Genomic DNA, 72089 nt, shown 5'->3' on the forward strand with positions numbered 1-72089 from the left:
GAGAGCAACTTGTTGGAAGTAATACATTTTGATGTATACAGTCCAATGAGTGCTGAGGCATGCAGTGGATATCGTTATGTTCTTACTTCACAGATGATTTGAGTAGATGCTGAGTATATTTACTTGATGAAACACAAGTCTGAATTATTGAAAGGTTCAAGTAATTTCAGAGTGAAGTTGAAGATAGTCGTGACAAGAGGATAAAATGTCTGTGATATGATCATAGAGATGAGTATTTGAGTTACAAGTTTGGCACACAATTAAGACATTGTGGAAAGTGTTTCACAATTAATACCGCCTGGAACACCATAGTGTGATGGTGTGTCCGAACATCATAACTGCACCCTATTGGATATGGTGCATACCATGATGTCTCTTATCGAATTACCACTATCAATTATGGGTTAGTCATTAGAGACAATCGCATTCACTTTAATAGGGCACCACGCAATTCCGTTGAGACGACACCGTTTAGAGAAACCTAAGTTGTCGTTTCTTAAAAGTTTGGGGCTGCGATGCTTATGTGAAAAAGTTTTAGGCTGATAAGCTCGAACCCAAAGCGGATAAATGCATCTTCATAGAATACCCAAAACAGTTGGGTATACCTCCTATTTCAGATCTGGAAGCAAAAGTAATTGCTTCTAGAAATAGGTCCTTTCTCGAGGAAAAGTTTCTCTCGAAATAATTGAGTGGAGGATGGTGGAGACTTGATAGGGTTATTGAACCGTCACTTCAACTAGTGTGTAGCAGGGCACAGGAAGTTGTTCCTGTGGCACCTACACCAATTGAAGTGGAAGCTTATGATAGTGATCATGAAACTTCGGATCAAGTCACTACCAAACCTCGTAGGACGACGAGGATGCGTGCTACTTCAGAGTGGTACGTGATCCTGTCTTAGATATCGTATTGTTAGACAATACTGAACCTACGAGCTATGGAGAAGCGATGGTGGGCCCATATTCCGACAAATGGTTAGAAGCCATAAAATCCGAGAGAGGATCCATGTACTTGATGGTCGTAAGGCTGTTGGGTGCAGATGGATTTTAAAAGGAAGACAGACAATAATGGTAAGTGTCACCATTAAGAAAGCTCGGCTTGTCGTTAAGATGTTTTCCGACAAGTTCAAGGAGTTGACTACGATGAGACTTTCTCACTCGTAGCGATGCTAAGAGTCTGTTGGAATTGTATTAGCAGTCTTGCAGATAGGATGTCAAAACATTGTTTCCTCGAAGATTTTCTTGAGGAAAGGTTGTATGTGATACAACCAGAAGGTTTTTGTCAATCCTGAAAGATGCTAACAAGTGTGCAAAGCTCCAGCAATCCTTCTAAGGACTGGAGTTAGCATCTCGGAGTTGGAATGTACGCTTTGATGAGATGATCAAAGTTTTTGGGTTTATACAAAGTTTGTTAGAAACTTGTATTTACAATAAAGTGAGTGGGAGCGCTACAACATTTCTGATAAGTATATGTGAATGACATATTGTTGATCCGAAATGATGTAAAATTTCTGGAAAGCATAAAGGGTTGTTTGAAAGGAGTTTTTCAAAGGAAGACCTGGATAAAGCTGCTTACATATTGGGCATCAAGATCGATAGAGATAGATCAAGACGCCTGATGATACTTTGAAAGAACGCACACCTTGACATGATTTTGAAAGAGTTCAAAATAGATCAGCAAAGAAGGAGTTCTTGGTTGTGTTACAAGGTGTGAGTATTGAGTAAGACTCAAGAACTGACCATGACAGAAGAGAGAAAAAGGACGAAGGTCGTCCCCTATGCTTTAGACGTAGGCTCTACAGTATGCTATGCTGTGTACCGCACTTGAAGTGTGCCTTGCCATGAGTTGGTCAAGGGGTACAATGGTGATCCGGGAATGGATCACATGACAGCGGTCGAACTTATCCTTAGTATCTAGTGGACTAAGGAATTTTCTCGATTATGGAGGTGAAAAGGAGTTCGTCGTAAAGGGTTAAGTCGATGCGAACTTTGACACTAATCCGGATGACTCTGAGTAGTAAACCGGATTCGTATAGTAGAGCAATTATTTGAAATGGCTCCAAATAGCGCGTGGTAGCATCCACAAGATGACATAGATATTCGTAAAGCACACACGAATCTGAAAGGTTCAGACCCGTTGACTAATAACCTCTCTCACAAGCATAACATGATCAAACCAGAACTCATTGAGTGTTAATCACATAGAGATGTGAACTAGATTGTTGACTCTAGTAAACTCTTGGGTGTTGGTCACATGGTGATGTGACCTGTCAGTGTTAATCACATGGTGATGTGAACTAGATTATTGACTCTAGTGCAAGTGGGAGACTGTTGGAAATATGCCCTAGAGGCAATAATAAATAGGTTATTATTATATTTCCTTGTTCATGATAATCGTTTATTATCCATGCTAGAATTGTATTGATAGGAAACTCAAATACATGTGTGGATACATAGACAACACCATGTCCCTAGTAAGCCTCTAGTTGACTAGCTCGTTGATCAATAGATGGTTATGGTTTCCTGACCATGGACATTGGATGTCGTTGATAACAGGATCACATCATTAGGAGAATGATGTGATGGACAAGACCCAATCCTAAGCCTAGCACAAGATCGTGTAGTTCGTTTGCTCAGAGCTTTTCTAATGTCAAGTATCATTTCCTTAGACCATGAGATTGTGCAACTCCCGGATACCGTAGGAATGCTTTGGGTGTGCCAAACGTCACAACGTAACTGGGTGGCTATAAAGGTGCACTACAGGTATCTCCAAAAGTGTCTGTTGGGTTGGTACGATCGAGACTGGGATTTGTCACTCCGTGTAAACGGAGAGGTATCTCTGGGCCCACTCGGTAGGACATCATCATAATGTGCACAGTGTGACCAAGGAGTTGATCACGGGATGATGTGAGTTACGGAACGAGTAAAGAGACTTGCCGGTAACGAGATTGAACAAGGTATCGGGATACCGACGATCGAATCTCGGGCAAGTAACATATCGATAGACAAAGGGAATTGAATATGGGATTGATTGAATCCCCGACATCGTGGTTCATCCGATGAGATCATCGTGGAACATGTGGGAGCCAACATGGGTATCCAGATCCCGCTGTTGGTTATTGACCGGAGAACGTCTCGGTCATGTCTGCATGGTTCCCAAACCCGTAGGGTCTACACACTTAAGGTTCGATGACGCTAGGGTTATAGGGAAAGTATGTACGTGGTTACCGAATGTTGTTCGGAGTCCCGGATGAGATCCCGGACGTCACGAGGAGTTCCGGAATGGTCCGGAGGTAAAGATTTATATATAGGAAGTATGGTTTTGGCCACCGCAAGTGTTCCGGGCATCACCGGTAGTGTACCGGGACCACCGGAGGGGTCCGGGGATCCACCGGGAGGGGCCACGGGGCCCCGGAGGCATACATGGGCCAAGTGTGAGAAGGGACCAGCCCCTAGGTGGGCTGGGGCGCCTCCCCACCAAGGCCCATGCGCCTGGAGAGAAGAGGGGGCAAACCCTAGGGCAGATGGGCCTTAAAGGCCCATGCCTGGTGCGCCTCCCTCTCCCCCCACTTGGCCGCAACCCTAGATGGGTTTTGGGGCTGACGCACCCCTTGGGGTGGAAACCCTAGAGGGGGCGCAGCCCCCTCCCTCTCCCCTATATATAGTTGAGGTATTGGGGGCTGCAAACACATGAGTTTTCCTCTCCCTGTGGCAGCCCTACCTCCTCCTCCTCCTCTCCCGCGGTGCTTGGCGAAGCCCTGCGGGATTGCCACACTCCTCCATCACCACCATGCCGTTGTGCTGCTGCTGGACGGAGTCTTCCCCAACCTCTCCCTCTCTCCTTGCTGGATCAAGGCGTGGGAGACGTCACCGGGCTGCACGTGTGTTGAACGCGGAGGCACCGTTCTTCGGTGCTTAGATCGGAATCAACCGCGACCGGAATCGCTACGAGTACGACTCCTTCATCCGCGTTCTTGCAACGCTTCCGCATCGCGATCTACAAGGGTATGTAGATGCACTCCCCTTCCCCTCGTTGCTAGATTACTCCATAGATTGATCTTGGTCATGCGTAGAAAATTTTGAATTTCTGCTACGTTCCCCAACAGTAGGTAGCGCAGCATATCGATAGAGCGAACAACTAGCAAAGCAAAGATAGAAGTGATTTCGAGGGTATGGTCATCTTGCCTGAGATTCTGCAAGGAAGAAGAACGAGTCCATGAAGAAGACAAACGGACGTAGTCGAACGAATCCTCACAACTCCGGAACGAAACCGAAGCTAAAGAGAGAAGCAAACCGGAAAGAAGCAAACAACATGGTAAAACACACAAGCATAATCATGACATGATGCACAAACAAGTATGATGCATGTCCGGTTTAAAGAGGCATGGCAAAGTGCACAAACAATATTACAAATTAAGTGGAGCTCAATATGAAACGACTTGCATATTGACGAAACACCACATTCAAGTTATTTAGTTTGCTCTCGTTTATGAAAAAGACAAGATTAAATGTTGGTTAACATGGCAAGAGGTGAAGCATAATTAAACTGACTATTTAGGCAAGTTTAAATGAGGCCGAAAATAACAAACAACAATTCCGGAAAATCCCCATATGCAAATTTAGCAATTTAATGGAAACAACAAATATAAACATTTTAAATATTGTTATCATGATGCGGATGACATATGCAAGTTTTAATCAATTTTATGAAAATGTTGACATGAGCAAGACACGAGGCATTTGTCACCGTGGCGGAAAGAAAGGGTGTCACAGCGACGAATCCGAAAATGATGCCACGGCCACATATCGGTTCCGGTAGCTCATGGAGATACCGGTTCAAAAGGAAGTGTGCGGATGTGCGGAACATGCTAGAGATGGTGGGGTGCTCCCGACTACCGGGTTCCCATGGGTCAGTGGCATGGAAACGAGTGACAAATCGGACACGGTGCAAACAGTGCATCTCATACAACACATGCATTCGGTCCACGGCGGTCGTCTCGTCATTATACCTTTGAAGCGTGCGTTTTTGGGGCGGAACGAGTTCGATGCGGTGTAGAAGGAAGTATACGTTCTTGCGACGGTAGTGGAAGTAGTTGTACACGGCGACAGTAGAGGTACTCATTGGTAGTCATACACGTTCGGAGAGGAACTTGGCTCGTCCAAAATGAGCAAGGCAAAAGCCCTCGTTCAGCGGTGCTCGAACTTGACGAAATCCACGAACGGGTCTTGGCGTATCCTGGTCTTGGAGAGGTGTCCGAAAAGAACTTGGCGATCCGGGTCCTCTCAACGTAGTTGTACAGTGCGGTGACCTTGGGTCCATGGCAACAGGAGGTCGACGGCGAGGTGGATGTGCTGCTGGCATGCGGCGGAGGCAGCGAGGCCAGGGAGGCGCAACAGCGAAGCAGGGCTCGCGAGCAGAGGAGGAAGTCGTGGCGCTGGTGCAAGGGACCTGGCGAGCTGGTCAACACGGAGCAGGCGAGGAGGTAGGGGCTCAGCGACTTGCACGATGCAGGGGAGCTTGGCGCGACTCCAACGAGGGGCTGGCGACGCGGATCTGGCGGCGGAGGCGACGAACGGGCGGCGGCCATGGCAGGGCTTGAGCTCCTGGTTTCCTGTTGCTGGTCGGGACGGCGAGGGGTGGTGAGGGAGCGGCTTGGGGCGGCGACGATGGGTGCAGGCGCGACGCTGAAGGAGGAAGGCCATGGTAGAGGAGGAGCGGCGCGGAACAGAGGCGAGCTGGAGCAGCGGCAAAGATGGAAGGGCGAGGAGAGGTGGCCGCGGCAGGGTCAGGGCAGAGGCGAGGCGAGGACAACGACGAACTGGAGAAGGAGCTGCAGCGCCGGCGAGCGTCGAGGGCCATGGGCGCGGGGAACAGGGGCGCCATGGGGATCGGACGCGTGCGCTCCTCTCCTGTGCGATGCGTGTGTGTGGCGGCGGTCTGGGAGGACGAGAGGGAGAGATCGAGAGGAGGGGGTCTGGGCTAGGGTTAACAGGGCACCGGCTGGGCTACGGATGGGCCTTGGAGGCTGGGCCTAGGAGGTTAGATGGGCTGGTTGCAGCTTCGGTGCAAAAGGCCAACCTTCTCGCTATTTCCCACCTATAGAAAAATAGAATAGACAGAAGGAAAAGGGAAGGAAAGAAATAGCTAGGGGTTTTGGCAAAATGCTGAAACTTCTCCTACAGAGTCTAAGAATTATACTTAGCCCAAGAAAAGAAGTTTCACGCGATATGGAAGAGTTTAATTCAAACTCATTTGAATTTAATTCAAATGGTTTGAACTAGGACAAGGTTTAGGAGTGCTCAAAAATGTTGAGAATTTAGGAGGAGCCTCGATGAAAGGAGAAAGAATTATAGAGAAAGTTTGGAGAACAACCTTGAAGCAAAAGGCATGAGAATTAAGATGCAAGTGTGTTATGGTTAATTCCAAATTTATGGATTGTTTTATTATAGCTCCCTAAAATTGGGAGGATATGTTATAAAGAGAAGTCACCCTTCCGTCGATTTAAATAGATCAACCATCTATGCAATTTATTAGTTGAGTTGAGATGCAAAGATTAATGACATGATGGCATGATGCAATGCAAAAATAAAAGAGCAAGCACAAAAGAAACACACGGTGATCACGAAATATATGGAAGTCTTCTGGAGCGTCGGTCTTGGGGCGTTACAGGTAAAGAGAAGAGGGCATAGAAGAATTGTAAACAAAGCAGACCGCAGGAAGGTTCTAGATCTGACAAGTCCCACATGGATTCAATTTTTTTGTGAGAATGGATCCAATACTAATAAGGAAATGAAGAACAGGAATGAAACAAAATAAAGCATTTCTAGCGGACGAGCTTCTCTCCATTTTGTCTGGTAGTAGAATAGGGCGGCTTGCTTTTTTTTCCTTCATCTTTTAGGGTGACACCAATGCTCTTAATTCATTATACCTTAGAATACCATATGTTTTGTACTTACTTTTTCATTTTCTGGGGTAATACTAATGCCCTTAATCCATTCTCACTTAGAATAACATATGTTGTTGTTTTTTAGTATATATCCTTGTTTATTACTCAGCTCCTCTTTTTTAGTTGTTGGATTTTCTCCTTATATTTGTGCATGCGACAACAGGCTGATGTTGCAACCAGGTGACCCTATTAAGTTTGGTGTTAGGAACTTCAAATTCAATTCCATTTTGTGTAATAACTATCACTGAAGTTGCACCAGTTTATAAATATATTTACATAGTATGGAAGAGTGCAAGTTTTGTATATTATGTGTGCAAGTTTGCGGTATAAATCTAGAATAACTTTGTTCTTATTTGCAGTATAAATCTATTTTTGTATATTATGTGTGCAAGAGGGCAATACCAATATCCTCAGATCATTCTTTCTTAGAATAACTTTGTTCTTATTCTTTTTGTTTAACTAAAACAATGGCGCAAGAGAGAAAGCTACACTAGTATATGCATGTTGTTTTGCAGATTATGGAACATTGCAGATTTATGAAATTTGTATAATATTTTTGTTGTCATTTGCTTTTAGTTTTGTACTTCATTTGTTCTTCTTTTAGGTAACACAAATGCCCTAAATTCATTCTACCTTAGAAAAAAGTCTTATTTATTTATTTTTATTATGTCTTAGTTGATGTTCATTCAGGTTTTCGGCTGCTGGTTTTTCTTATATATTTGTGCATGCGACGTGTGTTTAATGTTGCAATCTTGTGGCGCTACTTAATTTTGCATTAGGAACTTAATAAAATAAACTCGATTCTAAATTTATCTACTCAAATCATAATATTGATCAAAGTTGCACTAGTTTACATTTGTTATTGCAAGGTACATATAATAGTGCAAGTTTTGTGCAATTTGTATCCAACTTCCATTTATTATAATTCCTACAAAAAATAAAAGAGTATTACAATATGTATTCTTGATTGTGCATGTTAGGCATAGTTGTATACTATTATTTCTTTTAATTTTCTTGTTGGTTTTTTAAAGTTAAACCACTCCCTAATTCATTCTTCCTTAGGAAAAAATATTTCTTACATTTTGCCTTATTTTCATTTTTTTCTTCATCTTTTAGGGTGATACCAATGCTCTTAATTTGCTATACCTTAGAATACCATATGTTTTTGTACGTTTTTTCATTTTCAATCTTTTGTAAGGGTAATACTAATGCCCTTAATTCATTCTAGCTTAGAATAACATATGTTGTTTTTTAGTATATATCCTTGTTTATTACTAAGCGCCTCTTTTTTGGTTGTTGAATTTTCTCCTTATATTTTTGCATGCGACAATGGGTTGATGTTGCAACCATGTGCCCTATTAAATTTTGTGTTTGGAACTTTAAATTCAATTTATTTTTGTGTGATAACTTTTATTGAAGTTGCACCACTTTATAAATATATTTTCATAGTATGGAAGAGTGCAAGTTTTGTATATTATGTGTGCAAGTTTGCTATGAATCTAATTCCTGCATAGAAGAAGAAGATTTTGACACAAGTCTTTATGCCTTATTGATGTTAGTATGGTTGTACAATAGTTTGTCGATGTTTCTTTCAGGGGCAAACCATTCTCATAATTCATTCTTCGTTAGAATAAAGTTTTCCCTTGTTTTTGTCGTTGTTTATTTTTTTGTAAAATAACATGATAAAGAAATTCCTTCTTCATTCTTTCTAAAAATAAAATTTATTTTTATAATTAATCAACTTAAATCATAACATATAACTAAAGTTGCACTAGTTTACATTTGCTCTTGCACAATACTAAAAGAGTGCCATTTTTGTGTGATACACGTGTAAGTTTTCTATATATTCTACTCCATGCACGACAGGAAAAAGTTTGATAATAACCGCTCTGCGCTCCCCCTCTCCCCCTCTCTCCCTCTCTCCCTCGCTATTCATGTCACCACTCTGCGCTCCACGTGTCCCACTCACGATTTAGTTTCGATGAAGAGACAGAAAACAAGAGCGAGGGTTTAGTGGACGCACCTCCTCCCCCTCTCTCACACACGATGTGTGTCAAATTTTCATGTGCTTAACTGATTTGGCCATATGATTTGTGAGTATTGCTCTGAGCATCGTCTGAGACAACGACTTCAATTAGATCGTGGAGATGCTCCAATTGGAGCATCAGCTTTGTTTCCTTCCATACCCCCACGAATGTCATTCCATCACATAAAACGCATGCAAATGAAACACTCATCAATGCTTACCATTTTTTGTTCAGATTTTACTATTCACCAATGTGCATGTGAGCTTGGGATCAAAAGAGGACTTTCGAAAAGTAGTCGACTGATCTCAACTACTTTCCTTTTTATTCTGTACCATCCTTTTAGGTCTCCTGGGTACTGTACGTCACCACCTCCTAGTCCATATGCCTACCATGGTTATATTCTGCTCCCAGTCGTGACCTCTTGTCAATGTTCATTTCAGCAATGATCGTGATCTTAAGTTGTTTCTTAAAAAATGCAGTATTAGTGGCCTTAGCAAAATTTTAATTGACAGTGTTGCGAAGGCGGAGTACATCGCTTACAAGTCAAAATAGTTGGCGACAATGACCACGTGGCATGAAAGTACAAGTACTGAGAAAAGCAAGGAAAAAGGCTATTTTTTTGGGTGGGGGGGGGGCATTTGGGTTTTCGAAAGGTTGTATAATAATATCGAAAGAAAGAAAAATATTGTTATTGTACCACCACCGCAAACGTGAGAGCTATTCCTCGCTTGAAGTGAGACGATAGCTTGCTCTCGCGTCCCATTTTCTTCTCCACCCTCGCTCACGCAGACTTAAAAATAGCGAAGTAAAAAGGGGAGAACTCGAGGATTGAACCCTTGTCTCCAGGAGGATGGGCATCGCTCCTGACCACTAGGCTAGCACCAGTTCTTGCTTAGGTAGCTGGGCGCAACCGTACTTGAGGCGAAAATATCTGTTTTTTTCCTGCCCCCCCGGTTTTCCTCTATTTTACTGGGTTTTCTTTTCTTTTCTTTATTTTTTCGTTATGATTTTCATTCTTTTTTGCATTTTGTTTCTTTGTTCTTTATTTTTTATTTTCTTTTTGTTTATATTTTCTACTTTCTTTGTGCCTTTGGTTATTTTTTTGACAGAAAGACTGTAAGGGAACCCCTTACAGTATAATTGGTGCAACAACCCCAAATTGCAAGTACCATGCCTTGAACCTGGGTGGGTGGGAAGGCATCAGCACCTTCCCACCACTAGGCTATGCCTTAGTCTGCATGTGCCTTTGGTTATTATTCTGCATTTTGTATATGTCAACAACAATTTTCTAATTATGTCTAAAAAATTTCCAATACAAACTATACATTTTTGTAATACATGGTGAACATTTTTTATATTAAAAATTTATAACATTTTAATGCTTCATTAACATTTTCCAAACACATGATTAACATTTTTTAATACATGGTTAACAGTTTTTCTATAAATTTTCAACATTTTTAGAGAAAGCTTTATTAACAATTTTCAAATAAAGAAATTAACATTTTTTTCTATACACATTCTACATTTTCCAAAGGCTTGATTAATATTTTTTATATACATGATAAAAAATCATCATTTTTAATACATGGTAAACATTTTTATATACACATTTAACATTTCTCAAATGCTTGATTAACATTTTGCAACATTTTTTAAAATGCTTGATTAACCTTTTTGTATACATGTTCAACATTTTTTCAAATACTTGTTCAATATATGTCAATTTTTTGTTTAGAGTGTTTTTAAATATATATATTTAAAATATTTTAAAGTTACAAATATAAAGCAAAAAAGAAAACAGAAAACGTAAAAAAACAAAGAAAAAGAGGCCGTGGCCTCGCGCGCGTGTGGGCCGGCTCAAGTCACTCGCCCCGCTGAAGGCGAGACATACAAACCCCTCTTCTCCTCCATACACACACACACGCTGCGGTCTTGTCCACCTCCACCACCACCGGCGAGTGGCGAGCGATGTCGGTAGCGAGCGGGGAAGTCGAATGCGAGCGGCGGCAAGCGGGGTGGGGCGAAGGACCCCCGACCAGGCGCCCTGGTCCGAGAAGAGGTGGCGCAACATGGACGACTGCGACCCCGTGCTCGAGCTCGAGCTCGACAGGTGACTCCCCTCCATGCCCAGCTATTGGCGGTGTTGCTCGGATCGAAGAGACCGAGGGTTTTCCTGGCCGCGCCCGCTCCTCCTCTCTCTCGCGCTCGATTTGTGTCAGATTTTCGCGTGCTTAACTCCCCTCCCCATGTTTCTCCCTCGTCAATTTCGCAATGCTAGTCTTCACTTTTATAGAAGATTCATTGCCTGCAACGCTAGGATTCAGTGGTTGCTGTATGCCTTGTATCCGAACCTGCTGCATGCCCTGAATCTGAACCTTCTGCATGCTCTGTATCCGACCTGCTGTATGCACTGTATCTGAATTTAGGCTTCAGGAGTCTGTAACTAGATAAGAACTAGGAATTTACCAGTGCCATGTTGTTTGTGAATGATCAGGTGCCCTTTTGATGATTGTAGTAGGTACCAATGCGACGACATGAGTTAGAAGTGTTGCGTGCACCAGTTGGTTTAACACGATTTATCCACCTTGTTCAGAGTGAACCATATCTAGTTTTTTTATCGAATGTATATGCATCGCATCCACCTTCCCCTCACAATAGCCTGCAAAGACTTGTGGGTTATATTAGTGTTTCTGTTTACTGCATTGCATTTATATATTGGAAATCTATGTTCGCATTACCAAAGTTGTCATAGCATGGTTGTCAGGTTCTTTGTGACTGCTTAGGTCTCGTATGTAATTTCGCACCAGTAGATCATAAACTTGTAAGAGACATTTTAGCACTTTCTAATGTTGTGGCAGTCGAACATAAACTTATGGGGGATTTGTTCCCTTCAATTCAATGTTAGGATGTTGGAGTTCTGAGTGTTATCAGTGCTTTTAGCCTGCTGTATGCCTGTACCTGAATTTAGGTTTGAGAAGTCTGTAATTGGATGAGAAGTAGGATTTCCAAGTGTTATGTTGTTTGTGAATGTTCGAGTCCCCATATGATGATTGGAGTAGTGGGTGCTGATGCAACGACAGGCCTTGGAAGCGTTGCGTGCACCTATTGGTTTTAACACGATTCATCCGCCTTTGTGGAACCATAGTTTTGTTGATCCAATATATGCTTCCATCTTCCCATTTTTCTCTTGGCTCACTCTCACAATAGCCTGCAAAGACTTAACACTCATGTTACTGTTTTTACCTGCTTTGTTGCATTTAGATATTGGGAATCTGTCTTCGCATCACCAAATGAGCAGGGCAGCATACCATGGTTTCCAGATTGGTCATGATTGCTTAGGTCTTGTATGCAGTGTTGCGCCAGTAGATCATAAACTAATAAGAGACATATTAGACTCTCTGTAATGGTGTGGCAGTAAATCATAAACTTATAAGGAAGCGTAGCATACATGATCATTCTGGTATAAAGGATGGATTCCTATGATGAATTGATGATATCTCGATGTGCATATTCAGTGGTTCGATACTTCGAGCCTTTCCTGTCTGACAAAGGTCCCAAGTTATGTCTATTGAACACTTTTCAGCTATTGACAGAATTTACTTACTAACAGATTCTTTTAAATTTCAGCATTGCCACAGAGATTCAATCTATGATACAGGACACCAAGACAAAGTTTGAGAAGAAAAGGCGAACAACTGGACTGTTTCACTTGCCTTTTAATTTTCTATGTGTAGGAATACAAATTTCTGCTACCCTTTTTATAGTGAAGATTTGATATGTTCCTCTTTACTCATTGCTTCAACATGAACACATACATAAGCCAGTTCTTGATAATAAAAACAGTGATTGTTCATTGAAATGTACTCTAAATGCTGACAAATATTATTGATTGCATTAGCAGGCAGAATGTTCTTAAAGCTCTAACGAAGGCTTCCAAAGAGGTTTTGAACTTCTATTGATACAATAATGTACATCTGGTTATATAATATTGTCACAGTTTGGTTACCAGCTTTAATTGTATGCAATAGGGAATGACTAATGTCAGTTGAGCTTCCAAATTCTCCGGCTTCTAATGCTACGTGAATAATTATGATCAAATAACAACACAAAGCATCATTGAGTTTTAAGAGAATTCATATATTATAAAAACCGAAAATCTCGCAGATACAAGGACTTGATCTGCAGAACTTTTCCCTTTTCCCCTTGAAGCAGACAAAACAGAAGCATCCAAAGGACTCAGTACGGAAGAGAGGGCCAAAGCAAAAGTAGAGGGCAGACTAACGACGTAGTAAGTAGCATACTTGCACTAATGTGTTTCATGCGCGAGCTTAGTGTTTTCTTATTCTATTAGTTAAATTTTACATACTTTAACTTCCTATTTTCTGCTAGATTAGTACCAAATTACAAGGATGTGAATGTTCAACAGTTAACTAACTAAAACACTCAACATGTTAGTTTGATGACCTCCGACTATATCATGTATATGCATGTTCTCTCTTCCAGTCATGTGACATGGATTTTGAATTTTAAAAAACATATATGTTTTTCGATTTTTGGTGATGTTTTGTTCAAGTAAAGAAGAAACTTAATTAGGCTAGAACTTTTGGAAGAGAATATTCGTATAATATGCCCTTCTATAAATTAATTACTTTGTTGTAGAACTTTTTATCAAATGTTCATCCCATGTCACCCGACCTATTGCCCATTTACTTTCCTGCCTCATATGAGAATGGAAAACTGGAAGATTTTCTACATCGGTGGATGAAGAATCATGAACATAAGAATTTCTGGTTTAGCAACGTTCCCAGAAAGAAGATACTTTTTTTCCATTCGAGAAATGAGGAGCATGACTGAAGTGGATATACAGACAAATCCATGTACGGATCTATATGCTCCGATTGGAACTGGAAGTTCCAGAACTAGCGGCTGGTATACCACCATAATGAAATTGCAAAATATGGAGTCACAATCAGCAGCCCTTCTTTTAGTTTTGGAGATACACTAAATCAACACAGAAAAAATACAAAAATATAACATCTACGCATGTATTTCTGCCTTTTCATTGCAAGAGTTAGATTACATGAAACTGTTGAATGAGATGCTTTTAATTTTAGTTATCATTTTCTAAAGTTGGATCCCTTGACCAGCTGTCGATTTTGTATATGTTGTGCCCCGTATCTTATTCAAGATTTACCATCTTCAGTCCCACAGATGCTCATTGTCATAAATAGTTTGGGGGTAATTTTGGTATTGGTGCAGATCTGTGCAATAATGTAGCTCCAACTGTTCTGACATATACTAATCTGTTAGCGGCTGTCAAGTTATGCACGCAGTTGCCTGGGTTGATGACTAGCTCAACTGCTCTGTTGCCACCGCTTGCAACCGTGACACTGGCCTCCTCTTTGGTCCTCCTTATCTCTGCTTGCCCAGGATAAGTCCCCTCTTCCTTACCAATGCCCCCCTCGATGTTGGCCTCCTATAAAAGCACTCAACCCTACGGCGCAGCCGATTCTGCATCCCATCGTTTTCTCCCATTGCAACGCGCAGGCAATTTTCTTAGTCATTTACCTAAAAAATCTATCAACACGCTTCCTCCGAAAAATAAAAGGTTGGGAATGCGGTACGTGAGAAAGGCGAGCCATGCGCGAAAATGCTAAATGGAGGACGAGCTCATGTAGCTCTTTATTTTGATTTTATTTTTGAAAACCACATTTTAAAGTTTAGAAATTTGCTAAAACAATGACACACGTTCATACGGATTTATACTACATGTGTGTAAAATTTGAAGATGATATACATTCTGGTGAGAACTACACAAAAAGACAAAATCATGGTTTTGAAAATGGTGAACACTACTATAAAAATGCACGGACTTATCTTTTTTGTGTAGCTCTCTTCATAGTGTCTCCATAGTGTATTTCATCGTTAGACTTTACAGACATGTAAAACACATCCGTATGAATGTGTATGATTTTTTTTTCAGATTTTTGTAAGACTTGAAATATATGATTTTTTTCCAAAGCGAGCTCGGTCGAGCTCATCCTCCAAAATGCCCTACTGAACAATGCGTTACCTCCCCCCATTTTTTTTTACCTTTTTTAAAATATATTTTTGGGTTTTATTTACTTTTTTCTGAACATATACACATACAATAACCCCTATGAACGCATGCAACGCACTCTACCTCTACGAGCAGCTCCGACAGATTGAGCCGGCAAATCATCTTGAGATTTACAAAGTTGTCATAGACGCCTTCATATTCAACAGGAATGTCTCCTCTTACTGAATATACATCGCCGGAAGGCCTGAAATAAATCCAGAAAAAAACAAGCATCGGTGTCAAGTCTAAAACTTGACCCTTGTGAGCTGGAATACCACTATCCTCATAACCATCCCACCATAGATACTCCTTTGCATAAAATACATGTATTAAAAAAATTCACATGTGTCAAAAAGGTTAGCAGATATAAAACTTTTGTTACACATGAATAAGAAAATGTTCATAGTTCTTACACAATGTCCATTGCACATTATAAATTTATTAATTGTATATTAAAATAGTTGACCTCTTACTGAAAAATACGCACCTTGTTTTTTCAAAATTATCATGGCGAAATTTTGATAATTACATTAACATTTTAAACATGTGTCAACACTTTAATGATTTGTCATCATCCATTAAACACCAATTTATCGTCTATTTAGAAAATATTCATCATATGTTTAGGAAATGTTTATAGTATAATTTGAAAACATTTATCATTCATTGAAAAGTGATCACTGTGTAATAAAAAAATGTTCGACTTGTACTAAATATATTCACATTGCATTAAAAAATGCACATAATGTATCAATAAAATCATCATACATTTTAAGAAAAACATATTCATCATGTATTAAAAATTGTTTGACGTGTATTAAAAACTGCTCGTCTATGTATCATAAAATATTTCTATTTTTACAAGAAAGAAGCAAAGAAAAGAAAAAAGAACATAAGATCGGACCTGAAAAGAACCATGAGCGTGTGGCCCATGTCGTAGCGGCGTGCGTGTGATCACCCCTTCTACTGCCGTGCTTTCGCTGAAGGGCGCGAGCGATTACAGAGAAACGGGACGAGCGTTAAAGCAGTGCAGGCAAATGGTTTTGGGAACCATCTAGAAGGTTCCCTCCTCAACTAGTTTTTTTTTCCTTTTTTTCTTTTCCGGTTTTTCTGTTTTCTGTTTTCTTTTTTCCTTTTTTTTATTTTTTCCTTTTCTTTATTTTAAACTTTTTCGTTTTCATTTTTTGTATGCTTTGTTTTTAAGAAATGATTTGAAATCCCAACTTTTTATCATGATTTCAAAAATTGTTCAGGGATTTCAAATTTTGTTAATTTTTTAAAAAAATGTTTACAATTTAAAAAAATTCAGTGCATATCACAGAATGTGCAATATGTATTTAAATGTTGTTCATAGTATATAAACAAATTATTCAATGTGTAGTTAAAAATTTCAATGTATATTACAAAAATTCTTAATGTATATTTAAAAATTGTTCAGTTACAAAATGAGCAGCTTTTGCTGAAGGATTCGCGCAAAACGGGCCGGACCAATCCCATAAGCGAACGTAAATAAAAAAAGTCACGAACAAATGCAAAGATTGATGGAATTGAACCCGCTACATAATATGAGATAGCCACGTTGCACGCCACTGCAGTAGCGACTAAGTGTATCTTTAAATACAATGCTAAACTAAAAGTATTAAGTACAGCGGTGATCCGTTTTTTAATCTTCCTTCAAAGAATGAATAATATTTTCTTGAACAAATTTTGAAACTCGGACAAACTTTTAAAACGTGCTTTAAAAAACATGAATAATTGTTGAAAATAAGAACAAAATTTGAAAATCCAAACATTTTTGCAATCATGAACAAAAGTTGGGATTTCAAATCATTTCTTGAAAACAAAGTACACAAAAAATAAAAAGGAAAAAGGTTAAAATTAAAGAAAAGGAAAAAATAAACAAAAAAGAAAACAATTTTTGAAATCATGAACAAAAGTTGGGATTTCAAGCCAGCCGAACTCTGCCTATGCTTTCTCGCGCCCGACGCACCCCCGCATGCATGTCCGCTTCCGTCCTCGCCATTGTCGCGTGCCGCGACCGCCCCTGTATTTCCCCGCAGCTGTCGACCACCGCAGCGCGCAACCTGGTGTATCCTCTCGTCTTGCGTCGCTGCACGCCTTCACGCAGAGGAAGAGGCCTGCACTCAGCCACCGGAGCCCGCCCTGCTCACCACACACCTCGCAACGTCGCTAAGACGCCGAGGCGCCTCGATGCGCATCTGACCGAGTCCACCCAGTCGACGCCCCCACTTGACCTCCCCAGCTCGGTGCGACGGAGCAGCCGCTGTCCCTTGGCTCCGGCCGACGCCGCTGTCCCACCCACCTATCGAGGCATCGAGCAGACCAAGGCACTCATCCGTCCTCTCCGGTGGCTGCATGTAAATGAAGCAAAAGATTTCTTCATGTCATGACGACACGAGACAGAGAAAGAGCAGGCCACGGCGTACCTAGTCTTCAAGATAGACTCTGTAGAAAGGCTGACAAGGGGTCCGGACCATTCACGAGAGCGCTTCATTTCATGGGAGCTTGGTAACTTTTTTTTTTTCGAGAGGGGAGCTTGGTAACTTAAAAGATTAGAAAACATGCAGTTCGTATTCCTACGAGGCCATAGACAAATATTTATACATGTACAGATGCAAAAAAACCCTTTATACAATAGGATATATATAGTATCATCGAGGTGACATCAATTACGCGACACCTTCATTCGGTCGCGCCCGCATCGGCAGCGCCATGTCACAATTTTACCGATCTGACTTTGACGTCCAAGCTATAGCCCTTAATTTATTTATTCCACATAAATGTATTGTGTAAAGATTTTTTTTACTTCGGGTTGCATCACTTTTGTGTGTGCAAGTAAATAAAATACGACTGCACTACGCCGCCACCTCGGTGAGCCGACATCGTCGTGCTGCTACTTCATCAAACTGACGTCACCCAAGTTGCGTCATCACATTAGTGCTTCGGCATTGTCGCGCCATTGCTTCATCAAGCCGACATCCACCAACGTTGACTTGCACCGTAATGTTGGCTGCCGTGGGGGCTCCAGCATCACCTCGCTGACCTGCAACAACATCATCACGTCGTTGCTGAAGGAAATATGCCCTAGAGGCAATAATAAAGTTATTATTTATTTCCTTATATCAAGATAAATGTTTATTATTCATACTAGAATTGTATTAACCGGAAACATGATACATGTGTGAATACATACACAAACAAAGTGTCACTAGTATGCCTCTACTTGACTAGCTCGTTGATCAAAGATGGTTATGTTTCCTAGCCATAGACAAAGAGTTGTCATTTGATTAATGAGATCACATCATTAGAAGAATGATGTGATTGACTTGACCCATTCCGTTAGCTTAGCACTCGATCGTTTAGTATATTGCTATTGCTTTCTTCATGACTTATACATGTTCCTATGACTATGAGATTATGCAACTCCCGTTTACCGGAGGAACACTTTGTGTGCTACCAAACGTCACAACGTAACTGGGTGATTATAAAGGTGCTCTACAGGTGTCTCCAAAGGTACTTGTTGGGTTGGCGTATTTCGAGATTAGGATTTGTCACTCCGATTGTCGGAGAGGTATCTCTGGGCCCACTCGGTAATGCACATCACTTAAGCCTTGCAAGCATTGCAACTAATGAGTTAGTTGCGGGATGATGTATTACGGAACGAGTAAAGAGACTTGCCGGTAACGAGATTGAACTAGGTATTGAGATACCGACGATCGAATCTCGGGCAAGTAACATATCGATGACAAAGGGAACAACGTATGTTGTTATGCGGTTTGACCGATAAAGATCTTCGTAGAATATGTGGGAGCCAATATGAGCATCCAGGTTCCACTATTGGTTATTGACCGGAGACGTGTCTCGGTCATGTCTACATAGTTCTCGAACCCGTAGGGTCCGCACGCTTAAAGTTTCGATGACGGTTATATTATGAGTTTATGTGTTTTGATTTACCGAAGGTAGTTCGGAGTCCCGGATGAGATCACGGATATGACGAGGAGTCTCGAAATGGCCGAGACATGAAGATTGATATATTGGATGACTATATTCGGACACCGGAATGGTTCCGGGGGTTATCGGATATATACCGGAGTACAGGGGGGCTACCGGAACCCCCCCGGAGGTTATTGGGCCTCATGGGCCCAATTAGTGGAAGAGGAGAGGCGGCAAAGGGGCAGCCGCGCCCCCCCAAGTCCGAATTGGACAAGGAGGGGGGGGGGCGGCGCCCCCCTTTCCTTTCCCCCCTCTCTCCTTCCCTCTCCTCTCCTAATCCAAGAAAAGGGAGGGAGTCCTACTCCCGGTGGGAGTAGGACTCCTCCTGGCGCGCCCATCTTGGCCGGCCGCCTCTCCCCCGTTGCTCCTTTATATACGGGGGCAGGGGGGCACCCTAGAGACACAACAATTGATTTGTTGATCTTTTAGCCGTGTGCGGTGCCCCCCTCCACCATAGTCCACCTCGATAATACTGTAGCGGTGCTTAGGCGAAGCCCTGCGTCGGTAGAACATCATCATCGTCACCACACCGTCGTGCTGACGAAACTCACCCTCAACACTCGGCTGGATCGGAGTTCGAGGGACATCCTCGGGCTGAACGTGTGCTGAACTCGGAGGTGCCGTGCGTTCGGTACTTGATCGGTCGGATCGTGAAGACGTACAACTACATCAACCGCGTTGTGCTAACGCTTCCGCTTTCGGTCTACGAGGGTACGTGGACAACACTCTCCCCTCTCATTGCTATGCATCACCATGATCTTGCGTGTGCGTAGGAATTTTTTTGAAATTACTACGTTCCCCAACAGTGGCATCCGAGCCAGGTTTTATGCGTAGATGTCATATGCACGAGTAGAACACAAGTGAGTTGTGGGCGATACAAGTCATATTGCTTACCAGCATGTCATACTTTGGTTCAGCGGTATTGTTGGATGAAGCGGCCCGGACCGACATTACGCGTACGCTTATGCGAGACTAGTTCTACCGACGTGCTTTGCACACAGGTGGTTGGCGGGTGTCAGTTTCTCCAACTTTAGTTGAACCGAGTGTGGCTACGCCCGGTCCTTGAGAAGGTTAAAACAGCACCAACTTAACAAACTATCGTTGTGGTTTTGATGCGTACGTAAGAACGGTTCTTGCTAAGCCCGTAGCAGCCACGTAAATTTGCAACAACAAAGTAGAGGACATCTAACTTGTTTTTGCAGGGCATGTTGTGATGTGATACGGTCAAGACATGATGCTAAATTTTATTGTATGAGATGATCATGTTTTGTAACCGAGTTATTGGCAACTGGCAGGAGCCATATGGTTGTCGCTTTATTGTATGCAATGCAATCGCCCTGTAATGCTTTACTTTATCACTAAGCGGTAGCGATAGTCGTAGAAGCATAAGTTTGGCGAGACGACAATGACGCTACGATGGAGATCAAGGTGTCGCACCGGTGACGATGGTGATCATGACAGTGCTTCGGAGATGGAGATCACAAGCACAAGATGATGATGGCCATATCATATCACTTATATTGATTGCATGTGATGTTTATCTTTTATGCATCTTATCTTGCTTTGATTGACGGTAGCATTATAAGATGATCCCTCACTAAATTATCAAAGTATAAGTGTTCTCCCTAAGTATGCACCGTTGCGAAAGTTCTTCGTGCTGAGACACCACGTGATGATCGGGTGTGATAGGCTCTACGTTCAAATACAACGGGTGCAAAATAGTTGCACACGCGGAATACTCAGGTTAAACTTGACGAGCCTAGCATATAACAGATATGGCCTCAGAACACGGAGACCGAAAGGTCGAGCGTGAATCATATAGTAGATATGATCAACATAGTGATGTTCACCATTGAAACTACTCCATCTCACGTGATGATCAGACATGGTTTAGTTGATTTGGATCACGTGATCACTTAGAGGATTAGAGGGATGTCTATCTAAGTGGGAGTTCTTTAATAATATGATTAATTGAACTTAAATTTATCATGAACTTAGTACCTGATAGTATTTTGCTTGTCTATGTTGTTTGTGGATAGATGGCCCGTGCTGTTGTTCCGTTGAATTTTAATGCGTTCCTTGAGAAAACAAAGTTCAAAGATGATGGTAGCAATTACACGGACTGGGTCCGTAACTTGAGGATTATCATCATTGCTGCACAGAAGAATTACGTCCTGGAAGCACCGCTGGGTGCCAGACCTGCTGCAGGAGCAACACCAGATGTTATGAACGTCTGGCAGAGCAAAGCTGATGACTACTCGATAGTTCAGTGTGCCATGCTTTATGGCTTAGAACCGGGTCTTCAACGACGTTTTGAACGTCATGGAGCATATGAGATGTTCCAGGAGTTGAAGTTAATATTTCAAGCAAATGCCCGATTGAGAGATATGAAGTCTCCAATAAGTTCTATAGCTGCAAGATGGAGGAGAATAGTTCTGTCAGTGAGCATATACTCAAAATGTCTGGGTATAACAATCACTTGATTCAACTGGGAGTTAATCTTCCGGATGATAGCGTCATTGACAGAATTCTTCAATCACTGCCACCAAGCTACAAGAGCTTCGTGATGAACTATAACATGCAAGGGATGGATAAGACGATTCCCGAGCTCTTCGCAATGCTAAAGGCTGCGGAGGTAGAAATCAAGAAGGAGCATCAAGTGTTGATGGTCAATAAGACCACCAGTTTCATGAAAAAGGGCAAAGGGAAGAAGAAGGGGAACTTCAAGAAGAACAACAAGCAAGTTGCTGCTCAGGAGAAGATACCCAAGTCTGGACCTAAGCCTGAGACTGAGTGCTTCTACTGCAAGCAGACTGGTCACTGGAAGCGGAACTGCCCCAAGTATTTGGCGGATAAGAAGGATGGCAAGGTGAACAAAGGTATATGTGATATACATGTTATTGATGTGTACCTTACTAATGCTCGCACTAGCACCTGGGTATTTGATACTGGTTCTGTTGCTAATATTTGCAACTCGAAACAGGGACTACAGATTAAGCAAAGATTGGCTAAGGACGAGGTGACGATGCGCGTGGGAAATGGTTCCAAAGTCGATGTGATCGCGGTCGGCACGCTACCTCTACATCTACCTTCGGGATTAGTTTTAGACCTGAATAATTGTTATTTGGTGCCAGCGTTGAGCATGAACATTATATCTGGATCTTGTTTGATGCGAGACGGTTACTCATTTAAATCAGAGAATAATGGTTGTTCTATTTATATGAGTAATATCTTTTATGGTCATGCACCCTTGAAGAGTGGTCTATTTTTGTTGAATCTCGATAGTAGTGATACACATATTCATAATATTGAAGCCAAAATATGCAAAGTTGATAATGATAGTGCAACTTATTTGTGGCACTACCGTTTAGGTCATATCGGTATAAAGCGCATGAAGAAACTCCATACTGATGGACTTTTGAAACCACTTGATTATGAATCACTTGGTACTTGTGAACCGTGCCTCATGGGCCAGATGACTAAAACACCGTTCTCCGGTACTTTGGAGCGAGCAACAGATTTGTTGGAAATCATACATACAGATGTATGTGGTCCGATGAATATTGAGGCTCGTGGCGGATATCGTTATTTTCTCATCTTCACAGATGATTTAAGCAGATATGGGTATATCTACTTAATGAAACATAAGTCTGAAACATTTGAAAAGTTCAAAGAATTTCAGAGTGAAGTTGAAAATCATCATAACAAGAAAATAAAGTTTCTACGATCTGATCATGGTGGAGAATATTTGAGTTACGAGTTTGGTCTTCATTTGAAACAATGCAGAATAGTTTCGCAACTCACGCCACCCGGAACACCACAGCGTAATGGTGTGTCCGAACGTCGTAATCGTGCTTTACTTGATATGGTGCGATCTATGATGTCTCTTACTGATTTACCACTATCATTTTGGGGTTATGCTTTAGAGACGGCTGCATTCACGTTAAATAGGACACCATCGAAATCCGTTGAGACGACACCTTATGAACTGTGGTTTGGCAGGAAACCAAAGTTGTCGTTTCTTAAAGTTTGGGGCTGCGATGCTTATGTGAAAAAGCTTCAACCCGATAAGCTCGAACCCAAATCGGAAAAATGTGTCTTCATAGGATACCCAAAAGAGACAGTTGGGTACACCTTCTATCACAGATCTGAAGGCAAGACTTTTGTTGCTAAATTCGGAATCTTTCTAGAGAAGGAGTTTCTCTCGAAAGAAGTGAGTGAGAGGAAAGTAGAACTTGATGAGGTAACTGTACCTGCTCCCTTATTGGAAAGTAGTTCATCACAGAAACCGGTTTCTGCGACACATACACCAATTAGTGAGAAAGTTAATGATGATGATCATGAAACTTCAGATCAAGTTGTTACTGAACCTCGTAGGTCAACCGGAGTAATATCCGCACCAGAATGGTACGGTAATCCTGTTCTGGAAGTTATGTTACTAGACCATGACGAACCTACGAACTATGAAGAAGCGATGGTGAGCCCAGATTCCGCAAAATGGCTTGAGGCCATGAAATCTGAGATGGGATCCATGTATGAGAACAAAGTATGGACTTTGGTTGACTTAACCGATGATCGGCAAGCCATTGGGAATAAATGGATCTTCAAGATGAAGACTGACGCTGACGGTAATGTTACTGTCTATAAAGCTCGACTTGTTGCAAAAGGTTTTCGACAAGTTCAAGGGATTGACTACGATGAGACCTTCTCACCCATAGCGATGCTTAAGTCTGTCCGAATCATGTTAGCAATTGCCGCATTTTATAATTATGAAATTTGGCAAATGGATGTAAAAACTGCATTCCTGAATGGATTTCTGGAAGAAGAGTTGTATATGATGCAACTGGAAGGTTTTATCGATCCCAAGGGAGCTAACAAAGTGTGCAAGCTCCAGCGATCCATTTATGGACTGGTGCAAGCCTCTCGGAGTTGGAATAAACGCTTTGATAGTGTGATCAAAGCATTTGGTTTTATACAGACTTTTGGAGAAGCCTGTATTTACAAGAAAGTGAGTGGGAGCTTTGTAGCATTTCTGATATTATATGTGGATGACATATTGCTGATTGGAAATGATATAGAATTTCTGGATAGCATAAAGGGATACTTGAATAAGAGTCTTTCAATGAAAGACCTCGGTGAAGCTGCTTATATATTGGGCATCAAGATCTATAGAGATAGATCAAGACGCTTAATTGGACTTTCACAAAGCACATACCTTGACAAAGTGTTGAAGAAGTTCAAAATAGATCAAGCAAAGAAAGGATTCTTGCCTGTGTTACAAGGTGTGAAGTTCAGTAAGACTCAATGCCCGACCACTACAGATGATAGAGAGAAGATGAAAGATGTTCCCTATGCTTCAGCCATAGGCTCTATCATGTATGCAATGCTGTGTACCAGACTTGATGTGTGCCTTGCTATAAGTCTAGAAGGGGGGGGGGGGTACCAAAGTAATCCAGGAGTGGATCACTGGACAACGGTCAAGAACATCCTGAAATACCTGAAAAGGACTAAGGATATGTATCTCGTTTATGGAGGTGACAAAGAGCTCATCGTAAATGGTTACGTTGATGCAAGCTTTGACACTGATCCGGAGGATTCTAAATCGCAAACCGGATACGTGTTTACATTGAACGGTGGAACTGTCAGTTGGTGCAGTTCTAAACAAAGCATCGTGGCGGGATCTACGTGTGAAGTGGAGTACATAGCTGCTTCGGAAGCAGCAAATGAAGGAGTCTGGATGAAGGAGTTCATATCCGATCTAGGTGTCATACCTAGTGCATCGGGTCCAATGAAAATCTTTTGTGAAAATACTGGTGCAATTGCCATGGCGAAGGAATCCAGATTTCACAAGAGAACCAAGCACATCAAGAGATGCTTCAATTCCATCCGGGATCTAGTCCAGGTGGGAGACATAGAAATTTGCAAGATACATACGGATCTGAATGTTGCAGACCCGTTGACTAAGCCTCTTCCACGAGCAAAACATGATCAGCACCAAGACTCCATGGGTGTTAGAATCATTACTGTGTAATCTAGATTATTGACTCTAGTGCAAGTGGGAGACTGAAGGAAATATGCCCTAGAGGCAACAATAAAGTTATTATTTATTTCCTTATATCATGATAAATGTTTATTATTCATGCTAGAATTGTATTAACCGGAAACATGATACATGTGTGAATACATAGACAAACAGAGTGTCACTAGTATGCCTCTACTTGACTAGCTCGTTGATCAAAGATGGTTATGTTTCCTAGCCATAGACAAAGAGTTGTGATTTGATTAATGAGATCACATCATTAGAAGAATGATGTGATTGACTTGACCCATTCCGTTAGCTTAGCACTCGATCGTTTAGTATATTGCTATTGCTTTCTTCATGACTTATACATGTTCCTATGACTATGAGATTATGCAACTCCCGTTTACCAGAGGAACACTTTGTGTGCTACCAAACGTCACAACGTAACTGGGTGATTATAAAGGTGCTCTATAGGTGTCTCCAAAGGTACTTGTTGGGTTGGCGTATTTTGAGATTAGGATTTGTCACTCCGATTGTCGAAGAGGTATCTCTGGGCCCACTCGGTAATGCACATCACTTAAGCCTTGCAAGCATTGCAACTAATGAGTTAGTTGTGGGATGATGTATTACGAAACGAGTAAAGAGACTTGCCGGTAACGAGATTGAACTAGGTATTGAGATACCGACGAACGACTCTCGGGAAGTAACATATCGATGACAAAGGGAACAACGTATGTTGTTATGCGGTTTGACCAATAAAGATCTTCGTAGAATATGTGGGAGCCAATATGAGCATCTAGGTTCCGCTATTGGTTATTGACCGGAGACGTGTCTCGGTCATGTCTACATAGTTCTCGAACCCGTAGGGTCCGCACGCTTAAAGTTTCGATGACGGTTATATTATGAGTTTATGTGTTTTGATGTACCGAAGGTTGTTCGGAGTCCCGGATGAGATCACGGACATGACGAGGAGTCTCGAAATGGTCGAGACATGAAGATTGATATATTGGATGACTATATTCGGACACCGGAATGGTTCCGGGGGTTATCGGATATATACCAGAGTACCGGGGGGTTACCGGACCCCCCCGGAGGTTATTGGGCCTCATGGGCCCAATTGGTGGAAGAGGAGAGGTGGCCAAGGGGCAGTCGCGCGCCCCTCCCCCAAGTCCGAATTGGACAAGGAGGGGGGCGGCGCCCCCCCTTTCCTTTCCCCCTCTCTCTCCTTCCCTCTCCTCTCCTAATCCAACAAGGAAAGGGAGGGAGTCCTACTCCCGGTGCGAGGACTCCTCCTGGCGCGCCCCTCTTGGCCGGCCGCCTCTCCCCCCTTGCTCCTTTATATACGGGGGCAGGGGGCACTCTAGAGACACAACAAATGATCTGTTGATCTTTTAGCCGTGTGCGGTGCCCCCCTCCACCATAGTCCACCTCGATAATGCTGTAGTGGTGCTTAGGCGAAGCCCTGCGTCGGTAGAACATCATCATCATCACCACGCCGTCGTGCTGACGAAACTCTCCCTCAACACTCGGTTGGATCGGAGTTCGAGGGACGTCATCGGGCTGAACGTGTGCTGAACTCGGAGGTGCCGTGCGTTAGGTACTTGATCGGTCGGATCATGAAGACGTACGACTACCTCAACCGCGTTGTGATAACGCTTCCGCTTTCAGTCTACGAGGGTACGTGGACAACACTCTCCCCTCTCATTGCTATGCATCACCATGATCTTGCGTGTGCGTAGGATTTTTTTTGAAATTACTACGTTCCCCAACAGTTGCGTCATCTTCTCGCCACATCAATCTGCTCTCGAAACTTCGCGCCGCCTTGGCAACCTGTTTCCTCACGTCGGCTGGTTTGGAGGCTTCGCCTTGTCACACCAACTTGATTCAGCACGCCAACCATCCCAGGGGCTTCTCCTCGCCACATCAATTGTGCATGGCCGTTACTTCGCCAAGAAGACACCCTCCCTTTTCCACATCAACATTGCCTTGGGAGCTAGGACCTTGTCCTGCAGCGAGCCCTGACCGCGTACCAATGTTGGGAACATAAAACCAGCTAAGTCGCTTTCATGCTTATTTTTTTTAAGTTTTTTACTTTATCTTTAGTACGGCCAGGCATTATATATGTGCTGAATAAAGATGTTTTTTGTGTGTTCTGCTGGATCATTTAAATAATTTACCTAGTTCGGCTTTTGCCTGGAAGTTTGATTTTGGTCCCCCAGCCCCAACTCGGGGGTTGTTAAAAGCCTATAGCTCAAATTGTATTGTTCCCCAGCCTGTATGATTCCTTCCTTGGTCGGTGTTCGGGATATAACCCCGCAGTGTGACCCGCCCAGGAGGGGCCGGGTTACACCATTGGTGACTCAATAGAGAAAGCTTAAGTAGGCCCAAGAAGGAGACATGAAGGCTGGAGGCGGCTCACGAGGCGGGCCTGTTGAAGGCCCAAGACTAGGCGACGGCGCTATAATCCGGAGATGTGAGCCGCCCGATGGCGGCTTGCCTATCAAGGCAAGGCGACTTAGAACCCGAGTTGCACACATTCTGTGATTCGACTTGGACTCTTGTAAGCCCAGGACCTCGACCTGCGTATATAAAGGTGAGATCCTGCGGTGCATTAACTCAAGGAACAATCAATCGATAGCTAGGTCAAGCGATTCCGCTCCCTTATAATCGATACACAATCAATAGAGTATAAGCATGAAGTAGGCTTTTACCTTGTTGTGAGGGGCCAAACCTGGGTAAACCTTGTGTCTTTCGTCCCACTCAACCCCTTCAAGCTAACCTACGTCGCGATGGCTCCACACCTAAGTCCTTTCACTAGGGCATCTGCCGTGACAAAACCACGACAGTTGGCACCCACCGTGGGGCCAGCGCACGGTCGTTTCGAGTTCTTGAAGGGCTCTTTCCGAGGGATCGAGGGGTACGTCGTTGGCAGGATGACCAAGAGTCACCGCGGCAAGATCTACATTGACGGCGCTGGCTGGGGCCCCGAGGCCGACTCAATCGAGTATGGGTACCGGGTCCCCTTCGGCGGAATTCACGTCTTCATTGGCAATACCGACGAATCTGAGCCTGAGCCGGACATCTCCACCGACCCCTTCGAGTCGGCTCGGTGCGCGCAACCCACCCGGAAGCATGCCTTCGTCGGTTTTACGCAAGGTTTGGAGCTTGCGGAAAACTCCGCTTCTCGTGGGGCGACTCTCGTTTATTTAGATGATGAGTCCACCGAAGAGATGGAGTCAATCTATCAGCTTCAAGACGACGGGCTTGGGGGCTATTCCGATGGCAACAATATTCCGAACTCTTATGAGCCGCCGTACAGGGCCGCTATCTTTATGGCTGGTACGCAGCCGATTCTAAAATCATCAACAGCTGCAGCTATGACATCTGGATCAACTGGGGTGGCGATGGCTGGAGCTGTTGGCTCAGTTGTATCGCCGGCTCAAGTTCTATCAGATCTTTTGGGCTCTTTGAACACTTTGCTTGCAATGGAGGTGACTGCGGTGAATCAAGCAGAGCGCAATGCAGAGATTGGAAAGATTCATGCATAGATCACTAAGGCACAGGAGGATGTCAATGCGGAGAATGCCAGGATGGCAGAGGAACAGTCTCAGATCGCGGCTAAATCAGAGCGAGTAAGGGCGGAGGCTTGGCACTTAAATCTGGATTAGAACGCCTCTAACGCAGCTTTTCGTAGAAGGCACCAGACCCGCCTGCCTTTACATTATGAGCCTATGAACCTGTTTAACACCCCTGGAGCAGGTTTAAGCACTCCACGCGCTCGAGTAAACCCTCAGTTAAACCCTAACAGGCGTGGAAGTGGGGGGGGGGGGGCTCAGCCTCGACAGCCTGAGCCAGCGCAAAGGGAAGAGCGGATGCCTAACCCGCCCCAAATCAAACGCCGCCTCAATATTTCTTGACGCCGCCGCCGGGTCATTTCTCTAACCCGGTGGATAACATGATAGCAGCGGCAACACGGCTGGCAGCTATTCCAATCGAGGGTGAGTCGTCGGTTGCGGTGGAGACCCGGAACGTAGTGGAGCTTCTTCAAACGGCTGTAGCACAGCAGGCGGCTTATTCATACAGTCGTGAGCGTGTTCATTCAACCCCTTGTCCAAGTCGTAGTTACAGCCAGTGTATTGAGTCGTCGGCGGTTTCAAGTAGCGAACGGCGTCGTAACCTGCCCTAGGATGATAACCCGCCCCATGGCGATAACCCGCCTCGTCACAACAACTTGTTGCTCAATGCTGTGACACCCAAAATTTTATTTGGCCTTTTCAAAAAATTTATTAGACTTGAGGGGGGAGTATTTTAATTTTTTTTAAGAAAAGAACCCTCCCTTTCAAAATATTTTTTTGGGCAAGGATTTTATTTGGATTCACCCAAGACTTGATTTTGGTCTTGGAGGTTCTTTCTGTGATTTGGACTCAAACCAAAATGCCTTTCACTTGGGAAAAATGGCTTTTGAAAATTTCTTTGAAAAATGCACTATGGCCTTTGAAATGATTCTTTGCCACTTTCAACAAACCTCTCTTGCCATGACCTTAGTGCAAATCAACTCTCATAAACCTCTCCTCACCTTTGGATCATGATCTACTTCAAATCCAGCAAGTTGGACCTCTCCATATATTTATTTCCACTTATTTCTTATCAAAAACAATTTCTGCCTCACATCTTGACCCTTGGAGGTTTACAAAGGAACTACACTTTCTGCTTTGATTTTTACTCCCAAACCTTTTTCCCCTCCTAGTCCTTTGAACCCTCAACCAAGATCCATGAAGATCCACTGGTCTTCAGTTCAAAATTTTCAAATTACACTTGCTGCAAGTTTGGACCAGATTTGCCAAATTTGATAAAATTCATTCAAATCCTTCTCCAGAATTTCTGAGAAAAATCAGGCAACCTCTGGGTGCATTGAGAGGTCACCTCACCAAGTCCCAGCCCTAGGAAATTTTTTCTTCACACCAAATCATTTCATCGAACACCTTCAGAGCACTGGCAATGTCATGTTCAGTCAAATTCAGTTAACAGTGTCTGAACCACTGCCGTTTCTTCAGTGTCCGATGCCAATCTCACCAGTGCCCCGGCGTCGCCGCATTCCCTGTCCCCTCCCCCTTGTCCTCTGCACCGCACGAGCGCCTGGATGTTTGCGGGCGTCGGCGATGTGCTGGAGGAGGTGCACCGCCCCGTGACCGACGCCAGCGGCGGCTTTGCGGCCGCCAGAGAGAGGCGCGGCGCAGACGGCGCCACCCAACGCCGCCCAAGCCACCGGAGATCGCCGCGTGGTCTTCCACTCCCCAGTGCGCGCTGCCACCTTCGTCGCGAACCGCTGGGCGCGGAGCGCGCTCTCTGCCGCCGTTGTGCCCGTGCGGCCACCCCACCGTGGACCGGCGCCATTGCGCCAAGACCGACCAGGATTAGCAGGGGAACAGCACCAGTACACCTCACTGATGCTACCTGGCCACCTAAACTCCTTGCCAAGCCGCTGCCTCGCCGTAATTGCTCGCCGGAGCAACCCCGTTCATGGCCACCCCCTCGAATCGCCTATAAATAGAGGCCCCGAGTTCCAGCTAGTACCCACACCACCTCTGCACTCCACCAAGACCCCGCCCAGCCACTGGAAGAGCCCCGAGGGAGTCTCCTTCCTCAACTCCGGCCACCGCGACCCGCCACGGGATCCAGCTCGATTCGCTTCCGTGCGTGCACCCCTGCCTCCCATCTCTTGCCAGTAACTCTCTAGTGCATCCCTCCTTCTGACCCGCGCTTCAATTCGAGGTTTGCAGCACACCACCGGAGTTCCCCACCATCGCCCGAGCCGCCGTCCGCCGGAGGAAGTGTCGCCGTCGACGTAGTGCTCTCCGACGCCCAAGTCCACCACCCACCAACGCGGAAGGACACGTTGATACTCTTGGTACACTCCGATCTCCCTAACTCGCCGTGGTTCAACGCCGGCGACCACCGCAGCCTTCGGGCGCCGGCGAGGTTTTCAGACCTGACAAGTGGACCCCCCACGTCAGCCTCTCTTCTCCCCCCCGAAGCGTTTTCTGTTGGCGCCTTCGGGCAGAGTACGCTTTCTCTTTGGGATGACGCATTTCTATTCGAATCGTTTTCTGTTTTCTCAGTTTAGCCCCTGGAACTTTTCTGTGTCATTACAGATGAGTCCCTGGACAGAAACTCTTATAACTTTTTGATAAAAAGTGATTTTTGAGTGATTCTTTTTCTGACAGTCTTATGATTTTGTCTAGTTTTTTATGGGATTTATTTGAAATTTTTTTGGAACAACTTTTATGCACGCGTTGGTTTTCACGTTAGTATGCATTTTCACTATACCGTAGGTTCCGGGAGAGGTGACGGAGCCGCGAACTTCGCCGAGCTAGACTCCGACTTCTCCGAACCAGGCAAGCATGTTTGAACCTTTGATATGATAGGTGTTTTGCATGTTTGCGTGAAAGGTTGTGCATGGCATATGAGCATCGGTGGGTATCTCGTTGCATGTGAGGCAACTACCCGTGTGTTCCAAAGTTACTGAGATCTCTGAGGAGAGATGGCCTAGTCAAGTGGTGACATGAAGGGCAGTGAGGTGGTACTGTTGTAGCATGCCAGCCTTACGTCTTCCGTTTAAATTCCGACGTTAACGTGGACGGAGTCACGTTATCGTTCATTCCCCTTCCGTGCTACCACATGTTTTCTGCCAGAATGCGGTTTAGTAAGTTGGTAACCTCTTTCCGTGTACACACCAAACAGAGGGGCCGGGATGATGGTTCCATGGCCCTGGATTAAAGCCAGTCATCCGGTCAGGGGGCATGGGTGTTTCCGGTTGGGACCGAGAGGGGGGCACCCCTTAGAGCGCGCGTATAGAAATTTGATCCCATGCTACGCGAGGTTGTAGCCTCCCCGTCTCAAGGTTTTTCTTGAACGTTGCGGAGGGTGATTCCTGGCTTCGGAATGTTGAATGGGTGTGTACTGGTTAGACGTGTTTCTTCCAAAACACCGTAAACGGAACTAGTCCCCGTGACTACTGAAATCCGTTGGCTGTGGTTAAAGTACAAACTCTGCAGAGTCAAATCCTTCCAAGTCATCGTATCCATGATCAAGTAGAGTGATCAGTATATCCATATCTATCCTCGTGGAAATTTATCCCCGGTGAACAAGCTCAAGTGGTAAACCCAGTTTAATTGTTGTTCCTGTGGATGGACTAACCTTATATTTGCCTCGTACTTGTAATAATTTATATTCTCGAGCTACTGAATTATTGAGCTTGGTATAAGCCCTTTATGTGATGTCGCTCAGACGTCCGACTGTGGCATGTTTGCCTTTTACTTGGCATGTTTGTCTTTTGTTTTTTGTTATAAGCCCTTTATGTGGTGTCGCCTTGACGCCCGACTGCGGCATTGTATTTCTTGCATTTTCCTCTCGAGGAGTCATTCAGACCCTCGTTTGGCACCCAATATATTACTTTGGGATTTCGGGAGGACTACCGCCCGACTTCTCTTTTATTTTACCGTGCAGTATTATCTCTATGTCTGAGTGCGCTTGTTAACCTGTTCTTATGCATCATGTTCACATTTGTTATATCTTATGTCCGAACTATCTTGCGAGTACTTTCAGAGTACTCACCTGGCTTGTTGATTTGGCTAGATGTTGACGAAGGCGATCTCATGGATGAAGAGTTTGCTAGTGAGTCCGACGCCTAGAGGAGTCCCAGTCAGCCCCGTGCGATCTTGGATTTTGGTCACTTGTATTATATACACTTCCGCCACCCGCAATAAATCTCCTCGAGCTTCACTCCGATGCTCGAAGGGCTGTAGTCTTCAGGAGTCATATCACCCGCTCCGCTGTGATATTTCCACCACCGTTGTTATCGTGAGTTAGTAGTAATGCCACCATATCCGCCGTTATGTCTTATCGGTGTGCATGTAATAAACTGTTGAGCAGTCTCCGCTCAACTTTGTATTATATTCAGTACTCCTGGTATTTGTCTTCTGTGACCAAGATATTGTCTGTCAGTGAGAAGGAATTCTTCTTTACTGGTCCGTAAAAGGGATTGGTCTCTCAATAAATATTTTATTGAAAGACCGGTCGTGACAAGCTTGGTATCAGAGCCAGGCTGACTGTAGGAAGCCACTATGTGTGATCGCTAATCGGTTATTAGCGTCTTTTGTGCTTTTTCAGCATTTTGCAATTGTAGCTATTTTCTGTTGGTCATCATAAAATTTATGACTTGACTACTCAGAATTTTTGCCTACTTTTGTAGATGGCTGGCAGCAACTGCGAGACTCGAGTGTTCACGAACGTGCCCGAGGGGTTTGTCAAGCTCCTCGTCTCCATCACCAAGCTCGCGATCGGGCCAGGGACTCGTCCAGAGTTCACACTTTACCAGCACAAGCTCAGCGACGACGTATCTATGCACCAAGCCATGGTGCAATTCAAGGGAGGACGTTCTGCATCACGCCACTTCCGTTTTGTGGGGAGGGCCATGCCTACGGAGAGGCATGCCATGCAGATGGCTGCCCGTGAGGCGATAGCTCGCCTTCGGGACATTCTTCCTATGATGAAGACTCGTCGCTACCGCTACCTCCCATGCCATGTGCCCTACACTTGTCACTATGCATTCGCCTGCCATCGAGGAGAGCGAGATGAAGCCATCGAGATGGTTGTGGAGTATCTCAAGGCTCTGGAGGAGTCTTTCGACAACCTCGTGGACGATCTTGTGGCTGCCCGGATGGACTTAGTTCGAGGCGGTCCTACCTGCAGGAAGGAGCTTCTTCACACAGCACCGCCTCTGACATTTGTCTCATCTTCAGCCTCTTATGCACCGGCCATTTTAGCCACTGCTCGCCGTCTGCCTACCACTGAGGAGTTCGACCGAGGCATCACTCCTACTCCAGTCAGGGCTGCACCGCCTGCCGCACCCACACTGCCGCCCGTCGCACCCGCGCCATCACCGCAGCACAGTGTTCGCGCCAGGAACCTGCTAGAGAGGAGGTGGAGGTTGAATCTCCTGCACCACTGAGTCTTGCCCTCGGCAAGGGAAAGGACATCGTCACCATCTCCGACTGAGAGCGCCGTGTAGTCGCGCGTTATGGCTGCCTGTATGATGTGTTTTATCTGTACGCTAGTTTGTAGTAGTTGTGCTCGCTGCACCCCAGAGAGTGTGCTAATAACATGTCAGGAATGTGTACACACATCCTGAGTGATGTATCGTAGGCTTGCGTTTCGCGTGTAAGATTTGTGTTAAGCGTCTCTTCTCCGTGCAGAGTTGTTTATGTTTTCTTGAAAATCTTGAGATCTTTTAAATTTTTGTCTTTGCAAGATTTCCTTGCACCTCGCAGCTCTTCTCATGATTTTCGCAAATAATACCCCAGAGTGGAAAATGTCTCGTCCATGGACTCGTTCCATGCCCAATCAGCCAGAAGAAGTATTTGGGACTCAGACCAGCAACAACTTCACTCAGGGACAGTCTAGTCAACAAGACAGTGAGGCTGCCTTATCTCAAGTATGCCGCCTTTTTGAAGAAAGCCAATAGCAACACCAAGAGATGATGGACCACGTCATCAATATGGGAAACCACCGTGAGCCGTACCAGCCACACTCCAAGTTGTCTGAGTTACAGAAGACTCGCCCTTCAACGTTTGCTCACACCGATAGGCCGCTAGAAGCCGATGATTGGCTTCGTGACATCGAAAGGAAGCTAATTATTGCTCAGTGTTTAGATCAGGAGAAGGTGCTTTATGCACCACACTACCTTACTGGAGCAGCTGCTGCATGGTGGGAAAACTTCCTACACATGCATCCCGGTGAACACAACATCACCTGGGAAGAGTTCAAGGAAGGCTTTCGTGGGGCGCACATCCCCAGGAGCATCATAAAAATCAAGAAAAGAGAATTTGATGACCTCAAGCAAAGAGGCATGTCAGTGACAAAATACAACGGTCAGTTTACCCAGCTATCTTGTTATGCCTACGACGAGCACACGACAGAGGACAAGAAGATGGAAAAATTCCTGGACGGCCTGGCACCGGCACTAAGATGCCAACTGGTTGTACACACCTTCCCGGATTTTAAAACTCTGGTTGACAAGGCCATTACCTTGGAGAATGAGCGCCGTAGTCTGGAAGATATCCGTAAGCGAAAGAGGGACAAGACGACTCTTGCTCGCAACAACAGAAGCAGGACTGAGGTTCCAAGGACAGAAGCAAGAAAACCCATGACTACTGATCCAAGGCCCGTCAGACAGTTTCATGCCAGAGACAAGGAGTTCACGTACCGTCCAGGGGTCACATGCTATGCTTGCGGTGAAGAAGGACACTATGCCAAACAGTGTCCAAAACCAAGGAACTCGGCCCCCAAGCCAAACAATGGTGGGAATAATCCAGCCCCCAAGCGCAACAATTTCAATCCCAACAACAACCACAGGAAGGGTCACCTGAACCATGTGACCAAGGAAGAAGCGCAGAATGCCCCAGACATCGTGCTCGGTATGTTCCCTGTCAACACAGTACCTGCCACGGTTTTGTTTGATTCTGGAGCTTCCCATTCGTTTGTTTCGAAGAATTTTGTTTTACAACATGGTTTTCCGGTACTTCCCTTGGAAAAATCTATGATCATCAAGTCCCCCGGAAATAAACAAATCGCTCAGAGTTACTGCCAAGGAGTGATCATTGAGTTCGAAGGACTACCGTTCCAAGCAAATCTCATCGCGTTGGAAAATAAAGGACTGGATGTCATTTTAGGGATGGACTGGTTGACCACCAACAAAGGATTTATTGACTGTTTCAATCGGACTGTGATCCTCACTCATCATCACGGCAAGACAATAAAGGTTACAGCTCAGGAAAGACCACGGTCACAGCAACCAAAATTGAACAAAATGGACACTTCGGAATTGAGAAAAGTTCCAGTGGTGTGCGAGTTTCCAGACGTATTTCCTGAAGAACTACCAGGCATGCCACCAGACCGAGAAATTGAGTTCAGCATTGAACTAGCACCTGGCACCACTCCCATCTATAAGAAACCTTACAGGATGGCACCCTCAGAATTGGTAGAGTTGAAAAAGCAGATAAAGGAATTATTGGACAAAGGATTTATTCGAGCCAGCTCCTCACCTTGGGGTTCGCCAGTTTTATTCGCGAAGAAAAAGGATGGGACACTGAGATTGTGTATAGACTATCGAGCTCTCAATATGGTTACCATCAAAAACAAATATCCGATGCCACGGATAAATGATTTGTTTGACCAACTCGCGCAAGCCAAGGTGTTCTCAAAAATTGATTTGAGATCAGGATATCATCAATTGAAAGTACGGACAGAAGATATCCCTAAAACAGCATTCACCTCCAGATACGGATTATATGAGTTCACAGTGATGCCTTTTGGATTGACAAACGCCCCCGCTTATTTCGTCCACCTCATGAACAAAGTGTTTATGAAGTTTATGGACAAATTTGTTGTGGTATTCATTGACGACATTCTGGTATATTCAAGAACACCAGAGGAGCATGCTGAGCACCTCGGAATCGTTTTGGGAGAATTAAGGAAACACCAATTGTACGCCAAATTTAGCAAGTGTGAATTTTGGCTAAGACAAGTTGGTTTCCTGGGTCATATATTGAACCAAGAAGGCATAGCCGTAGACCCAGAAAAGGTCAAAGCCATACTTTACTGGAAGCCACCAGCCAACGTGACCGATGTTCAGAGTTTCCTAGGAATGGCTGGATATTACCGGAGATTTATTGAAGGATTCTCCACTGTGGCAAAACCAATAACCCAGTTGCTCAAGAAAGAAAAGAAGTTTGTATGGACGGAAGCATGCGAGAAAAGCTTCCAAGAACTCAAGAGGAAGCTAACAACCGCATCGGTATTAACCGTGCCAGACATCCACAAGAGTTTCGAAGTATATTGTGACGCATCCTGGAAGGGTCTCGGATGTGTGCTGATGCAGGATGGCAAAGTTGTCGCGTATGCCTCCAGGCAACTGCGGAAACATGAGGAAAATTACCCAACACATGACTTGGAGCTCGCAGCAGTCATACATGCACTCAAGGAGTGGAGGCACTTTCTGTTGGGAAATCGCTGTGAAATATATACGGACCATAAGAGCCTTAAATATATTTTCACACAGCCAGAACTAAATTTACGCCAACGGCGCTGGTTGGAATTGGTCAAGGACTATGATGTCGGCATTCACTACCATCCAGGGAAGGCAAATCTAGTGGCTGATGCCCTTAGTCGGAACCCTAGCCCGGATGGCGACAGTACAAAAAACTTTAGGCCTGAGTTTCAGCAAGAGTTCACTAGACTCAACATGGTGTTAGCCGCTGAGGGCACCTTATCAAATCTGGAGATACATCCCACCCTTATGGAACAAATTAAGAAGGCTCAACAGGGAGATCCCAGCATCGAAGGTATAAAAAAGAAAATGAACCTTGGTAAGGCTTCAGAGTTCGTCACAGACAATGAAGGAATATTACGATACAGAGACAGACTTTGCGTACCTAACATTGGGGAACTCAAGCAACAAATCCTAACCGAAAGCCACACCGCTCCATACTCGATCCACCCTGGAGGGACCAAAATGTACAAAGACCTTCAGGAAAGATTTTGGTGGCACGGTATGAAAAGAGATATAGCCGCATTCATTGCTTGTTGCGATTCATGTCAACGCATCAAGGCCGAACATCAAAAGCCAGCAGGGCTACTCCAGCCAAACAGGATACCTGAATGGAAGTGGGATGAGATTGGGATGGACTTTATTGTCGGACTACCTCGATCGCAACGCGGAAATGATGCCATTTGGGTCATCACAGATAGGCTAACCAAGGTAGCCCATTTCATTCCCGTGAAGACAACCTACTCCACTCAAAGGCTAGCCAAGCTCTATCTCTCTCGTATAGTTTGTTTGCATGGAGTCCCCAAGACTATAATATCTGACCGAGGCACTCAATTTGTCTCTAAATTTTGGGATCACCTGCAACAAGCTCTAGGCACACAACTAGCTTTCAGTACAGCGTACCACCCTCAGACTTACCACCCTCAGACTGATGGACAAACGGAACGTGTAAACCAAATCCTGGAGGATATGCTGAGAGCCTGTGTGCTCACCTATGGATCCAGTTGGGAAGAGAGTTTGCCGTATGCCGAGTTTGCTTACAACAACAGTTACCAAGCCAGCTTACAGATGGCACCTTTTGAAGCACTGTACGGACGGAGGTGTCGTACCCCACTGAATTGGTCAGAAACAGGCGACGGTCGTATCTTCGGCCCAGACATGCTCAAGGAGGCCGAGGAGAAAGTTAAACAGATCAGGGACAGACTCAAGACAGCACAGAGCCGACAAAAGAGCTACTACGATCAAAAGCATCACGAGGTCAGCTTTGAACCCGGTGACTCCGTATACCTACGAGTATCTCCTATGAGGGGCCTGCAACGGTTCAAAATTAAGGGGAAGCTAGCCCCGAGATTTATTGGACCATTCTGTATAATTGCACGAAGAGGCACGGTAGCCTACCAACTAGACCTACCCAAGGAGCTGTCAGACGTCCATGACGTGTTCCATGTCTTACAATTGAGAAAATGTGTAAGTAACCCGGAGAAGCATGTACCTCATGAAAGCATTGATATACAACCAGACCTCACCTACAGAGAGAGGCCAGTAAAGATTTTGGAAGAGTCTGAAAGGAGGACCCGTCAGAAAACAACAAAATTTTTCAGGGTTCAGTGGAGCAACCACACTGAGGATGAAGCTACATGGGAAAGGGAAGATTTTCTCCAGGTAGAATATCCATATCTATTCGAGGATCAGCTGAAATCTCGAGGACGAGATTTTTCCTAACGGGGTAGGTGTTGTGACACCCAAAATTTTATTTGGCCTTTTCAAAAAATTTATTAGACTTGAGGGGGGAGTATTTTAAATTTTTTTTAAGAAAAGAACCCTCCCTTTCAAAATATATTTTTTGCGCAAGGATTTTATTTGGATTCACCCAAGACTTGATTTTGGTCTTGGAGGTTCTTTCTGTGATTTGGACTCAAACCAAAATGCCTTTCACTTGGGAAAAATGGCTTTTGAAAATTTCTTTGAAAAATGCACTATGGCCTTTGAAATGATTCTTTGCCACTTTCAACAAACCTCTCTTGCCATGACCTTAGTGCAAATCAACTCTCATAAACCTCTCCTCACCTTTGGATCATGATCTACTTCAAATCCAGCAAGTTGGACCTCTCCATATATTTATTTCCACTTATTTCTTATCAAAAACAATTTCTGCCTCACATCTTGACCCTTGGAGGTTTACAAAGGAACTACACTTTCTGCTTTGATTTTTACTCCCAAACCTTTTTCCCCTCCTAGTCCTTTGAACCCTCAACCAAGATCCATGAAGATCCACTGGTCTTCAGTTCAAAATTTTCAAACTACACTTGCTGCAAGTTTGGACCAGATTTGCCAAATTTGATGAAATTCATTCAAATCCTTCTCCAGAATTTCTGAGAAAAATCAGGCAACCTCTGGGTGCATTGAGAGGTCACCTCACCAAGTCCCAGCCCTAGGAAAATTTTTCTTCACACCAAATCATTTCATCGAACACCTTCAGAGCACTGGCAATGTCATGTTCAGTCAAATTCAGTTAACAGTGTCTGAACCACTGCCGTTTCTTCAGTGTCCGATGCCAATCTCACCAGTGCCCCGGCGTCGCCGCATTCCCTGTCCCCTCCCCCTTGTCCTCTGCACCGCACGAGCGCCTGGATGTTTGCGGGCGTCGGCGACGTGCTGGAGGAGGTGCACCGCCCCGTGACCGACGCCAGCGGCGGCTTTGCGGCCGCCAGAGAGAGGCGCGGCGCAGACGGCGCCACCCAACGCCGCCCAAGCCACCGGAGATCGCCGCGTGGTCTTCCACTCCCCAGTGCGCGCTGCCACCTTCGTCGCGAACCGCTGGGCGCGGAGCGCGCTCTCTGCCGCCGTTGTGCCCGTGCGGCCACCCCACCGTGGACCGGCGCCATTGCGCCAAGACCGACCAGGATTAGCAGGGGAACAGCACCAGTACACCTCACTGATGCTACCTGGCCACCTAAACTCCTTGCCAAGCCGCTGCCTCGCCGTAATTGCTCGCCGGAGCAACCCCGTTCACGGCCACCCCCTCGAATCGCCTATAAATAGAGGCCCCGAGTTCCAGCTAGTACCCACACCACCTCTGCACTCCACCAAGACCCCGCCCAGCCACTGGAAGAGCCCCGAGGGAGTCTCCTTCCTCAACTCCGGCCGCCGTGACCCGCCACGGGATCCAGCTCGATTCGCTCCCGTGCGTGCACCCCTGCCTCCCATCTCTTGCCAGTAACTCTCTAGTGCATCCCTCCTTCTGACCCGCGCTTCAATTCGAGGTTTGCAGCACACCACCTGAGTTCCCCACCATCGCCCGAGCCGCCGTCCGCCGGAGGAAGTGTCGCCGTCGACGTAGTGCTCTCCGACGCCCAAGTCCACCACCCACCAACGCGGAAGGACACGTTGATACTCTTGGTACACTCCGATCTCCCTAACTCGCCGTGGTTCAACGCCGGCGACCACCGCAGCCTTCGGGCGCCGGCGAGGTTTTCAGACCTGACAAGTGGACCCCCCACGTCAGCCTCTCTTCTTCCCCCCCCCCGAAGCGTTTTCTGTTGGCGCCTTCGGGCAGAGTACGCTTTCTCTTTTGGATGACGCATTTCTATTCGAATCGTTTTCTGTTTTCTCAGTTTAGCCCCTGGAACTTTTCTGTGTCATTACAGATGAGTCCCTGGACAGAAACTCTTATAACTTTTTGATAAAAAGTGATTTTTGAGTGATTCTTTTTCTGACAGTCTTATGATTTTGTCTAGTTTTTTATGGGATTTATTTGAAAATTTTTTGGAACAACTTTTATGCACGCGTTGGTTTTCACGTTAGTATGCATTTTCACTATACCGTAGGTTCCGGGAGAGGTGACGGAGCCGCGAACTTCGCCGAGCTAGACTCCGACTTCTCCGAACCAGGCAAGCATGTTTGAACCTTTGATATGATAGGTGTTTTGCATGTTTGCGTGAAAGGTTGTGCATGGCATATGAGCATCGGTGGGTATCTCGTTGCATGTGAGGCAACTACCCGTGTGTTCCAAAGTTACTGAGATCTCTGAGGAGAGATGGCCTAGTCAAGTGGTGACATGAAGGGCAGTGAGGTGGTACTGTTGTAGCATGCCAGCCTTACGTCTTCCGTTTAAATTCCGACGTTAACGTGGACGGAGTCACGTTATCGTTCTTTCCCCTTCCGTGCTACCACATGTTTTCTGCCAGAATGCGGTTTAGTAAGTTGGTAACCTCTTTCCATGTACACACCAAACAGAGGGGCCGGGATGATGGTTCCATGGCCCTGGATTAAAGCCAGTCATCCGGTCAGGGGGCATGGGTGTTTCCGGTTGGGACCGAGAGGGGGGCACCCCTTAGAGCGCGCGTATAGAAATTTGATCCCATGCTACGCGAGGTTGTAGCCTCCCCGTCTCAAGGTTTTTCTTGAACGTTGCGGAGGGTGATTCCTGGCTTCGGAATGTTGAATGGGTGTGTACTGGTTAGACGTGTTTCTTCCAAAACACCGTAAACGGAACTAGTCCCCGTGACTACTGAAATCCGTTGGCTGTGGTTAAAGTACAAACTCTGCAGAGTCAAATCCTTCCAAGTCATCGTATCCATGATCAAGTAGAGTGATCAGTATATCCATATCTATCCTCGTGGAAATTTATCCCCGGTGAACAAGCTCAAGTGGTAAACCCAGTTTAATTGTTGTTCCTGTGGATGGACTAACCTTATATTTGCCTCGTACTTGTAATAATTTATATTCTCGAGCTACTGAATTATTGAGCTTGGTATAAGCCCTTTATGTGATGTCGCTCAGACGTCCGACTGTGGCATGTTTGCCTTTTACTTGGCATGTTTGTCTTTTGTTTTCTGTTATAAGCCCTTTATGTGGTGTCGCCTTGACGCCCGACTGCGGCATTGTATTTCTTGCATTTTCCTCTCGAGGAGTCATTCAGACCCTCGTTTGGCACCCAATATATTACTTTGGGATTTCGGGAGGACTACCGCCCGACTTCTCTTTTATTTTACCGTGCAGTATTATCTCTATGTCTGAGTGCGCTTGTTAACCTGTTCTTATGCATCATGTTCACATTTGTTATATCTTATGTCCGAACTATCTTGCGAGTACTTTCAGAGTACTCACCTGGCTTGTTGATGTGGCCAGATGTTGACGAAGGCGATCTCATGGATGAAGAGTTTGCTAGTGAGTCCGACGCCTAGAGGAGTCCCAGTCAGCCCCGTGCGATCTTGGATTTTGGTCACTTGTATTATATACACTTCCGCCACCCGCAATAAATCTCCTCGAGCTTCACTCCGACGCTCGAAGGGTTGTAGTCTTCAGGAGTCATATCACCCGCTCCGCTGTGATATTTCCACCACCGTTGTTATCGTGAGTTAGTAGTAATGCCACCATATCCGCCGTTATGTCTTATCGGCGTGCATGTAATAAACTGTTGAGCAGTCTCCGCTCAACTTGGTATTATATTCAGTACTCCTGGTATTTGTCTTCTGTGACCAAGATATTGTCTGTCAGTGAGAAGGAATTCTTCTTTACTGGTCCGTAAAAGGGATTGGTCTCTCAATAAATATTTTATTGAAAGACCGGTCGTGACAAGCTTGGTATCAGAGCCAGGCTGACTGTAGGAAGCCACTATGTGTGATCGCTAATCGGTTATTAGCGTCTTTTGTGCTTTTTCAGCATTTTGCAATTGTAGCTATTTTCTGTTGGTCATCATAAAATTTATGACTTGACTACTCAGAATTTTTGCCTACTTTTGTAGATGGCTGGCAGCAGCTGCGAGACTCGAGTGTTCACGAACGTGCCCGAGGGGTTTGTCAAGCTCCTCGTCTCCATCACCAAGCTCGCGATCGGGCCAGGGACTCGTCCAGAGTTCACACTTTACCAGCACAAGCTCAGCGACGACGTATCTATGCACCAAGCCGTGGTGCAATTCAAGGGAGGACGTTCTGCATCACGCCACTTCCGTTTTGTGGGGAGGGCCATGCCTACGGAGAGGCATGCCATGCAGATGGCTGCCCGTGAGGCGATAGCTCGCCTTCGGGACATTCTTCCTATGATGAAGACTCGTCGCTACCGCTACCTCCCATGCCATGTGCCCTACACTTGTCACTATGCATTCGCCTGCCATCGGGGAGAGCGAGATGAAGCCATCGAGATGGTTGTGGAGTATCTCAAGGCTCTGGAGGAGTCTTTCGACAACCTCGTGGACGATCTTGTGGCTGCCCGGATGGACTTAGTTCGGGGCGGTCCTACCTGCAGGAAGGAGCTTCTTCACACAACACCGCCTCTGACATTTGTCTCATCTTCAGCCTCTTATGCACCGGCCATTTTAGCCACTGCTCGCCGTCTGCCTACCACTGAAGAGTTCGACCGAGTCATCACTCCTACTCCAGTCAGGGCTGCACCGCCTGCTGCACCCACACTGCCGCCCGTCGCACCCGCGCCATCACCGCAACGCAGTGCTTCGCGCCAGGAGCCTGCTAGAGAGGAGGTGGAGGTTGAATCTCCTGCACCACTGAGTCTTGCCCTCGGCAAGGGAAAGGACATCGTCACCATCTCCGACTGAGAGCGCCGTGTAGTCGCGCGTTATGGCTGCCTGTATGATGTGTTTTATCTGTACGCTAGTTTGTAGTAGTTGTGCTCGCTGCACCCCAGAGAGTGTGCTAATAACATGTCAGGAATGTGTACACACATCCTGAGTGCTGTATCGTAGGCTTGCGTTTCGCGTGTAAGATTTGTGTTAAGCGTCTCTTCTCCGTGCAGAGTTGTTTATGTTTTCTTGAAAATCTTGAGATCTTTTAAATTTTTGTCTTTGCAAGATTTCCTTGCACCTCGCAGCTCTTCTCATGATTTTCGCAAATAATACCCCAGAGTGGAAAATGTCTCGTCCATGGACTCGTTCCATGCCCAATCAGCCAGAAGAAGTATTTGGGACTCAGACCAGCAACAACTTCACTCAGGGACAGTCTAGTCAACAAGACAGTGAGGCCGCCTTATCTCAAGTATGCCGCCTTTTTGAAGAAAGCCAATAGCAACACCAAGAGATGATGGACCACGTCATCAATATGGGAAACCACCGTGAGCCGTACCAGCCACACTCCAAGTTGTCTGAGTTACAGAAGACCCGCCCTTCAACGTTTGCTCACACCGATAGGCCGCTAGAAGCCGATGATTGGCTTCGTGACATCGAAAGGAAGCTAATTATTGCTCAGTGTTTAGATCAGGAGAAGGTGCTTTATGCACCACACTACCTTACTGGAGCAGCTGCTGCATGGTGGGAAAACTTCCTACACATGCATCCCAGTGAACACAACATCACCTGGGAAGAGTTCAAGGAAGGCTTTCGTGGGGCGCACATCCCCAGGAGCATCATAAAAATCAAGAAAAGAGAATTTGATGACCTCAAGCAAAGAGGCATGTCAGTGACAAAATACAACGGTCAGTTTACCCAGCTATCTCGTTATGCCTACGACGAGCACACGACAGAGGACAAGAAGATGGAAAAATTCCTGGACGGCCTGGCACCGGCACTAAGATGCCAACTGGTTGTACACACCTTCCCGGATTTTAAAACTCTGGTTGACAAGGCCATTACCTTGGAGAATGAGCGCCGTAGTCTGGAAGATATCCGTAAGCGAAAGAGGGACAAGACGACTCTTGCTCGCAACAACAGAAGCAGGACTGAGGTTCCAAGGACAGAAGCAAGAAAACCCATGACTACTGATCCAAGGCCCGTCAGACAGTTTCATGCCAGAGACAAGGAGTTCACGTACCGTCCAGGGGTCACATGCTATGCTTGCGGTGAAGAAGGACACTATGCCAAACAGTGTCCAAAACCAAGGAACTCGGCCCCCAAGCCAAACAATGGTGGGAATAATCCAGCCCCCAAGCGCAACAATTTCAATCCCAACAACAACCACAGGAAGGGTCACCTGAACCATGTGACCAAGGAAGAAGCGCAGAATGCCCCAGACATCGTGCTCGGTATGTTCCCTGTCAACACAGTACCTGCCACGGTTTTGTTTGATTCTGGAGCTTCCCATTCGTTTGTTTCGAAGAATTTTGTTTTACAACATGGTTTTCCGGTACTTCCCTTGGAAAAATCTATGATCATCAAGTCCCCCGGAAATAAACAAATCGCTCAGAGTTACTGCCAAGGAGTGATCATTGAGTTCGAAGGACTACCGTTCCAAGCAAATCTCATCGCGTTGGAAAATAAAGGACTGGATGTCATTTTAGGGATGGACTGGTTGACCACCAACAAAGGATTTATTGACTGTTTCAATCGGACTGTGATCCTCACTCATCATCACGGCAAGACAATAAAGGTTACAGCTCAGGAAAGACCACGGTCACAGCAACCAAAATTGAACAAAATGGACACTTCGGAATTGAGAAAAGTTCCAGTGGTGTGCGAGTTTCCAGACGTATTTCCTGAAGAACTACCAGGCATGCCACCAGACCGAGAAATTGAGTTCAGCATTGAACTAGCACCTGGCACCACTCCCATCTATAAGAAACCTTACAGGATGGCACCCTCAGAATTGGTAGAGTTGAAAAAGCAGATAAAGGAATTATTGGACAAAGGATTTATTCGAGCCAGCTCCTCACCTTGGGGTTCGCCAGTTTTATTCGCGAAGAAAAAGGATGGGACACTGAGATTGTGTATAGACTATCGAGCTCTCAATATGGTTACCATCAAAAACAAATATCCGATGCCACGGATAAATGATTTGTTTGACCAACTCGCGCAAGCCAAGGTGTTCTCAAAAATTGATTTGAGATCAGGATATCATCAATTGAAAGTACGGACAGAAGATATCCCTAAAACAGCATTCACCTCCAGATACGGATTATATGAGTTCACAGTGATGCCTTTTGGATTGACAAACGCCCCCGCTTATTTCGTCCACCTCATGAACAAAGTGTTTATGAAGTTTATGGACAAATTTGTTGTGGTATTCATTGACGACATTCTGGTATATTCAAGAACACCAGAGGAGCATGCTGAGCACCTCGGAATCGTTTTGGGAGAATTAAGGAAACACCAATTGTACGCCAAATTTAGCAAGTGTGAATTTTGGCTAAGACAAGTTGGTTTCCTGGGTCATATATTGAACCAAGAAGGCATAGCCGTAGACCCAGAAAAGGTCAAAGCCATACTTTACTCGAAGCCACCAGCCAACGTGACCGATGTTCAGAGTTTCCTAGGAATGGCTGGATATTACCGGAGATTTATTGAAGGATTCTCCACTGTGGCAAAACCAATAACCCAGTTGCTCAAGAAAGAAAAGAAGTTTGTATGGACGGAAGCATGCGAGAAAAGCTTCCAAGAACTCAAGAGGAAGCTAACAACCGCATCGGTATTAACCGTGCCAGACATCCACAAGAGTTTCGAAGTATATTGTGACGCATCCTGGAAGGGTCTCGGATGTGTGCTGATGCAGGATGGCAAAGTTGTCGCGTATGCCTCCAGGCAACTGCGGAAACATGAGGAAAATTACCCAACACATGACTTGGAGCTCGCAGCAGTCATACATGCACTCAAGGAGTGGAGGCACTTTCTGTTGGGAAATCGCTGTGAAATATATACGGACCATAAGAGCCTTAAATATATTTTCACACAGCCAGAACTAAATTTACGCCAACGGCGCTGGTTGGAATTGGTCAAGGACTATGATGTCGGCATTCACTACCATCCAGGGAAGGCAAATCTAGTGGCTGATGCCCTTAGTCGGAACCCTAGCCCGGATGGCGACAGTACAAAAAACTTTAGGCCTGAGTTTCAGCAAGAGTTCACTAGACTCAACATGGTGTTAGCCGCTGAGGGCACCTTATCAAATCTGGAGATACATCCCACCCTTATGGAAAAAATTAAGAAGGCTCAACAGGGAGATCCCAGCATCGTAGGTATAAAAAAGAAAATGAACCTTGGTAAGGCTTCAGAGTTCGTCACAGACAATGAAGGAATATTACGATACAGAGACAGACTTTGCGTACCTAACATTGGGGAACTCAAGCAACAAATCCTAACCGAAAGCCACACCGCTCCATACTCGATCCACCCTGGATGGACCAAAATGTACAAAGACCTTCAGGAAAGATTTTGGTGGCACGGTATGAAAAGAGATATAGCCGCATTCATTGCTTGTTGCGATTCATGTCAACGCATCAAGGCCGAACATCAAAAGCCAGCAGGGCTACTCCAGCCAAACAGGATACCTGAATGGAAGTGGGATGAGATTGGGATGGACTTTATTGTCGGACTACCTCGATCGCAACGCGGAAATGATGCCATTTGGGTCATCACAGATAGGCTAACCAAGGTAGCCCATTTCATTCCCGTGAAGACAACCTACTCCACTCAAAGGCTAGCCAAGCTCTATCTCTCTCGTATAGTTTGTTTGCGTGGAGTCCCCAAGACTATAATATCTGACCGAGGCACTCAATTTGTCTCTAAATTTTGGGATCACCCGCAACAAGCTCTAGGCACACAACTAGCTTTCAGTACAGCGTACCACCCTCAGACTGATGGACAAACGGAACGTGTAAACCAAATCCTGGAGGATATGCTGAGAGCCTGTGTGCTCACCTATGGATCCAGTTGGGAAGAGAGTTTGCCGTATGCCGAGTTTGCTTACAACAACAGTTACCAAGCCAGCTTGCAGATGGCACCTTTTGAAGCACTGTACGGACGGAGGTGTCGTACCCCACTGAATTGGTCAGAAACAGGCGACGGTCGTATCTTCGGCCCAGACATGCTCAAGGAGGCCGAGGAGAAAGTTAAACAGATCAGGGACAGACTCAAGACAGCACAGAGCCGACAAAAGAGCTACTACGATCAAAAGCATCACGAGGTCAGCTTTGAACCCGGTGACTCCGTATACCTACGAGTATCTCCTATGAGGGGCCTGCAACGGTTCAAAATTAAGGGGAAGCTAGCCCCGAGATTTATTGGACCATTCTGTATAATTGCACGAAGAGGCACGGTAGCCTACCAACTAGACCTACCCAAGGAGCTGTCAGACGTCCATGACGTGTTCCATGTCTCACAATTGAGAAAATGTGTAAGTAACCCGGAGAAGCATGTACCTCATGAAAGCATTGATATACAACCAGACCTCACCTACAGAGAGAGGCCAGTAAAGATTTTGGAAGAGTCTGAAAGGAGGACCCGTCAGAAAACAACAAAATTTTTCAGGGTTCAGTGGAGCAACCACACTGAGGATGAAGCTACATGGGAAAGGGAAGATTTTCTCCAGGCAGAATATCCATATCTATTCGAGGATCAGCTGAAATCTCGAGGACGAGATTTTTCCTAACGGGGTAGGTGTTGTGACACCCAAAATTTTATTTGGCCTTTTCAAAAAATTTATTAGACTTGAGGGGGGAGTATTTTAATTTTTTTTAAGAAAAGAACCCTCCCTTTCAAAATATATTTTTTGCGCAAGGATTTTATTTGGATTCACCCAAGACTTGATTTTGGTCTTGGAGGTTCTTTCTGTGATTTGGACACAAACCAAAATGCCTTTCACTTGGGAAAAATGGCTTTTGAAAATTTCTTTGAAAAATGCACTATGGCCTTTGAAATGATTCTTTGCCACTTTCAACAAACCTCTCTTGCCATGACCTTAGTGCAAATCCACTCTCATAAACCTCTCCTCACCTTTGGATCATGATCTACTTCAAATCCAGCAAGTTGGACCTCTCCATATATTTATTTCCACTTATTTCTTATCAAAAACAATTTCTGCCTCACATCTTGACCCTTGGAGGTTTACAAAGGAACTACACTTTCTGCTTTGATTTTTACTCCCAAACCTTTTCCCCCTCCTAGTCCTTTGAACCCTCAACCAAGATCCATGAAGATCCACTGGTCTTCAGTTCAAAATTTTCAAACTACACTTGCTGCAAGTTTGGACCAGATTTGCCAAATTTGATGAAATTCATTCAAATCCTTCTCCAGAATTTCTGAGAAAAATCAGGCAACCTCTGGGTGCATTGAGAGGTCACCTCACCAAGTTCCAGCCCCAGGAAATTTTTTCTTCACACCAAATCATTTCAGCGAACACCTTCAGAGCACTGGCAATGTCATGTTCAGTCAAATTCAGTTAACAGTGTCTGAACCACTGTCGTTTCTTCAGTCTCCGATGCCAATCTCACCAGTGCCCCGGCGTCGCCGCGTTCCCTGTCCCCTCCCCCTTGTCCTCTGCACCGCACGAGCGCCTGGATGTTTGCGGGCGTCGGCGACGTGCTGGAGGAGGTGCGCCGCCCCGTGACCGACGCCAGCGGCGGCTTTGCGGCCGCCAGAGAGAGGCGCGGCGCAGACGGCGCCACCCAACGCCGCCCAAGCCACTGGAGGTCGCCGCGTGGTCTTCCACTCCCCAGTGCGCGCTGCCACCTTCGTCGCGAACCGCTGGGCGCGGAGCGCGCTCTCTGCCGCCGTTGTGCCCGTGCGGCCACCCCACCGTGGACCGGCGCCATTACGCCAAGACCGACCAGGATTAGCAGGGGAACAGCACCAGTACACCTCACTGATGCTACCTGGCCACCTAAACTCCTTGCCAAGCCGCTGCCTCGCCATAATTGCTCGCCGGAGCAACCCCGTTCACGGCCACCCCCTCGAATCGCCTATAAATAGAGGCCCCGAGCTCCAGCTAGTACCCACACCACCTCTGCACTCCACCAAGACCCCGCCCAGCCACTGGAAGAGCCCCGAGGGAGTCTCCTTCCTCAACTCCGTCCGCCGCGACCCGCCACGGGATCCAGCTCGATTCGCTCCCGTGCGTGCACCCCTGCCTCCCATCTCTTGCCAGTAACTCTCTAGTGCATCCCTCCTTCTGACCCGCGCTTCAATTCGAGGTTTGCAGCACACCACCGGAGTTCCCCACCATCGCCCGAGCCGCCGTCCGCCGGAGGAAGTGTCGCCGTCGACGTAGTGCTCTCCGACGCCCAAGTCCACCACCCACCGACGTGGAAGGACACGCTGATACTCTTGGTACACTCCGATCTCCCTGACTCGCCGTGGTTCAACGCCGGCGACCACCGCAGCCTTCGGGCGCCGGCGAGGTTTTCAAACCTGACAAGTGGACCCCCCACGTCAGCCTCTCTTCTTCCCCCCCGAAGCGTTTTCTGTTGGCGCCTTCGGGCAGAGTACGCTTTCTCTGTGGGCTGACGCATTTCTATTCGAATCGTTTTCTGTTTTCTCAGTTTAGCCCCTGGAACTTTTCTGTGTCATTACAGATGAGTCCCTGGACAGAAACTCTTATAACTTTTTGATAAAAAGTGATTTTTGAGTGATTCTTTTTCTGACAGTCTTATGATTTTGTCTAGTTTTTTATGGGATTTATTTGAAAATTTTTTGGAACAACTTTTATGCACGCGTTGGTTTTCACGTTAGTATGCATTTTCACTATACCGTAGGTTCCGGGAGAGGTGACGGAGCCGCGAACTTCGCCGAGCTAGACTCCGACTTCTCCGAACCAGGCAAGCATGTTTGAACCTTTGATATGATAGGTGTTTTGCATGTTTGCGTGAAAGGTTGTGCATGGCATATGAGCATCGGTGGGTATCTCGTTGCATGTGAGGCAACTACCCGTGTGTTCCAAAGTTACTGAGATCTCTGAGGAGAGATGGCCTAGTCAAGTGGTGACATGAAGGGCAGTGAGGTGGTACTGTTGTAGCATGCCAGCCTTACGTCTTCCGTTTAAATTCCGACGTTAACGTGGACGGAGTCACGTTATCGTTCTTTCCCCTTCCGTGCTACCACATGTTTTCTGCCAGAATGCGGTTTAGTAAGTTGGTAACCTCTTTCCATGTACACACCAAACAGAGGGGCCGGGATGATGGTTCCATGGCCCTGGATTAAAGCCAGTCATCCGGTCAGGGGGCATGGGTGTTTCCGGTTGGGACCGAGAGGGGGGCACCCCTTAGAGCGCGCGTATAGAAATTTGATCCCATGCTACGCGAGGTTGTAGCCTCCCCGTCTCAAGGTTTTTCTTGAACGTTGCGGAGGGTGATTCCTGGCTTCGGAATGTTGAATGGGTGTGTACTGGTTAGACGTGTTTCTTCCAAAACACCGTAAACGGAACTAGTCCCCATGACTACTGAAATCCGTTGGCTGTGGTTAAAGTACAAACTCTGCAGAGTCAAATCCTTCCAAGTCATCGTATCCATGATCAAGTAGAGTGATCAGTATATCCATATCTATCCTCGTGGAAATTTATCCCCGGTGAACAAGCTCAAGTGGTAAACCCAGTTTAATTGTTGTTCCTGTGGATGGACTAACCTTATATTTGCCTCGTACTTGTAATAATTTATATTCTCGAGCTACTGAATTATTGAGCTTGGTATAAGCCCTTTATGTGATGTCGCTCAGACGTCCGACTGTGGCATGTTTGCCTTTTACTTGGCATGTTTGTCTTTTGTTTTCTGTTATAAGCCCTTTATGTGGTGTCGCCTTGACGCCCGACTGCGGCATTGTATTTCTTGCATTTTCCTCTCGAGGAGTCATTCAGACCCTCGTTTGGCACCCAATATATTACTTTGGGATTTCGGGAGGACTACCGCCCGACTTCTCTTTTATTTTACCGTGCAGTATTATCTCTATGTCTGAGTGCGCTTGTTAACCTGTTCTTATGCATCATGTTCACATTTGTTATATCTTATGTCCGAACTATCTTGCGAGTACTTTCAGAGTACTCACCTGGCTTGTTGATGTGGCCAGATGTTGACGAAGGCGATCTCATGGATGAAGAGTTTGCTAGTGAGTCCGACGCCTAGAGGAGTCCCAGTCAGCCCCGTGCGATCTTGGATTTTGGTCACTTGTATTATATACACTTCCGCCACCCGCAATAAATCTCCTCGAGCTTCACTCCGACGCTCGAAGGGCTGTAGTCTTCAGGAGTCATATCACCCGCTCCGCTGTGATATTTCCACCACCGTTGTTATCGTGAGTTAGTAGTAATGCCACCATATCCGCCGTTATGTCTTATCGGCGTGCATGTAATAAACTATTGAGCAGTCTCCGCTCAACTTTGTATTATATTCAGTACTCCTGGTATTTGTCTTCTGTGACCAAGATATTGTCTGTCAGTGAGAAGGAATTCTTCTTTACTGGTCCGTAAAAGGGATTGGTCTCTCAATAAATATTTTATTGAAAGACCGGTCGTGACAAATGCTCAAGGCCATTGTGGTCCAAGCCAGAGCACGTCGTGAGGCGGAAGAAGCGGCTCAATTGGGGGCTTATCAGCAGCCTCCGATGAACCCTTCGGCCTCAGTTGAAGCTGGGACAACCTCTAGGACGGTTGGAATGCCGTGTTTGGTACCGGCTCTGCGTAATGAACGACTGCCGAAGGATTTTAAAGGCCCTTGCAAGGTGCCTAATTATACGACCGATCTCCCTCCCGAGGCTTGGATTGAGAGTTATGAGTTAGCTATGGAGATGCTGTATGTTCACTGGTGCAGAGACCTGCTATACAAACAGTTTGTAACCCCTTTCCGCGATGGTGTTTGGAACCGTCGCCAAGTGAGTGTGGGCGATAGGGGGGGGTCCTTCCCACACGACCCAGAAGCCGTCGGGGATAGTCCCTCCTGGCACACAGGCTGGGGCAAAATGAGCTCGTGTGCGATCTGGCGAGGCATCAAAACCCAATCGTTTGCGTTCGTATGTACATCCCACACGGCGAATCCCAGAAAAACATTTCCGTTCGTATGTATATCACACACAGTTTTTTGTGTGGAAACGTTTGTGCAAGGTGGCCTAACGCAAATAGTTATCTGCCGGAAGCCATGTGTGATTGTTAGTTGATCGAACACGCCTACTTTCTAGAAACTGTGTGGGTTGTTTGAGTTCATCGCCCACGGTGTTGTCTGAGTAACCGTCTGCAATGGAAAACCCCAATAAGCAGGGTAATTAGCCTCTTATTGATAATCCATGTACTAATCAAATTGATATTTCTTATAAAACACACCAGATATTTCATATCCGTATAACGGCAACCAGGATTTCATAATCGAATTACATTAGATAGCTTCGGCACTCAGTATGCCATTACACAACAGCACCAAGTTTCACATGCAACATCGGAAACTTTTGGAAAGTAGCATCATACACGGTAAATAGACAGATGAATCTCATCTGGGAAACTGCAGAAGCGGAAGGCAAATATTGAGCCTTCAGTGATGTTGAATATCCTTGCAACTTTAGGCCAGTGGCTATGGATAATTGCCCGCCCAACCTTCGTCCTCTTCGGGAAGACTTCAATACTGTACCGTGGGTGTTGAATGAATACCTTCCTTGCCTCTTGACCATGCAGGTGGTTTGAGAGGTAATCATCGGTGAAATGCTTTGAAAAGTACTAAAAACAAAGATATGCATAAATCGCCGTTATAAATTTTGAAATGGCGCAAGGGGTAAAAACAAGGTAAAAGAGTTAGTACCATCCTATAGTTGACTGATGTCTTCTTCATTGTGCAAACAAGGATCTTGCTATTATTCGTCGCAAGTTTCTTCATCCTAACAATCTTTCTGAGTTTCTTGACTTGACTGATATTCATGGACATCTCATTTCCCCATATGCAAAATGGGTCGAACAGTGGGTCTAAGCCTCCGACAGCAGGACCTACATGTGCAAGACCAAATTGTAAGAAACCTAAATATTAGAATGATTCCTGCAACTGCAAAATAATGTGCTATTAGCAAAAGGACCATGCATGAGCAAACCTCGATGGTAAACCGCAGTGTCTCCCATTGTTTCCCTACAACACACATAAGGAAACTGAGAGTTGCCATACAATCAGTAGAATATGTATTGAGTACAACCAAATTCGATTTATTTCACATGCATAACAATACAAAATTGTACCCACAGCAAATGAGAATCAAATTGCAGAATTGAACCAAACAGTTAAATGGACAGCAGACCAAATGAACCAAAATAGTTAACTGAGCATGGCATTGCAGAATAGAAACATGTACTAGAAGATAAGACAGTTAACAAAGCAAAGAATGCTTGAGAATAGTACTACGAAATGTAGCAATTGTTGGGCCAAACTGTTAACTGAACATTACATTTCAGAGGACCAAACTGTTAAATGAACATTACATTGCGTATTAACATTACAGAGGACAAATCACTAGAAGGCACTGGTGGTGGCCTCGAGAGAACAGCATGAACTGTATTTTAAAGTAGACAACCGCGTGGCGGTGTCGACGGTGGCCTTGAAGACGAGGTGCTCCTCCAAGATCTGGCAGTCGGCACGCATGGCAGCCATAGCGACCTCGTGGTTATCCTCAACCAGGTGGTTAAGGATAACCACTTTTCGTTGTTTGGTTGGGTGGGATTGGATTAGTTGAATATCCATGTTTTGTTGTTTGGTTGAAAGGATAAGAAGTGGCTAAGGACATGCCAAGTTTGGAAAATATACACAGGGCACACACAGAAGAAGACTCATAAATTAGCTATACACACACAATCATCCATGAGTATAATAACAGATCGGGCTGTAGTTTGTAGAGCAAAAAGTCAGAGAATATAATTTTATATAGTGGAACTAGAGCATGGGAATTGAGAGATAGAGCCACCGAGCCAGCCTCAGCCTAACCCATCAGGCACGCAAAGCTCGATTGCATGGTGGCCATCGTCGAGGAGTGCGAGGCTCCGGCTGGATCTGGTTCTACACTTCAAGAGCACTCAAGGGTGATGGTGCCATCGTAGATCCGCCCAAATGACCACCGCCTTCACGCCAGGCACGCACACTACACACGAGAGATGGCTGGATTGACAAGTAGAGGAAGGGCAAGGCCTGTCCGCCACTACGCTTGTCCGGCCGGCGCCCGCCGGCGCCGCTGCCAAGCCCGAGGAGGATGAGGAGAGTTGGATAAACTGAGAGATGCTTTTATTTCTGGAGAGTTGACTGAACAAAAGAAATGATTCGCTTGCGACACGAACGTGGCTGCCCTCATCCGCCATATTTTGCCGACTCTTCCCAACCAACTTTTTGAGGAATATTCTCAGCATCTTGGCTATCCCTATCCTTTCGTGCCTCTAAACCAAATGGGTGGCATCCCTCAGAAAATTGGTTATCCCTGTCCAACCGAGGGATAGCCGATGAACCAAACGCCACCTAATTGGAGGAAAGGGACAGTGATTTTGGCGGAAGGTGTCGCGCCGTCGGTCGGGGCATGTGGGACGGGGAAGGAGGAGGATGGTGTGGATTATTACCTGACCATATCGACGAGGCCGCACAGCAAGAAGAAGGGTCGCCGGCGAGGAGGTGGCGCTGCAAGAAGAAGGGTCGCCGGCGAGGAGGCGGCGCTACAAGAAGAAGGGTAGCCGACGAGGAGGTGGCGCTACAAGAAGAAGGGTCGCCGGCTAGGAGGCTGAGCAGCCAGTAAGCAGCAGTGAAGGTTTGACCTTGGAAAGCAAGGATGAACTGTGGAAATGTGGCTTTTGGTGGGAGGGAGGGGGCGGGGAGATAGATATTTTCCACGGTGGCAGAAAATTTTCGCTCGGTGCCGCGAGAAACTAGCGCAAGTGTGGTTCAAGCGGGGGCGATGGACTGTAGGCGACGAAGCTTCCTGCGTAAGCCAGACAAGACGGTGCACCAAGATATTTTATATCGCATCTCACATGATTCTTTCAGTGAACTGTTTGTGGTATACCTGATTTTTTCACTATGTTTTGAAAGACAAAATGGTGTTACGCATGGAAAGGATGGTGTTTGAATTGCTAGAACATTTATGTACAGTGAACATGCAACTATATGAGTGTCGTGTTTAAATTTGGAATTATCCCGGGTTCGTTTGGAATTTTTATGCATTAACTGAGTTTCTAGGCATTTAATGTGCATAATTCAAATTTGAACTACAAGCACATGCTCCAGTGCACCAAAGTTTGTTGGAAAATCACATGTGTGTCTTTGGGTGAATTTATAGGTCCCATGCAAGAAATGTGAATGAAATTCAAACATCTGGGCATCGTGGCTCTGCCGGGAACATTGAGAAACTTGGTTTTTAAATTCCTGGAAATTCAAAACTCGCCTGAAAATCATGAAACTTGGCATGGTGTCATTTCATGGCACAAACATGTTGTGGTAAAAAATTGCCCACATTTTGACAAGTTTTTTGTATAAGCTTCTTGCAAACCGGAGCGAGAAGACTCGTGGTTCCCGAGGGGGGACTGATATGTCTCCAACGTATCTATAATTTTTGATTGTTCCATGCTATATTATATTCTGTTTTGGACATTATTGGGCTTTATTATACACTTTTATATTATTTTTGGGACTAACCTATTAACCGGAGGCCCAGCCCAGAATTGCTGTTTTTTTGCCTATTTCAGAGTTTCGCAGAAAAGAATATCAAACGGAATGAAACCTTTGGGAACGTGATTTTCGGAACGAACGTGATCCAGAGGACTTGGACCCTACGTCAAGACATCAACCAGGAGGCCACGAGGTAGGGAGCGCGCCTACCCCCCTGGGCGCGCCCTCCACCCTCGTGGGCCCCCTGTTGCTCCACCGACGTACTCCTTCCTCCTATATATACCTACGTACCCCCAAACTACCAGATACGGAGCGAAAAACCTAATTCCACCGCCGCAACCTTCTGTACCCGTGAGATCCCATCTTGGGGCCTGTTCCGGAGCTCCGCCGGAGGGGGCATCGATCACGGAGGGCTTCTACATCAACACCATAGCCTCTCCGATGATGTGTGAGTAGTTTACCTCAGACCTTCGGCTCCATAGTTATTAGCTAGATGGCTTCTTCTCTCCTTTTGGATCTCAATACAATGTTCTCCCCCTCTCTCATGGAGATCTATTCGATGTAATCTTCTTTTGCGGTGTGTTTGTTGAGACCGATGAATTGTGGGTTTATGATCAAGTTTATCTATGAACAATATTTGAATCTTCTCTGAATTCTTTTATGTATGATTGGTTATCTTTGCAAGTCTCTTCGAATTATCGATTTGGTTTGGCCTACTAGATTGATCTTTCTTGCAATGGGAGAAGTGCTTAGCTTTGGGTTCAATCTTGCGGTGTCCTTTCCCAGTGACAGTAGGGGCAGCAAGGCACGTATTGTATTGTTGCCATCAAGGGTAACAAGATGGGGTTTATATCATGTTGCATGAATTTTTTTATCCCTCTACATCATGTCATCTTGCTTAAAGCATTACTCTGTTCTTATGAACTTAATACTCTAGATGCATGCTGGATAGCGGTCAATGTGTGGACTAATAGTAGTAGATGCAGGCAGGAGTCGGTCTACTTGTCTCGGACATGATGCCTATATACATGATCATACCTAGATATTCTCATAACTATGCTCAATTCTGTCAATTGCTCAACAGTAATTTGTTCACCCACCGTAAATACTTATGCTTTTGAGAGAAGCCACTAGTGAAACCTATGGCCCCCGGGTCTATTTTCCATCATATTAATCTCCCAAAACTTAGCTATTTCCATTGCCTTTTATTTTGCTTTTATTTTACTTTGCATCTTTATCATAAAAATACCGAAAATATTATCTTATCATATCTATCGGATCTCACTCTCGTAAGTGATCGTGAAGGGATTGACAACCCCTTATCGCGTTGGTTGCGAGGATTTATTTGCTTGTGTAGGTGCGAGGGACTCGTGTGTGGCCTCCTACTGGATTGATACCTTGGTTCTCAAAAACTGAGGGAAATACTTACGCTACTTTGCTGCATCACCCTTTCCTCTTCAAGGGAAAACCAACGCAGTGCTCAAGAGGTAGCAGGGACGTGTCACCTTTTGTGCGAAACGAGATACGCTGCCTCCCCCCCTTGAATTTTTACAGAGGCAACATAGAACTATATGAGCGTCGTGTTAAAATTTGGAATTATTCCGGGTGTTTAGACTTTCTTATACATTAATTGAATTTCTGGTCATTTAATGTGCATAATTCAAATTTGAACTACAAGCACATGCTCCAGTGCACCAAAGTTGGTTCAAAAATCACATGTGTGTCCTTGGGTGAATTTCTAGGTCCCATGCAAGAAATGAGAATGAAATTCAAACATCTAGGCGACGTGGCTCGGCCGGAAAGATTGAGAAACTTGGTTTTTTAATTCATGTAAATAAAAAACACGCCTGAAAATCATGAAACTTGGCATGGTGTCATGACATGGCACCAACATGCCGTAGTATTTTTTTGGCCGAATTGGGACAAGCTTTGGTACAAGCTTCTTGCAAACCGGAGCTTCTCTCAAGAAGGCTCGTGGTTCCGAGAGGGAACGTGTCACCTCCATGTGCGAAATGACATACAACACTGCCTTCTCCCGCCTTAATTTTTTACACAGGACGATTAGACCAAATAGAAGTATCATGCTAAAATTTGGAATTATTCCGGATTCGTTTGGCCTTTTTTTATACATTAATTCAATTTATGGGCATTTAATGTGCATAATTCAAATTTGAACTACAAGCACATGCTCCAGTGGAGCAAAGTTGATTGAAAAATCACATGTGTGTCCTTGGGTGAATTTCTAGGTCCCATGTGAGAAATGGGAATGAAATTCAAACATCTGGGCACCGTGGCTCGGTCGGAAAGATTGATAAACTTGGTTTTTTAATTCCTATAAATCCAAAACACGCCTGGAAATCATGAAACTTGGCATGGTGTCATGACATGGCACCAACATGCTGTGGTAATTTTTTGGCCGAATTGGGAAAAGCTTTGGTATAAGATTCTTGCAACTGGGGCTTCTCTCAAGAAGGCTCGTGGTTCCGAGAGGGAACGTGTGACCTGCATGTGCGAAATGACATACACTGCCTTCTCCCGCCTTAATTTTTTTACACAGGTAGATTAGACCAAGTAGAAGTATCATGCTAAATTTTGGAATTATTCCGGTTTTGTTTGGCCTTTTTTATACATTCATTGAATTTTTGGGCATTTAATGTGCATAATTCAAATTTGAACTACAAGCACATGCTCCAGTGCACCAAAGTTGGTTGAAAAATCACATGTGTGTCCTTGAGTGAATTTTTAGGTCCCATGCAAGAAATGAGAATGAAATTCAAACATCTGGGCGTCGTGGCTCAGCCGGAAAGATTGAGAAACTTGGTTTTTTAATTCCTATAAATCCAAAACACGCCTGAAAATCATGAAACTTGGCATGGTGTCATGACATGGCACCAACATGCCATGGTAATTTTTTTAGCCAAATTGGGACAAGCTTTGGTATAATCTTCTTGCAAACCGGAGTTTCTCTCAAGAAGGCTCATGGTTCCGAGAGGGAACGTGTCACCTCCATGTGCGAAACAACATACACTGCCTTCTCCCGCCTTGATTTTTTACACATGCAGCTTAGACCAAATAGGAGTTTCGTGCTAAAATTTGGAATTATTCTGGGTTCGTTTGGCATTTTATACATTAATTCATTTTCCAGGCATTTAATGCACATAATTCAAATTTGAAGTACAAGCACATGCTCCAGTGCGCAAAAGTTAGTTGGAAAATCTTTTATGTGTACTTGGGCGAACTTCTAGGTCCCATGGAAGATGTGGGAATGGAATTCAAACATCTGGGTGTCTTGGCTCGGGCAGAAACAACGAGAAACTTGGTTTTAAAATCCCCGTAAATCCAAAACTCGCGTGAAAATCATGAAACTTGGCATGGTGTCATGACATGGCACCAACATGCTGTGGTAATTTTTCTGTCTGATTTGCGAAGGTGCAAACATTAACAATCAACAAAGCATTTTGGAACAAGTGCTGTCACGTTACAAATCGGAAACACAAGTATTATTGAAACCGTGGGCTTTCTACTTACCAATTACGTGCCGCCACGCGTCCCCTTTTTTTATTGGCTAGGAGGTGCCGTGCGGGGTAGCTATTTGAGTACGGGAGGCGTGCGATCTGACCCCTGCGCGTGCTCATGGGGAGGAGAGCCCTTTGACCTCTATCCGCCGCGCACCTCTGATACGTCTCCAATGTATCTACAATTTATGAAGTATTCATGCCATGTTTACAACAATTTTATATGGTTTTGGTATGATTTGCATGGAACTAACCCGGACTGGCGCTGTTTTCAGTAGAACTACCATGGTGTTGTTTTTTGTGCAGAAATAAAAGTTCTTGGAATTGGACGAAACTTTTCGACGATTTTCTATGGAACAAAAGAGACCCTCGAAGCTTTGTGGGAGGGCCAGAGCAGCCACGAGGAGGGCACAACCCACCAGGTCGCCCCTAGTGGGCCGTGTGTGCCCCGGTGGGTTGTGCTCACCTCGAGGCCCATCTTCGCGTGATTCCAACTCTGAAAAATCCTATAAATACCAAAACCCCTAGAATTAGACCTAGGTTAGAAGTTCCACCGCCGCAAGGCTCTGTAGCAACCAAAAACCAATCTAGACTCTTTCCGGCAACCTGCCGGAGGGGGGAATCATCACCGGTGGCCATCTTGATCATCCCGGCGGCCACCACGATGAGGAGGGAGTAGTCCACCCTCGGGGCTGGGTGTTTGTACCAGTAGCTATGTGTTTATGAAGGAAATATGCCCTAGAGGCAATAATAAAGTTGTTATTTATATTTACTTATATCATGATAAATGTTTATTATTCATGCTAGAATTGTATTGACCGGAAACTTAGTACATGTGTGAATACATAGACAAACAGAGTGTCACTAGTATGCCTCTACATTGACTAGCTCGTTAACAAAGATGGTTAAGTTTCCTAGCCATAGACATGTGTTGTCATTTGATGAACGGGATCACATCATTAGAGAATGATGTGATTGACTTGACCCATCCGTTAGCTTAGCACTATGATCGTTTAGTTTATTGCTATTGCTTTCTTCATAACTTATACATGTTCCTATGACTATGAGATTATGCAACTCCCGAATACCGGAGGAACACTTAGTGTGCTATCAAACGTCACAACGTAACTGGGTGATTATAAAGATGCTCTACAGGTGTCTCCGATGGTGTTTGTTGGGTTGGCATAGATCGATATTACGATTTGTCACTCCGTGTTACGGAGAGGTATCTCTGGGCCCTCTCGGTAATGCACATCACTATAAGCCTTGCAAGCAATGTGACTAATGAGTTAGTTGTGGGATCATGCATTACGGAACGAGTAAAGAGACTTGCCAGTAATGAGATTGAACTAGGTATTGAGATACCGATGATCGAATCTCGGGCAGGTAACATACCGATGACAAAGGGAACAACGTATGTTGTTATGCGGTTTGACCGATAAAGATCTTCGTAGAATATGTAGGAACCAATATGAGCATCCAGTTTCTGCTATTGGTTATTGACCGGAGAAGTGTCTTGGTCATGTCTACATAGTTCTCGAACCCGTAGGGTCCGCATGCTTAACGTTCGATGATGATCGGTATTATGAGTTTATGTGTTTGATGTACCGAAGGTAGTTCGGATTCCCAGATGAGATCACGGACATGACGAGGAGTCTTGAAATAGTCGAGACATAAATATTGATATATTGGACGACTATATTCGGACACTGGAAATGTTCTGGAGAAGTTTCGGATAAAACCAGAGTGCCGGAGGGTTACCGGAACCCCCCGGGGGAACTAATGGGCACATGGGCCTTAGTGGAGAGAGAGGGGTGGCTAGGGCAGGCCGCGCGCCCCCTCCCCCTTGGGTTCTAATTGCACTAGGGAAGGGGGGGCGGTGCCCCCTTTCCTTCTCCCACTCCCTCTCCTTCCTCCCCCCTCTGTTCCCTTATTGGAAACCTATTAGGAATAGGATTCCTAGTAGGAATCCTACTTGGGGCGCGCCCTATGAGGGCCGGCCGGCCTCCCCCATGCTCCTTTATATACGGGGGCAGGGGGCACCCTAGAACACACAAGTTGACAGTTGTCTTAGCTGTGTGTGGTGCCCCGTCCACATATTTCACCTCGGTCATATCGTTGTAGTGCTTAAGAGAAGCTCTGCATCGGTAACTTTATCATCACCGTCATCACGCCATCGTGCTGACGAAACTCTAGCTCGACCTCAGCTGGATCTAGAGTTCGTGGGACGTCGCCGAACTGAACGTGTGCAGATCGCGGAGGTGCCGTACCTTCGGTGCTAGGATCGGTCGGATCGTGAAGACGTACGCCTACATCAACCGTGTTGTCATAACGCTTCCGCTTTCGGTCTACGAGGGTACGTAGAGAGCACTCTCCCCACTCGTTGCTATGCATCACCTCGATAGATCTTGCATGTTCGTAGGAATTTTTTTGAAATTACTGCGTTCCCCAACAGTGGCATCCGAGCCAGGTCTATGCGTAGATGTTATATGCACGAGTAGAACACAAAGAGTTGTGGGCGATAATAGTCATACTGCTTACCAGCATGTCATACTTTGATTCGGCGGTATTGTTGGATGAAGCGGCCCCGACCGACATTACGCGTACGCTTACGCGAGACTGGTTCTACCGACGTGCTTCGCACACAGGTGGCTAGTGGGTGTCTGTTTCTCCAACTTTAGTTGAATCCAGTGTGGCTACGCCCGGTCCTTGTTGAAGGTTAAAACAACACACTTGATGAAACATTGTTGTGGTTTTTTGATGCGTAGGTAAGAACGGTTCTTGCTAAGCCTGTAGCAGCCACGTAAAACTTGCAACAACAAAGTAGAGGACGTCTAACTTGTTTTTGCAGGGCATGTTGTGATGTGATATGGTCAAGACATGATGCTATATTTTATTGTATGAGATGATCATGTTTTGTAACAGAGTTATCGGCAACTGGCAGGAGCCATATGGTTGTCGCTTTATTGTATGCAATGCAATCACCACGTAATTGTTTTTACTTTATCACTAAGCGGTGGCGATAGTCGTAGAAGCATTACTTGGCGAGATGACAACGATGCTACGATGGAGATCAAGGCGTCGTGCCGGTGACGATGGTGATCATGATGATGCTTTGGAGATGGAGATCAAAGGCACAAGATGATGATGGCCATATCATATCACTTATATTGATTGCATGTGATGTTTATCCTTTATGCATCTTATTTTGCTTAGTTTGACAGTAGCATTATAAGATGATCTCCCACTAAATTTCAAGGTATAAGTTTTCTCCCCGAGTATGCACCGTTGCGACAGTTCATCGTGCAGAGACACCACGTGATGATCGGGTGTGATAAGCTCTACGTTCACATACAACGGGTGCAAGCCAGTTTTGCACAGAATACTCGGGTTAAACTTGACGAGCCTAGCATATGTAGATATGGCCTCGGAACACTGAGACCGAAAGGTCGAGCATGAATCATATAGTAGATATGATCAACATAGTGATGTTCACCATTGAAAACTTCTCCATCTCATGTGATGATAAGACATGGTTTAGTTGATATGGATCACGTGATCACTTAGATGATTAGAGGGATGTCTATCTAAGTGGGAGTTCTTAAGTAATATGATTAATTGAACTTTAATTTATCATGAACTTAGTACCTGATAGTATTTTGCATGTCTATGTTGTTGTAGATAAATGCCCCGTGCTACTGTTCCGTTGAATTTTAAAGCGTTCCTAGAGAAAGCTAAGTTGAAAGATGATGGTAGCAACTACATGGACTGGGTCCGTAACTTGAGGATTATCCTCATTGCTGCACAGAAGAATTACGTCCTGGAAGCACCGCTGGGTGCCAGGCCTGCTGCAGATGCTACTGATGATGTTAAGAACCTCTGGCAGAGCAAATCTGATGACTACTCGATAGTTCAGTGTGCCATGCTTTACAGCTTAGAACGGGACTTCACCGACGTTTTGAACGTCATGGAGCATATGAAATGTTCTAGGAGTTGAAGTTAATATTTCAAGCAAATGCCCGATTGAGAGATATGAAGTCTCCAATAAGTTCTATAGCTGCAAGATGGAGGAGAATAGTTTTGTCAGTGAACATATACTCAGAATGTCTGGGTACCACAACCACTTGACTCAACTGGGAGTTAATCTTCCTGATGATAGTGTCATTGACAGAGTTCTTCAATCACTGCCACCAAGCTACAAAAGCTTCGTGATGAACTATAATATGCAAGGGATGGATAAGAAAATTCCCGAGCTCTTCGCGATGCTAAAAGCTGCGGAGGTAGAAATCAAGAAGGAGCATCAAGTGTTGATGGTCAATAAGACCACCAGATTCAAGAAGAAGTGCAAAGGGAAGAAGGGGAACTTCAAGAAGAACGGCAAGCAAGTTGTTGCTCAAGTGAAGAAGCCCAAGTCGGGACCTAAGCCTGAGACTGAGTGCTTCTACTGCAAGCAGACTGGTCACTGGAAGCGGAACTGCCCCAAGTATTTGGCGGATAAGAAGGATGGCAAGGTGAACAAAGGTATATGTGATATACATGTTATTGATGTGTACCTTACTAATGCTCGCACTAGCACCTGGGTATTTGATACTGGTTCTGTTGCTAATATTTGCAACTCGAAACAGGGACTACAGATTAAGCGAAGATTGGCCAAGGACGAGGTGACGATGCGTGTGGGAAATGGTTCCAAAGTCGATGTGATCGCGGTCGGCACGCTAACTCTACATCTACCTTCGGGATTAGTTTTAGACCTGAATAATTGTTATTTGGTGCCAGCGTTGAGCATGAACATTATATCTGGATCTTGTTTGATGCGAGACGGTTACTCATTTAAATAAGAGAATAATGGTTGTTCTATTTATATGAGTAATATCTTTTATGGTCATGCACCCTTGATGAGTGGTCTATTTTTGTTGAATCTCGATAGTAGTGATACACATATTCATAGTATTGAAGCCAAAAGATATAAGTTCAATAATGATAGTGCAACTTATTTGTGGCACTGCCGTTTAGGTCATATTGGTGTAAAGCGCATGAAGAAACTCCATGCTGATGGGCTTTTGGAATCACTTAATTATGAATCACTTGATACTTGCGAACCATGCCTCATGGGCAAGATGACTAAGACTCTGTCCTCCGGAACTATGGAGCGAGCAACAGACTTGTTGGAAATAATACATACTGGTGTATGTGGTTCAATGAGTGTTGATGCTCGCGGTGGGTATCGTTATTTTCTAACCTTCACAGATGATTTGAACAGATATGGGTATATCTACTTGATGAAACATAAGTCTGAAACATTTGAAAAGTTCCAAGAATTTCAGAGTGAAGTGGAAAATCATCGTAACAAGAAAATAAAGTTTCTATGATTTGATCATGGAGGAGAATATTTGAGTTACGAATTTGGTCTTCATTTGAAACAATGCGGAATAGTTTCACAACTCACGCCACCTGGAACACCACAGCGTAATGGTGTGTCCGAACGTTGTAACCGCACTTTATTAGATATGGTGCGATCTATGATGTCTCTTACTGATTTACCGCTATCATTTTGAGGTTATGCTTTAGAGACGACTGCATTCACGTTAAATAGGGCACCATCTAAATCCGTTGAGATGACACCTTATGAACTGTGGTTTGGCAAGAAACTCAAGTTGTCGTGTTTCTGAAAGTTTGGGGCTGCGATGCTTATGTGAAAAAGCTTCAACCTGATAAGCTCGAACCCAAATCAGAGAAACGTGTCTTCATAGGATACCCAAAGGAGACTGTTGGGTACACCTTCTATCACAGATCCGAAGGCAAGATATTCGTTGCTAAGAATGGATCCTTTCTAGAGAAGGAGTTTCTCTCGAAAGAAGTGAGTGGGAGGAAAGTAGAACTTGATGAGGTAATTGTACCTGCTCCCGAATTGGAAAGTAGTTCATCACAGAAATCAGTTCCAATGATTCCTACACCAATAAGTGAGGAAGCTAATGATAGTGATCATGAAACTTCAGATCAAGTTACTGCTGAACCTCATAGGTCTACCAGAGTAAGATCCGCACCAGACTGGTACGGTAATCCTGTTCTGGACGTCATGTTACTAGACCATAACGAACCTACGAACTATGAGGAAGCGATGATGAGCCCAGATTCCGCGAAATGGCTTGGGGTCATGAAATCTGAGATGGGATCCATGTATGAGAACAAAGTGTGGACTTTGGTTGACTTGCCCGATGATCGGCAAGCCATCGAGAATAAATGGATCTTCAAGAAGAAGACTGATGTTGACGGTAATGTTACTGTCTACAAAGCTCGACTTGTTGCGAAAGGTTTTCGACAAGTTCAAGGAGTTGACTACGACGAGACTTTCTCGCCCGTAGCGATGCTTAAGTCTGTTCAAATCATGTTAGCAATTGCCGCATTTTATGATTATGAAATTTGGCCAATGGATGTCAAAACCGCATTCCTGAATGGATTTCTGGAAGAAGTGTTGTATATGATGCAACCAGAAGGTTTTGTCGATCCAAAGGATACTAACAAAGTGTGCAAGCTCCAGCGATCCATTTATGGACTGGTGCAAGCCTCTTGGAGTTGGAATAAATGTTTTGATAGTGTGATCAAAGCATATGGTTTTATACAGACTTTTGGAGAAGCCTGTATTTGCAAGAAAGTGAGTGGGAGCTCTTTAGTATTTCTAATATTATATGTGGATGACATATTGTTGATTGGAAATGATATATAATATCTGGATAGCATAAAAGGATACTTGAATAAAAGTTTTTCAATGAAAGACCTCGGTGAAGCTGCTTATATATTGGGCATCAAGATCTATAGAGATAGATCAAGACACTTAATTGGACTTTCACAAAGCACATACCTTGATAAGATTTTGAAGAAGTTCAAAACGGACCAGTCAAAGAAAGGGTTCTTGCCTGTGTTACAAGGTGTGAAGTTGAGTGAGACTCAATGCCCGACCACTTCAGAAGATAGAGAGAAAATGAAAGTCATTCCCTATGCTTCAGCCATAGGTTCTATCATGTATGCAATGCTGTGTACCAGGCCTGATGTGTGCCTTGCTATAAATATAGTAGGGAGGTACCAAAGTAATCCAGGAGTGGATCACTGGACAGTGGTCAAGAACATCCTGAAAACCTGAAAAGCACTAAGGATATGTTTCTCGTTTATGGAGGTGACAAAGAGCTCATCGTAAATGGTTACGTCGATGCAAGCTTTGACGCTGATCCGGATGACTCTAAGTCACAAACCGGATATGTGTTTATATTGAACGGTGAAGCTGTCAATTGGTGCAGTTCTAAGCAGAGCGTCGTGGCGGGATCTACGTGTGAAGCAGAATACATAGCTGCTTCGGAAGCAGCAAATGAAGGAGTCTGGATGAAGGAGTTCATATCCGATCTAGGTGTCATACCTAGTGCATCGGTGTCGGTGTCAAAACCGGCGGATCTCGGGTAGGGGGTCCCGAACTGTGCGTCTCAGGCTAATGGTAACAGGAGGCGGGGGACACAATGTTTACCCAGGTTCGGGCCCTCTCGATGGAGGTAATACCCTACTTCCTGCTTGATTGATCTTGATGATATGAGTATTACAAGAGTTGATCTACCACGAGATCGTAGAGGCTAAACCCTAGAAGCTAGCCTATGATTATGATTGTTGTTGTCCTACGGACTAAACCCTCCGGTTTATATAGACACCGGAGGGGGCTAGGGTTACACAGAGTCGGTTACAAGGGAGGATATCTACATATCCGAATTGCCAAGCTTGCCTTCCATGCAAAGCAGAGTGCCACCCGGACACGGGACTAAGTCTTCAATCTTGTATCTTCGTAGTCCAACAGTCCGGCCAAAGTATATAGTCCGGCTGTCCGAGGACCCCCTAATCCAGGACTCCCTCAGTAGCCCCTGAACCAGGCTTCAATGACGATGAGTCCGGTGCTCAGATTGTCTTCGGCATTGCAAGGCGGGTTCCTTCTCCGGATACTCCATAGAAGATTTTGAACAGAAGGATCGTGTCCGGCTCTGCAAAACAAATTCCACATACCACCATAGAGAGTGCAATATTCCACAAATCCAATCTGCTGACAACTTTTCATCACGTGACATCACGCCACGACCCGGTCTTTATTCGAACCGTTTTCCTCAACCAGCTGCTGCACATGTTGCGAGGCAGTTTCCTTGGCACGTCTTGTCGAAGCAGAGATCGTGTCCCCTTATCACGGGATTCTCATCAATACGGGTATGGGTAATCCAACCGTGCCATCAATCGCGGCGCTTGGGGAATAACCGATTTTACGGGGCAAGTGGGGAGGCGCACGGTTTCTACCGCCTTTATAAAGGGACAAGGATAACTCTTTTTCACCCACGCCTTCTTCTTCCCCTGCCCATCCACTCCCGCGCACTCGAGCTCCAGCGCCCAAGTTCTCATCTTCTCCGCAAAGCCATTCCAAACATGTCCGGAGCGGGAGGCAAGTGGATGGTCTCCTCCGTTACGGAGGAGGACATTACGAAGCTCCGGGAAGCCGGATACCTGGCCACAGACATCGTGCACTGGCTCCCAGACGCGGGGCAGATCGTCCCTACTCCAGAACCCCATGAGAGGGTTGTATTCCTCACCCACTTCGTCCGCGGACTGGGATTTCCCCTCCACCCATTTGTCCACGGGCTCATGTTCTACTACGGGCTGGACTTCCATGACCTGGCCCCCAATTTCATCCTCAACATCTGAGCGTTTATCGTCGCGTGCGAGGCCTTCCTCCGCATCAAGCCCCACTTCGGCCTGTGGCTGAAGACCTTCAACGTGAAACCGAAGGTGGTGGTCGGCCAGCAAGCGGAGTGCGGAGGCGCCATGGTAGGCAAAATGCCCAACGTCACCTGGCTCGTGTGACACACAAAATTTTATTTGGATTTTTCAAAAAAATTTATTTGACTTCAGGGAGGTGATCTAAATTTCTCTTCAAAAGAAGCCTCCCTTTCAAAATATTTTTCTTATGGCAAGAGTTTTATTTGGATTCACCCAAGACTTGTTTTGATCTTGGAGATTCTTGTTTTTATTTGGACTCAAACCAAAATGCTTTTCACTTGAGAATAATGCCTTTTGAAAATCTCTTTGAAAATGCACTATGGCTTTTGGAATGATTCTTTGCCACTTTCAACAATTCCCTCTTGCCATGGCCTTAGTGCAAATCCACTCTCCTAAACCTTCCCTCACCTTTGGATCATGATTTGCATCAAATCCAGCAAGTTGAACCTCCCCATATGATTATTTTCCATTTAAATCTTATTCAAACAAATTTCTGTCTTCTATTCTAGCCATTGGTGATTTACAAAGGAGCTACACTTTCTGCTTTGATTTTTGCCCCCAAACCTTTTTCCCTTCCTAGTCCTTTGAACCCTCAACCAAGATCCATGAAGATCCACTGGTCTTCAGTTCAAATTTTTCAAACTATACCTGCTGCAAGTTTGGACCAGATTTGTCAAATTTGGTGAGATTCATTCAAACCCTTCTCCAAAAATTCTGAGTAAAATCAGGCAGCCTCTGGGTGCATTGAGAGGTCACCTCACCAAGTCCCAGCTCCAGGAAAAATTTTCTTCATGCCAAATCATTCTGTCGAACACCTACTGGACACTGTTACTGTCATTGTTCAGTTAAGTTCAGAGAACAGTTTCAGTGCACTGTCGTTTTCTTCAGAACCCGACGTCGATCTCGCCAGTGCCGCAGTGTCGCCGTGCGCCCTGCGCTTTCCCCTTGTCCTCTGCCCCGCACGATCCCCTGGCACCTTGTGGACGTCGGCGACGAGCAACAGGAGGTGCGCCGCCTCGTGACCAACGCCAGCGGCGGCTTTGCGGCCGCCAGAGAGAGGCGCGATGCTGACGGCGCCACCCAGTGCCGCCCAAGCTACCGGAGATCGCCGCATGGTCGTCCACTCCCCCGAACGCGCTGCCACTCTCGTCGTGAACCACTGGGCACGGAGCGCGCTCTCTGCCGCCGTCGTGCCCGTGAGTCCACCCCACCGTGGACCGGCGCCGTTACGCCAAGACCAGCCGGGATTAGCGGGGGAACGACACCAGTAACTTCCACTGATGCTGCCTGGCCACTCAAACCCCCTGCTCAACCACTGCATCGCCGTAATTGCTCGCCGGAGATTCTCCGTTCACGGCCACCCTCTCGATCCGCCTATAAATAGAGGCCCCGAGCTTCAACTCGATCCCGCACCACCCCTGCACTCCACCTAGAGCACGCCAAGCCACTGGAAGAGCCCCGAGGAGGTCTCCTTCCTCGACTCCGGCCGCCGCGACCCGCCACGGGATCCAGCTCGATCCGCTCCCGTGCGTGCACCCCTGCCTCCCATCTCTTGCCAGTAACTCTTTGATGCAACCCTCCTTCTGACCCGCGCTTCAATTCGGAGTTTGCAGCACTCCACCGGAGATCCCCACCATCGCCCGAGCCGCCGTCCGCCGAAAAAAGTGTCGCCATCGACGTGGTGCTCTCCGACGCTCGAGTCCACCACCCACCGACGCGGAAGGACACGCTGAAGCTCTTGGTACACTCCGACCACCGCAGTCTTCGGGCGCCGGCGAGCTTTTTAAACCTGACATGTGGACCCCCCCTGTCAGCCTCTCTTTCTTTCCCCCACGAACCGTTTTCCGTTGGCGCCTTCGGGCAAAATACGTTTCTCTGTGGGCTTGCGCATTTCTTCCCGAAGCGTTTTCTGTTTTCTCAGTTTAACCCCTGGAACTTTTCTGTTTCATTACAGATGAGTCCCTGGACAGAAACTCTTATAACTTTTTACAAAAAGTGATTTTTGAGTGATTCTTTTTCTGACAGTCTTAAAATTTTGTCTAGTTTTTTATGGGATTTATTTGGAAATTTTTTGGAGAATCTTTTATGCACGCGTTGGTTTTCACGTTAGTGCCCGTTTTCGTTATGCCGTAGGTTCCGGGAGAGGTGACGGAGCCGCGAACTTCGCCGAGCTAGACTCCGACTTCTCCGAACCAGGCAAGCATGTTTGAAACTTTGATATGACCGATGTTGTGCATGTTTGCGTAAGAGGTTGTGCGTGGCATATGAGTGTCCGTGAGTACCTCGTTGCTTGTGAGGCAACGACCCGCGTGTTCCAAAGTTGCGATGATCTCTGGTGAGAGATGGCCTAATCATGTGGTGACATGAAGGGCAGCAAGGTGGTACTGTTGTAGCATACCAGCCTTGCGTCATCCGACAAACTCCGACGTTAACGTCGACGGAGTCACGTTATCATCCTTCCCCCTTCCGTGCTACCACATGTTTTCTGCCAGAATGCGGTTTAGTAAGTTGGCAACCTCTTTCCGTGTACACACCAAACAGAGGGGCCGGGATGATGGTTCCATGGCCCTGGATTAAAGCCAGTCATCCGGTCAGGGGGCATGGGTGTTTCCGGTTGGGACCGAGAGGGGGGCACACCTTTGAGCGCGCGTATAGAAATTTGATCCCATGCTACGCGAGGTTGTAGCCTCCCCGTCTCAAGGTTTTCTTGAACGTTGCCGAGGGTGATCCCTAGCTTCAGAATGTTAAATGGGTGTGTACTGGTTAGACGTGTTTCTTCCAAAATACCGTAAACGGAACTAGTCCCCATGACTACTGAAATCCGTTGGCTGTGGTTAAAGTACAAACTCTGCAGAGTCAAATCCTTCCGAATCATCGTACCCATGATCAAGTAGAGTGATCTGTTTTCTCCAAATCTATCCTCGTGGAATTTTATCCCCGGTGAACAAGCTCAAGTGGTAAACCCAGTTAATTGTTATTCCTGTGGATGGACTAACTTTTTCTTCGTCTCGTACTTGTAATGATTTATGTTCTCGAGCTACTAAATTATTGAGCTATGATATAAGCCCTTTATGTCATGTCGCTCAGACGTCCGACTGTGGCATGTTTGTTAATTACTTTTGATATAAGCCCTTTATGTGATGTCGCTCAAACGTCCGACTGTGGCATGTTTGTCTTTTACTTTCAATATAAGCCCTTTATGTGATGTCGCTTCAGACGTCCGACTGTGGCATGCACTGTCATTCATTTTCCATCATAAGCCCTTTATGTGGTGTCGCCCCGACGCCCAACTGCGGCATTACTATTGTT

Source organism: Triticum aestivum, chromosome 5D (assembly GCF_018294505.1).
Source record: "Triticum aestivum cultivar Chinese Spring chromosome 5D, IWGSC CS RefSeq v2.1, whole genome shotgun sequence".
NCBI lineage: Eukaryota > Viridiplantae > Streptophyta > Magnoliopsida > Poales > Poaceae > Triticum > Triticum aestivum.